The following is a 60,948-nucleotide window of genomic DNA, read 5'->3' on the forward strand; positions in this document are numbered from 1 at the left end:
GTTCCTACCATAAGGAGCTCACAACTACAGTTGGGCCCAGAATATCTTTAAGAAGCATAATTCATCAGTGAGACAGGTGAAAGTTCAGTCTCAAAACGATACAGATATTAAGAATATTTAATTCTAAATCATAAGGTCTTTGGGGAACGGACTGCTTTTGTCTTTGTGAACTGTGCCTAAGCCCATTCTCGGTGGTAAAGAATCACAAATCCTACCATTTTGATGGCTTTTTGCGATTTATATTTCCATGTACACAACTATTTTGTGTCATAACCAGATCCATGTTTGAACAGCTCCTGCTTGAGAAAATGTTAATATGACAGTTTCTGCATGCCTTGTAAACCAAGCAAGATATTTCTGAATTAGAGAACTCTGAAAATGTACTGTTTCTACATTTTAGAAAAGTGTCCTCAATTTTATCTCTTGTCAATTTAAACATAGCTTGTGTTTTAAAAAAGGCTGCATTATACAAACATAGGTTATCTTTTGGCAACTGTCAGAAACCAAACTCTGCTTTTGGGGAATACTGTCTGCCCAACAGTCCCCCTCATCCATCGCATTGCTTCAGCAATATCAATTCTCACAGCAGATGGCTGTCAGTGAGAAATAAAGCTAACCTGGTAAACCAGGTTGTTGTTTTTTAAGTTACCTTTTCAACTTTGAAACGTCTACATCATTTGCTTCCCTGGAGTTTGCACGCAAAACAACTGGAAGTCTAATTCCTCACAACAAGCCCCACGAGGAGGGAATTGAAAAATAGCATCTTGATCAATGAAATGTTAGAGCAACTTGACATTTTTTGTGAGTTCTAAAGTTTCATCCTTTCCAGACAGGGAGGTCACATGACATTGACATTTCTTCTAATTGTAGATGGGCCTGAAGTTGAACCCACCTTCAGATGTCACCAGCCTCCACTGTTTTTGCTTGTTTCTACAGCGATAAGGCCAACTTGAAAAAATGTAACCCAACCCCTTGATTGGGGGGGAGGGGAGGCTCTCTGAATAGGGCCTGGTTTGAGGACCCAACTGCTGAGGTTCTGTCAAACCAAAATAAAACCACTCTCTTTTGGCCCATCTATAGTTTACATAAACCTGAGCATCATATAGTCTACTGCTGTAAGAGGGTGAAGGAAGCGAATAGAATCTTTTGAAAAAAGTTATTTTACTAACTAAAGGTTAAGGTTTGTAAAGGTTACTTTACTTTAGTAACTGTCCAAATTGTCTCCAAAGGCTTTTCATAAGCAGCTCTCTTTATAGATTTACATTCTCCATTATCTTGTAATGGATAGGATAACCCATAACATTCAGATCTATGGCCAGATTCCCAAATCAAAATTTGGGGATGTTTAGATTCTATTTATGAAGTATGATATTATACTCTAATTAATTAGTTTATTTAAGCACCATCAGTGTGCTCAGTGGTTTACAAAATATAGATTAAGACAATACTGATCCTCCTGACTTCAGTGGGATTACTTACATGAATTATGTTGCAAGTGTAAGTGTAAGGTGTGTTTGTAGGAATTGGGCTCCTTCCTGCATTCCTTCTGGCATTCCACACTACATCACAATTTAAATGCAACGCTGTTTTGTACACTGGTACATCGGGATGCAACCTTTTGAATTACATCAGTGGTTCTCAAGCAGCGGTATGTGTACCCTTGGGGGTATGCAGAGGTCTTCCAGGGGGGTACAACAACTCATCTAGCTATTTGTCTAGTTTAACAGGCTACATAAAAAGCACTAGCAAAGTCAGTACAAACTACAATTTCATACAGACAATGACTTGTTTATACTACTATATATATTATACACTGAAACGTAAGGGAAATATTTATATTTCAATTGATTTATTTTATAATAATATGGTCAAAATGAGAAAGGAAGCAATGTTTCAGTAATAGTGTGCTGTGACACTTTTGTATTTTTATGTCTGACTTTGTAAGCAAGTTGTTTTTAAGTGAGGTGAAACTTGGCGGTACGCAAGACAAATCAGACTCTTGAAAGGGGTACAGTAGTCTGGAAAAGCTGAGAGCCACCGAGTTACATAATGGTAGCATGGGCAGATATAGCATTGGCAATGAGTTGCATTGGAATGAAAGACAGTGGCAAGACTGTAGCTGACAAAATCTTCCCTAAGACACAGATTTCCCAACAAATTGTTTCCAGTGACGAACTCATAACCTTGAATTTGGAGAAGTTTGGAGAGTGAGAAGAGTCACCAGTTGTAAAATAGTTATAGTTCATGCATTCTGATTTTTCTTTGAACCAGACAGGGGGCCTGATCCTGGAACCTTATCAACCCACACAGTCCTTATTCATGTCAGTAGTCACTAGTAAGAGCTATTCAAAAAAGTACTATTATGGAAAGTGAAAGCTACTGAGTAGATCTTTCAGCAGCAAAAATCTTCTCATCAGAAAGTGATTTCTCTCATGGCTGATGTCCAGCCTATTAGGTTGAAGACTCTTCATTGTCAAATGTGTATTGGAAGCAGATTTATAGGCTCAACATGTAAAATAAAATTATTGAGCAAACACAGTTGAAGCTCAGCTTTAAAAAAAAGGATGTGGATTGCAGGCTTTTCACGGGATAGTGATTATCTGCTCCAATTGCAGGATTTGCCATTCTCTCTTTGTCATGCAAACAAGAAAAGTCAGGAATTTTATAATAGCTCTTTCTGTGCAATGTGTATTGGAACCTACATGGTGCAGTTAAAATGTCAGACAGGGGATTTAAGGTGGCTGCGAGGAATGAAATATGAGGGACTGACAGTTTCAATACAAGTCAACAGTTGGTGGGAGGGAGGTCAATAAATGCAAGATTTTAGTTTCATTCCAAAGCAGCTCTCAGACATGGCTGCTTTGTTGGCTGGGCATATCTGCACAATGTTTACAAGCCTTTTGGTAAATAAATCTAATGGGCTAAAAGAGAAAGTGTGAAAGACTTAGACTTAATTGTACAGATTTAACCTAAGCAACATGGACATTTCAAACAGATTTGTTGTGCCCAGCAGGAAAGTGTATTTGCTGAGTGTGGGTGAAGATTTGTGTCCTTATTTTTTTGAGATTTATATTTCCATGTACACAACTATTTTGTGTCATAACCAGACCCATGTTTGAACAGCTCCTGCTTGAGAAAATGTTACTATGACAGTTTCTGCATGTTAGGAAAAACGCCAAGTGTGGTTTGTGCATCATTAGTGTTGTACAGAGGTGGGCCCAGGCTGCAGTTGTGCAGCATGATATCTGGATATGGTGTTTGGGTCTATGGATCTCGAGCTGTGATATTCAGGCCCATATACAAACTTCCCCACATTTCAGAAGTGCTCAGTTTGGGGCTTCAGGTTTGATCCCCATCTCTAATATTTTCTTATTCTTCTCTGTTTAATTTAAAGCAAATTGAGTGTTACACATTTTTCAAGTAAACCCACAGAATATAATGTTCAGGGTAAGTGCTGGGCCTACATCTTTGAAAACTGACAACCTCTTTTTATCCACAGAACAGGTACAGTACATGTAGCAGCTGTGTAAACTGCCCCCTTCCCCTCATCTCATCAATGGATCTCATCCCTGACCTGTGGGGGGAAGATAGGGCAATTCACTATTTTATCCCTAATTTTTAGTCAAGATAGCCCCTCACATTCTGACTCAGAGTTGCATTTGCATTCAGTCTTTGGCCTGTCTCTTGTGACTGCCAGTTAGTATTAGTTCTGGGAATGCTGTCTATGATGCTTTTCCACTAAGAAAAAGTACCATGCAAGTCAATGGGAATTTGGACATTTAATTCAATGGGCCCAGGATCGGCTCCTAAGAACTGAAGGAAAACGATCAAGCTTATTTCACAAAGACCACCTAACAGAAACTTTTGGTCATTATGGATCTGGGCCAAATTAAAAATGGTGACCAAGAAAAGAAAATCTCCATATCCTTTGCTATGGTTTTGCAAACCCTCTCCTTGGGACAGGAACCTGGGTCCCACTGTCAAATCCAGTTCTTCAACATGGCAGTGTAAAGCTCTAGGTTACTGGTTCCTAAGTTTTTTCCATTGAGGTTCTTCCTTTGAGAAATTCCCTCACTGCTAAGGATGAGTAAGCAGGAGGACACAGGGTCACTATCACACTTGTTTGCCACTTTAGCCCCGAGTACCCTCCTGTAACAGCACCCTCCAGTCTAGACTATGTTCCAAAAACTACCACACACCTTTCATTAAAACGACACTTAGCCCATTTCAAGATATTGCAAAGAAATCTTTACTTGGTGGTGGCCTTCCCTCCATAGCTTATTTGTAAGCAACTGCTCTTTCATTCAGATATGAATAACTTGCTGGTGAAAAGTGACAAACTAGCAGCCCTCAAGACTTCTATATGTCCATGGGACAGGTAAAGCTTGTTAGTAGCAGTGTGAGCCTCCCCAGTGTGCTTCAACCCTGCCCTGGAAGGATTCATTCTAGACTTGAGAGAAGCATTCATCAGTCTCCATGGTCCACCCAGACCTTTACCTGTCTGCTGTGACGGCCAGAAAGGGAGCCAATTTTGGTGTCAGGTTTTGTGACATAGACACTTGTCTGCTAGCAACTGGATCAAAATCACCCAAATCATTTATTCTAGGCCACCAAAGAGCCATTAGAGAATAATAGCCTTTACTTACTATCAGCCTGGGCTGGATTGGACCCAGCAATCTACATCAGAGAAAGTCTTGTAGCCCAGGCCAGTCTCATAACCCATCAAGTCCTCCTTATAGACGAAACACCACATTCAGTCAGTGAAGCCCCTGAAATCAATGGAAGTTGTGCTCACTTATGCCAGAGACCAGGGTTGCATCTGTCCCACAAAGTAAAAAAAAAATGTATATTTAACTAATGTAACAAGAGCCACATTTCAGTGTAACAAAGGCTCTACAACTCATCTGACCTTGAACTCCAGGATATCATAAGCACTACCATGATGAAGGCAGTCACCCTTTAACTGTGCAGTCCAGATTACTCTGACATTCAGACTCTCTGAATTCACTGCTTCTATACTCAAAAGAGTTCTGCTTTTCCTTATGGACTTTCTCCAGACAAATAACTCAGACAAGAGGTTAACTGTTATGGTTGGAATGGACAGAAATGTTTGGCCTCTTAATGTGCCACACAGATCAGGTGATGGCAGCCAGGTCAGATGGCTTTCTCACATTATTTGTGTTATCAGCATTTTGCAAAGTGCCACAGTCCTGGCACAGAAGTCTCTCTATGTTATTTTTTCAGCAATAACAAACACAACTGTTTAAATACACAGTTTTTTCTCTTACTGCAGTGTCCTTGTCTCCAGCCATTCCCCGCCAGTCAGTAGCTGGAGAAGTTGTGTTTGGTACTGTGCTAGGCCAAAATACTGGTGAATGCTGACAAATCAAATACATGTAATTTATCAGTCATATGACCTTAAACAGTCTGAAGCATACCACAATATTACACATTGTTTTATGTCACTAACTGCTCTGTGACTTGGGAACTTTCTGAGGATTCAGTTTTGCAGTTCTTATGACAATGGGAGTTTTGCTGAGCAGAAAGGCTGCATAAGAACTGCAATACTGGCTCTAATTGTTACCTGTGTAGAGGGACTGGTTTGCAGGAGCCACTTAGTTGTCTACTAAGCACACGCTTAATTGCCATATCTTAACAATGGGGATCCACTTTGTTTTTTTCGAAAGAACGTAAGGCTGGTCTACACTTTAAAAGTTTCAGGGCACGTCTTCACTAGCCAATGTTAAGCAGCGGGCTGTGGCAGCACTTTAATGTGGCTGTGTAGTCGCGGCATTAAAACCACCTTCACAAGAGGAGTAGCTCCCAGCGCTGGTGCGCTGTCTACACTGCCACTTTACAGCGCTGAAACTTGCAGCACGCAGAGGGGTGTTTTTTTACACCCCTAAGCGAGACAGTTACAGCGCTGTAAATTGGCAGTGTAGACAAGGCCTTATAGTATAACTGTCAATTAGGAATGTAATTTTTTTTGCTGGCATAGTTATGCCAGTAAAAGCTCTAGCATAGATGCAGTTGAACTAATGCAAAGGTGCTTTCTACTGGTATAACTTATTTTAGTTCCCAAATTGGGGCCTGGTCTACACTAGAAAATTTTACCAGCAAAGCTATGTTGGTTAGGAGTGTGAAAAAAACACACCCCTAACAGACACAGGTAAGCCAGCAAAAGCCCTCATATAGATAGTTATACCAGTAAAAACGTCCTTTTGCCAGAATAGTTTATTCCATTTGGGGAACTAGTTTAAGCTATACCATCTAAAAAACTCTTTTGCCAATATAAGCTGCATCTCCTAGAGGAGTTTGCTGGTATAGTTCTTCCAGTATATCTATACTGACAAACCCTTTTAAGTGTAGAAAAGGCCTGGAATAAGCTATACCAGTATAAGCACTTCTACATGGTATAACACACGACTGTCTGCTAGGAGTCATTTAGTTCCATTAATACAGAGCCTGCAATGGCAAAACTTTTACAAAGCACATGCTAATGAACAGTGAATAATTTACATTACCAAATTTACTAGGAGGTGTCTTCTCAGTAAGCAAAAAATACATATTAAAGGCCAAACTGAAGGAAATTTTAAGTGAGCGTCTTCTGCTAAACATCCGTGAGGATTCATGTGCAAATAACTTGCATTCTTTGGTAGAGTGTAAATAAGGAAAAAAGCAGTTCTTTGTGGTGATAACTGCAAAAGTCAGATCAAGAATATTGCAGAGGATGATGTAAGACTATAATATATATATATATATATATATAAAAGAAGAACTGAGACATACCTGTGGCTATACATTACTAATGGTAACATCTGTTAGACTGTGGATTAGTTGCCCAAGGGAAATAATGGAAGAAGTCCCACTACTTGAGATATTTAAGACTTTCTGGGCAAAGCACTAGAAAGTACACTGGAGAAAACAAACCTACATTGGCAGGAAGGTGAGCTAAATTATGCTTATACATCTTTTCTCTGACATATGTGGCTATAGTAACTTACGTGACTATGTGTCAATAGGTTTTACATTGTGGGACTCAGACTGATTCAATACCAAAATAATTACTTATGCATGGCTTCTTTTCCTGTTCTTAACAGCACATTAGCTCCATAATCAAAAGAATGATGAAGTGGAGTTCTGAATGGATCCATCAACAGTGCCAAACCTACACGTCTGATCCCTGGACAGACAGAGTAATACAGAGGAGGAATGCTTGAAAGGCTTTCAGAATGGATAGGGTTAAAGAGAGGTGAAATAGTCCTCTAATAAGATGATCTGAGTCATACTATATTAACTTGTGCATTGGTCAGTGGTTTATTTTTCTTATTTTAGAGACAACTTTTCTTTGCCATGAACTTGAAAGGATGCTGTCTGGTTAAAAAGTCAGTATTTTTTAAAAATACCTTAAGTCTGTTAATAACATTTCAAATTATTAAAACTAAACCAATGTGTAAAAATCTAATGTACTTTTTACTACGTATGCTGATTGTTTCCATAATACTTTTTACACATCTTGGACAATGACAACTGTTTGGCCTGTTTCCCTTTTGTCCATATCTAGTTTCTTTTCCCTTTGTTCTGTAAGGCACCTACTTTTGGGCCTTGTACAAAAATAAGTAATAAAATGAAATCCTAATATGAAGTTTTATTCTCTGGTTCTCATGTCCTAGAACAATACTGCAATGTTTAGGCTGCAGAAGTTTCAGAAGAGTGTTTATATCCAACAAATAACAACAATTTATTTTCATTGAAATAAAAATAAAATAAATTAATAAAAAACTCAGTACAATATTTCTAGTAACTTTATAAATCTTTTTGATGAATCCTGCATTTTGGTGTCCCTATAGCCTTTTTCTGTTCTACTACTTAAAAGGAAAATCACAAAGAAAGAATTAAAATTCTTTATGCGTTTGATTCTAAACCAGAACACAAAAGAATATTTTATTTCAGGACATAAGTTAAATTGTGCAGTTTCCTGCCATGTCCCTACATCGGTGAAAACAAAGGGACTAAACCCCTGGATTTAACATCGGCCTTACAAGGCCAAAAAATAAAGCTGTGCAACCCACACGAGACTTAATCCATTTAACATCCATACTATAGAGCCCAGGGACATGCATCTTACTCAATTGATTTTTAAAGGAAGAGCTAACCAGGCTTTGTCAGGTCCTTTGATGTGTGAAACACAAACACGCAAGCACGTCTGCTAATATTTTCTTACCTGACCATCTGCTTATACAAATGTATTAAATCAGCAGTGGCCAAAGTGCAGCCTGAAAGCAGAGAGTTCTACAGTGAAGCTGACTGCTGTCCTGACGCTTAGTCTTGATGTTCAGCCCATGGAAACTATAGGTCCCTGCAGGAAATATCATCCATCCAATGCTGGAACCTGTGGGCTTCCCATGCAGCACCTCTATAATAAAGATACTGTGGCAATAATCTACTCCACTTTATGCAAACTTGTTGTGGCCCTCAGGTTTCTGGTCAACTGCCAATCCAGTCTTGAGTAAAGGTGCTCCTGTAGCAAGTCATATGTATGGGGGAGATTTTCAAAGGCACAAAGGGGAGTTAGGTGCGCAAGTCCCACTGACTGTCAATGAGAGTTGGGTACCTAACTCCCGTTTTGCTTTTTAAATCTCCCCCTAAAATTGCAAAACAAGTAGTAATAGCTCACTGCTCCCAAAGACCGGAACAGCTTTGTTAGAGCTGGAAATTCATTATCCATTTTTTGCTGTGACCTATAGTTACACCTGTGAAACAGGCTACCAGGAGATAGTGACTTTAATAAGATCCAGATTCAGCAAAGCCAATACGTATAAAATTTCAGTTGACTTCAGCAGGAATTCCACATGCATCGGGTTTGCGAGATTAGGCCCCGAAAGTCTTCTTCAATCTTTTCACAGCTTGATTCACTCTCAGCCCTTCAAGACACTTCCAGCTCAGTTGTGATCTCATTATGGGCCTGGGTCAGGAAGGTACTTTAGCACATGTTGGTATATTGCACATAGGGACAATTACTTGTATCAGGGCTCATAGTCATCATACTAGATTATTAAATTCTCTACTTCCTGGGCTTCCCTTGAAATTGATCCAGAAACAGCAGTAGTTGCAGAATGCAGTTGCCTGCTTACTCCTTAATATAAGTGCCTGGGTGTGGCAACTGCCCTCTATGAAATGCACTGGCTGCCACAAGCTTATTATTGATATATAAAACCCTAATCTAGGAGAAAGATTTTGTGAACCCATCTATCACCCTAAGGTACCCCCAAAGCAATTCAGATCGACTGGTTTATCCCTTCTTGCCATTCCCAAGTATAAGGGACAACTAGTTAACCAGTTAGAGACAAGGCCTTCTCACTGTTAGGGCCTAGCTCACTCATGAAACTCTCTCCCCCAGGATGGCTATCAGAATCACACTGTGGGTGTTTTCACAATTTGCTTGAAGTCTTCCTGATTAGGTAAATTTAATTATAACCAGTTAGCATCCTCTAGTACCATCTGCTCTTCTGAAGCAGAGTTGTGTAGCGTTGGGAATGGGGAGTCTAGAAGACGTGGCCACTGTTCCCAGCTCTGTCAGGAAAAGACTTTGAGCAAATCATACAGGCCAAAATTAAGTCCTTATTTAGATACCTACACGAGCAACCTGATTTTCAAAGTTGCTGAACAAACTCAGCTTTTGTTGACAAAGCTCTCTTAAGCAATGAACTCTAAAAAGGTACAGCACACAAAGCATCCTGGTAAGCTAAGCAATATGCACCTTGCAAGCTGCTATTGCTTATTTATGAAAAAGATATTATTCTCCTCCATGAATTCACAGATGACCAGTGAGATGCTTGAGCTCAGCTTGCAATTATTGCATTCCATTTTCTTTCCCTTTATACAGAGCAGACCATACTACTGCTCCCAAGCCAGACATGGCTTGCAATCTGGTGAATTATGCTGCCTATGCCTGGAGGAGATGCATCAAACACGTATGCACCCTTCCTTTATGTTCAGATGTGGGAGGAGGGAACAGAAAAGAGAGATATCCAGAGAAATAAGGATCACAGTAAAGGGAAAGAATAGGCATGAGAAAGGAAGAATGAAACAGAAGGAGAGAATACTATAAAATTGAGAGCAGGAATGAGGGAACAGAAGGGAAGTAACAAAAAAGACGAAAAAGGAGAGAACATTGGAAAGAGAGAAGGAGAGATATATACAAAAAGAAAAGGGGGGAGAGAGAAAGTGGAGGTACTGACAGAAAGCAGAACGCTACAGAGAAAAAAAATCTATTGAAAAATAATTCAATTTATGCTAGGTAATGACATGTATTTTTTAAAGCTGTATGTGGGTATGAGAATCATTGGACAATCTTTGTTGTCTTTCCTTCTTTCTTCATTCTGTGTTTCTCTTCCTCCTTTCCAAGGAAGTGAAGGTGTTAGTGAGTGCCCACCAGGGGCCTGAGCATCCTGTCAGTTGACTTCAATGGGAGTGGTCTATGCAACTGGTAGCTTGATGCCTGGGCCCCAAACATTTTGCTCATGCTTTAATAAAACCAGATCTCCTGTTCTGGGGGTGGGGAACATTCTGCTCCTGATGAAGGCACAATGCTCTCACTCAGAGCTGTCTGCTTTTACAACTACACTATGTTTTCATATGTAAGGCATTCTTCATCCTGTCACCAGGAAGCCTGCTGCCAATCTGCCTGTGACACTCCTGGCATGTGTTCCTGGCACTCAGCTCCCTGGGTATGCTCAGTAGGATCATCCTGCTGTCATTAGTGGAGACCTCATACCACCTTCCTGACGTAATGCATATGCGCAAAGCAGCAAAGAGTTCCTGTTGCTGTGGGAACCATAACACTGAATTTCCTGGCTTTTGTACAATCAAAATCAGAATTTTACAGTTCAAGCCCATTTCTAATGGCCACATGGTAGGACTTTAAGTTAAATAATGAAATCTCACAGATACTATCTTTTACAAATCCATAAGCAATGCACAGAACTTAACGAAATGTAGCAGTTTCATTTTGAGTATTTCCTTTTCTCCTTTGGTTTGTATTAAGTTGAAATTCAAATCAAAGTTCTGTGAAATCCACACAGTCTGTACCCAACAAGTTTCCTCCCGCTCCATAACCAAGGAAGAGTAGCAAAATCACTCTTAATTTTTGTTTAGGTAAGTTTTTGTTTTGTTTTGTTTTTTGTTACATATAACTGTTTGGGTCTTTAAACGGAAGAATACATAGCTAAGCTGGCATAGGAAGTGTAGTGTAGACATAGCCATAATGGCTACATCAAATCCTTTAGCGTATTGAGAGGCTTGTAAAACAGATTCCTAGATGAAAGCAAGGATTAAGAGGTAGCAATGGGCCGTCAGGCTAGAAACCTGAATTAGATCCATTAAGATAGACTTGAATAGGCAGATGTGTAAGTAACAGCAGTCCAGGCATATGGGTCTCTTCAGTCAGAGAACAGCAGTAATGAAAACTCCAAAACCACAGGGAGAGGTGCCATGCATGGTAAAACCTCAGACCACCTGCTGCCCAAGGTCCTGAGCATATCTGTGTTCGTGTTGGGAGTTCACCCATTGAGGAAAATCCTGCTGTGAAGGATAAAGCCACAAGTGAGAGCTGAAGTTGAGCCAGAAGGCAGTTGTATAGAGAGTGGCCTTGATCAAGGATAGAAGCCACATAAGAAGAGAGTCACACATGTAACTGTAAATACTCGCACACTTGTTGAACTGGGTGCTAAAGAGCTGTCAAAGTGGATGGAGAACATCCAAAATAAAGTTAATGTGGAAGGATTTCAAATTTTGTTGACCTGCTCCCCAGGTCCTACACTGGGATTCCATATGTCCCCAGCAGTGAAATTTAATGTTTGTTAACTAGTGGAAGGATGTGGCTTTTGTCACCAGAAGAACAGACAGTGTCAAACAAAAAACTGTTTACAAGAATGCTGCTTCTTGTGCTTCTTGTGGTGCTGCTGTTGAAATCAGAGATAAACAAAATCACACTACTTAGCTAAAAAGCCTGTCTAGACAGGGAAAGAAAGAAGCAAATGCAAAGGCTGTTAGTTACCAACCATTGTGAAAGAGAAAAAAAGCTATGTTACACATAAGCAAAAGGGATTAACAGCAAGATCCAGTTCAATGTCAAGATAACTGAACATCACCTGTATTACACCACAAAATCAGATGTTCTAGCCAAAGTGAGGTTATGGGGGTCAAATTTTCTTAATCCCAAAAAAGACAAGAAAGAAGAGCACAAATAGTTTATGAAACCAGTAAAACAACCAACCAAATTGGTCTTGGTTTTTAGACTATGTAAAATACATACACTAAGGCCTTACCTACTTGGGTATAATTTCCTAGAATAGCTACAGAGGAATATCTATTCTGCTATAGCTAGTCCAATATAATTTAGCTATTTCAGAATAACTCCTTCATATGGATACTCTATTCTGGAATAATATTATTTCAGAATAATTACTCCTTTTCCAAAGCAGAGTGATTATTCCAGAATAAATTCACTTTTATTTTGAAATAGAGTGTCCATACAGGGGAATTATTCCAGAACTGTAGCTCTGCCAGTCAATGTCTCCGTGTAGCCAAGACCTTAGATACCATAGCTATGGTTAAGGTGTGGGAACCTAATTAAAATACAATACATACATTCAGGTAAATTCACCATTGGCATTAGTGGTTTAGAATAGAATTGTACCTGTTCACTTGAGCAGTGAATTTGACCCACTTGTCTTGGGGCTGAGTTTTAAATTTGTATAAATGTTTATGGCCAATTTCTAAATCCCCTAGAACAACCATTTACAATGGAGACCCTGGCTGACTTAATGCTGAAGCTCTATCTCAAAATTTCCCTGCCATGTGTCTTGTTACTGCAGATGATTTCGTGCTTTTTGTGGAGGAAGGGAGAAGGAGATCCGGGGGAAGGGGGAACCATAGAACATTAGGTGAACTCATAGAACATATGCACTATGCTTCTGGCCTATTGTTTGGCAAGAATTTGTTTTCAAAAGAGGGAGGAGGTTCTTCTGGATGACAGATGACTGAGAGTCGAGAGTTCTGGGTTCCATCCCCAATTCTGTCACAGACAGCCTAAGTAATTTTTTGCAAGTCAGTTAAACTCTCTATGCCTTGTTTTCCCCATTTGCAAAATTGGAATGATACTTCTCTACCTTAGAGCTGTGTGGTGAGACTAAATTCATTAACATGTGCAAAGTGCTTTGAGAGCCTTGGATATAACAATGCTATAAGATGTAACTTATTAATATAAGTTTATTTAATGTAATTAATTACTATCAATATCTAACTTATTCTTGATTGATCTATTTTAGAGTTTTGCACTGTTAACCATCACGATAGTATCTGAGCAGTTTCCACTTAATTAGATTGGAAATTGTAAAGTCTTAAGTGGCCTTCATGGACTCTCTGGCCTCTTCTTCCTTTTCAGTAGTAGAAAGCTCTTCTGGGTTTTTTTTTTTTATTATTATTATTTTTTGAGGGGTGGGAGGAGAAAGGTTGGCTTTTATTGTGAATTATGGAAGCACAAAACAGTGAAATAACTAGTAAATGTTGAGTTATACTGTTATCATGCTATAATTTATAAATGGCCAAGTGGTTAGAAAAACTTCCATTCCTTTTCATTCCTTATCTGAGATCTTGAAACCAAGATTCAGCACAGTGTAAAGTTTTTACAGCTAAGCTATAAATGGCTAAAATAAAGAGACCTAAGCTCTTATTGGTGTAATGCTATTGACTTCACTGATGCTATACAAGGGGTAAAATTGGTTCAAGGTGTTTTAAAGCAAATGCTGGTTGACTCCCAACTCCCACTCAAAGCATTTTGCTACCCAAGACAAATTGGAAAAATACAACTCCTCACCCAACCCATGGTTACTCAAAGAATAAAGCCACTTAGCATTCTGCTGCTATAAGATGACAGTCTCCTGGCGGACATGATAGCAGTGCTAATGTGCACCATTATGAAAAGGGAAGATGTAGTAAAGGATAAATAACAGCAACATGTCCCAAAGGTACTATTATATGGGACTTGCCTCTCAATTAATCATGATCACCCCAATGTTACTGATGGAAAAACAAGAACATATAAGTTGTGGGGAGTGATGTCCCATTAAAGAGATAATGGACAGTTTGGATCCACGCTGCCCCGAAATTAAGGGGTGTCTGGATCCAAGCTTTGGCTTGGGACCATCTCTAATTAAGGGATTTATGCAGATTACATATGCAGATTATGCAGTCAGTAAAGAATCAAGATAGAACCCAAGTCTCCTGACTCCATTTTCTGCTTTAATTGCTAGACCTCTTTCAACACACATTAAATGTAGTGCCTAAAATCCATGTGTGTGTCCCTTTAAATATATCTTAAATCTACAGATATCAGTGTACAGTGTAATGATTACATAACTGCACCTTTATTTACTTAACTTTATTTTAGCTCACGTACAGTGATTAAACTTATGTGGAAGGCATGTGGCAAACACATATGTGTATCCAGCAATTACCATAAGAGTTAGATGTGGGGGAACAGCCTTCCTTCCTCTGTTAAAAGTGGAGTGTAGCCCTCCCTCTTCTCCCTGACTTGAGAAGAGGTCCTCCACAGCTCCTCCTCCTTGGCTGGAGCAAAGAGAGCTCCCCATCTTGTTTCAATCTATTTTAACCACTAAGTAGCTGGGAGCAGAATTAATCCCTACGTACACTGCAGTGGTGGTTCAGGAGATCCAGCCTCTGTTTCACATTCACTCCCCTGTGCTTCCCAGTTTTGTCTCCATATCTCTCTTCCTTTCCATTTTGGTTTATCCTCCTCCTGGTTAGCCCTTAGTTTGTCTCCTCCCAAGCTAGACTGACAGTGTCCCATTGTGCTCTAACAACTGAGGGCTGCTCCTGCTGCACCTTTGATCAGCATTCTCTATTCTTGAAGTATGTGGGTAAAGTGGGGCCCAGAGCTCTGACCAGGAGAGCTATCCCCACTATCAGGCTCCTAACGACACCCATGTGCTCTAGTCTGGTCAGAGCCAGGGTGCTGGATTCAGAAAACAGTGCTTTCACACCATGGGACAACGTGTTTAATTGTGGACTGCCCCCAGACAATTAGGAACATGTTCCCCTTCCACACAAAAATACACAGAAAAGAATTAAATTCATCAATCCCCTCCCAATGTAGATTACTATGTCTGTACCATTCTGAGCTGTTATTTTAACTAGTATCGACATCTTCCAGATGATAAATCCATGTGGGAAAAGCTGCAACTGTGTTCACTAGGGAGCTTCAAAGCAGGAGCAGGACTTCAGAGAGGCCACTCATGCTTCATCAAACGACCCAGCAGCCACAGCAAAAGACTGAGGGGCATTTGTTAAAGTGCCCTTCTTCAATGAGAAGTACAGCTAAGCAGGGGCACAATGATAAACATCAGAGGCAAATCTTGAGCTGACACCCGTAAGCAAAATGTAACTTCCTGAATTAGAAAGTGGCCAGCCCATGTGTCATGGAATCCTAATAACAAGCACCATGCAGGGTCTGTAAGAACTGCCAGTTATCCGAACTTTGATTTTCTGCCTCAGTCTGGAAAACGCAGCCCTTCTAGCAGCACCGCATCCCTTGACACCAGCAGGACATTCACTGAACACAGCCTCAGAGGGAAGAGTGCCCCCTACTGACTTGCAAGCACTCCTGCTTCCAGCTTGGCTGGTTTTCTGTGGTCCCATGACTGTTTGGAGATGCCAAAATGGGGTAATTGGAGTAAGCCCCAGGTTGTGCTTTACCGTGAGAGCTGCAGCTCTCGGCCACAGCAGGTTTGCCTGTGGCATCCGAATCCTGAGCACTCTCAGTGACAGAGAGAGGTGGCTTTGAAGTAAGCTCTCAGGAAGCAAATGCCTTATGAATCTGGTTCCTAAGGGCTGTGTCTGCAGATGTGATAATCCTGGTGGGGAAATCTTAAGAAATTTGGAGGGAGACTGCAACTGTCTCATAGACTAATACATTCCAAGGCCAGAAAGGATCATTGTGATCATTTAGTCTGACCTCCTGTGTAACATAGGCCATAAAACTTCTCCAAAATAATTCCTGTTTGAACTTCACCATACCTTTTAGAAAAACATCCACTATTGATTTAAAAATTGCCAGTGATGGATGAACCACAACACTTGGTAAATTGTTCAAATGGTTAATTACTCTGTTAAAAATTTACACTTTATTTCCAGTGTGAATTTACCTTGCTTCAACTTCCGGATATTGGATTGTATTACTATATATATTTGTCTGTTAGATGGAAGAGCCCATTATCAAATGTTTGTTCCTCATGTAGGTACTTACAAAATATGATCAAGTCATCCCTTAACCTTCTGTTTGTTAAGCTAAATAGATTGTGCTCCTTGCGTCTTTCATCTAAGGCATGTTTTCTAATCCCATAATCATTTTTGTGGCTCTTCTCTGAACCTGCTCAATTGTATCAACATCCTTCTTGAACTGGGGACACCAGCACTGGACACAATATTCCAGTTGCAGTCGCACCAGTGCCAAATACAGAGGGAGAGTCCCCTGTTTATGTACCCAAGGATAGTATTAGTCCTTTTGGCCAGCGTGTGGCATTGGGAGCCCATGTTCAGCTGATTATCCACTATGACCCCCAAATCTTTTTCAGATTCACTGCTTCCAGCTTAGAATCCCTCATCTACTAAGTGAGGCCTACATTCTTTGTTCCTACGTCGTGTATGATTTCACATTTGGTGCTATTAAAATGCATGTTATTTGCTTGTGTCCATTTTACGAAGCAAACCAGATTATTCTTTATCACTGACCTTCCAGTTTACTTACACACAACCCCAATCTTTGTGTCATCTGCAAACTTTATCAGTGATGATTTTATATTTTTTTCAGCGTACAGCCAAGAACCAATCCCTGCTGGACCCTACTAGAAACAGACACCGTTGATGATGATTTCCCGTTTACAATTACATTTTGAGACCTGTCCCTTAGCCAGTTTTTAATGTTTGCCAATTATTCTGTATCATTCAAGTTTCTTCATCAAAACATCATACTGTACCAACCAAGTCAAATGCCTTACAGAGGTCTAAGAGTATTATATAAACATTATTACTTTTATGATTTTTATCAACCAAAATTCTAATCTTGTAAAAAAATGATACCTAGTTTGGGAAGATGTATTTTCTACAAACCCATGTTGACTGGCTTTAATTCTTTATTAATCTAGTCCCATATTAGCCACTCCATTATTTTGTCTAGGACTAATGTCAGGCTGACAGGCCTATAAATTACCCAGGTCATCCCATTTACCTTTTTAAAATACTGGCATAACATTAGTTTTCTTTTAGTGTTCTCAAACTTCCCCAGTGTTCCAAGAGTTATTGAAAATGAACAGTATTGGTCCAGCCAGCATTTCAGTCAGCTCTTCTAAAACTCATGGTGCAAGTTACCAGGATCTCTTGATTTAAGTATGTCCAACTTTAATAGCCGCTGCTGTCGAAAATCATCTTGAGTTACTGTTGGAGTGGAAAGTGCTTAATCACCATGGTAAAACTGGACATCCTGTTTTTCTCCCTAATATGAAACAGAAATATTTATTGAATACTTTTGCCTCTTCTGCAATATTCTCGGCAATGCTACCATTTCAGCTTTGTGAAAACCACAAGTAACAAGAAATGCATGAGGGGGAGACAGAGAGGGTCCCTCATCACAAGGGAAGACACAGAAGGAGTGGCGGGGGCCACAGGGGGACACAGACAGGGCAGTGAGCGGGCAGCACAGCAGCAAGGCAGGCGCCGGGGGGCCCAGGGCAGACTGTGGGGCACGGGGGGAGCGAGCACCAAGTGGCCCGTGGGGACGGGAAGGGCAGAGGGGCTCCGAGCGGACAGCGAGGTCTAGGGAGGGCACTAAGAAGCGGTCCGCGGGGAGCGCTCAGATGAGCACAGCGCGGAGAGGGGGGGCGGGGCAGGAGGGGCTCCAAGCGGGGCAGGCAGGCACCCGGCACGGCCACAGGGGCGGGCAATGGCCGGGCTCGGCGCCGCTGCTGTGGGCGGGGGCGCATGCGCGGCTCCCGGTACTTGTTGCTTTGACTTTGTTACTTTTGGGCCCCGGACGCCGCCCCTGCCCGGGGCAGGAGAACCTCGCCAGAGCGGCCGGAGACAGCGGGCGGGCAGCCAGGCAGGCGCCGCTGTAGGTAATGGGGAGGCGGCTGGGAAGCTCCCGGGGCTGCCACGTCCCGTGCTGGGAGCTGCCAGCAGGAGCCCAGCTCCAGTTGGGGACGGTCCAGTCCCGGGCGGGCCGGCCGGCCGGCTTCCCGCCTTACGAGGCGCCCCAGCTTACGGGCGGGAGACCCACTGAGCGCCTACCTACAACCACTTGCGGGCCTGGCTGCGGTGCGGTGCGGTGTCCTGCAGGCTGGCGCGTGGTGGCGGTGGCTGATCGAAGCCAGAAGAAGAGTTTTCCTGCAGGAAGTTCCTGCTTGAGACCCAGGGCCAGCCGCTCCCCAGGCCCCGTTCCTGGTTGTTACCAGCCACCCATTACGTGTGCTGAGAGCCCAGCCCACCTCCATGCCTTGCTTGGACCCTCTCTCCGGCCCACGGGGAGCTGGTGGAGGACGGTGGCCCTCTTTCCACTGTATTGTGCGGATCAGGAGCAAAGGGGCCTGTGGACAGAATATGGGGTTAGGGGCTAGGAATCCCTGAGCACTAATCTGGCTCTGCCATTGACCTGCTTTGTGATCTTGAGCAAGACCTTTCTCCTCTCTGCAGCCTCTGTTTTCCCATCTGTAAAATGGGGACAGTAATATGTCCCTACCTTCCAGGAGTGTTGTGTAGATTAACTGGTCAACATACAGCACTTTGGAGAAGCTCTTTAGTATTATCAGTGTATACTCTGTGTGTGTGTGTTCACACCATTTTAACAAGCTTTTTTTGTGAAATTCTGTGGATCTCAAGTAGTGTACGTACAATGAGCCATTTTTGTAGAAGTCAGTCTCTGGGTATAGTCCTATTCCCTATATAGGAAATAAAGCCCCTGGAAACTACAAATACTTCTAGCTGGGCAGATACCAGATTTGCTGTTCTTTCTCTGCTGCTTCTGGGCATGCATTGGGGAGTTTTGTGTTTTTCCATTGCTGCTGAACTCCACCAACAACCAGCTCCAGGTCATCTGGCAAGGCAGGTAAAGGTAGCTGTATTAGTCTCAGGATGTTAGAGACACCAGGTGAGTGAGGTAATATCTTTTATTGGGCCAACTTCTCTTGGTGAGAGAGACAAACTTTCAAACCACACAAAGCTCTTCTTCAGGTCAACTCTGTGTGGCTTGAAAGCTTATCTATCTCACCAACAGAAGTTGGTCCAATAAAAGATATTACCTCACCCACTTTGTCTCTCTAGGGCAGGTAAAAGCATAAGGAAATATTAGCAATGTGTTTGGTTTTTAGACACACAGAAAAACGTATGCAAATATACATACTTTTAGTTGCTTATGCAGCCACTCATCATGGCAGAAAACTTGGGCTCTCCTGGTAAAAACACTACATCATTGGACTTGACTGATTGGCTACAGATCTGGCTCCCTACTGCCCTCTGCAGGAGATAGTCTCAGTGGGCTTGTCTTGGTTACAAAATTGATAGGAGTTGCAGTGGCCCCAACTCGAGGCCCAGCCACACAAAAACCCTTACCTTGAATATAATGGTGCTTTTGACTAAAGTTGACTGGCCTAGCAGAGGGCATAGGCTAATGTTCAAGTTAGTGCAATTGGTCAGCTGCTAACATGACCACTCTGTAGTGTGGACCCAGGCTAGCTCCCCGCTAGTTCCCCAGTGCCCAGAAAGGACAGACAAGTTTACCACAATTCACTGGGGCTGAGGTGCTTAGGCCTACTTGCAGCTTGGGGCAGAGCCAGCCCTGTCAGTCACCAGCTGCAGGGGAATGCCCCGCCCCCTGTAGTTCCCTCCAGTTTTCTATCTCTACAGAGCTTGGCAGGAGGCCTCTCCAGCCTGCCCTGCCCCAGGTTTTCAGAGGAAGACTCCAGCCTTCTATTTCTAATTGCTGGCGAGCCATTCATATCCGGAACTGTCCATCAAATCCCCAGCCACAACCGGGGCTGTGTTTGCCTTTTGGGGAGATTGTCCCCTCGACTTTGCTTTCCCTGCTGAGGCATTGGAGTGGCTGGTGCCCCGACAGGCTCCAGGCAGAGAGCTAGGCCGAGAAAGCCAGAGGTAAAAGGAGAGGTCTGTGTCTCCTGCTCTCCACCCCTTTGGAGCTCGCCCAGCTCCATGGGCAGAGAGCAGTTTTCCCCTCACAGTGCAGGTTGTGGGGGTTGTCTCAGCCCCCACTTCATGGGGTAGGAAAGGAGAGACTGATTTTGCTGGGCAAGGTGCAGGCACCATCTCAGTAGCCCATTCCCGATGGGATTGCCTTGCCCGGGTAGCAAAGGAGGCAGGCAAGACTAGAGAAGCTAGCAAAAGGTGCAGAAACTGCAGCTCTCCAGAGAAGTACTTCAGAGCTGCTGCCAGCCCCCTCTCTCTAGAACCCAGTGGACTCAGGGTCTGACAGATCAGCAGACCCAGCAGAGATTCCCAGTGAAAATAAAAGAGATGGTGCCTAAACCTCCACCAGCAATCACATTCCCCATACAAGGTCACAAACCTCATTCTGATCTTTGCAGCAGTACCCCCAGTGGAATCCCTGTGGGAGGTGCCATTATATTTGTCATCTCCATTGGTCTTCCTTCTAGCTACTGTTTCCAAACAGGCAAGTTTTCCAGTGTGGTTGCGATCTGTGATGAGACCTACTATCTTATTTTAATTTAGACAGGTACTCTTCACAGTTGCCGTAGCACTCATTCCCAAAATAAATTTAAAAAATGCTCTAACTTCCTTCTGTCAAGCATCAAATCTCAATTTCATAGATTCATAGATTCATAGATATTTAGGTCAGAAGGGACCATTATGATCAATTTGTAGGAGCATGGACAATCTCATGGCAGAAAACTCATGTTTCCTGTGATGAGAGCAGCTAGATGGCTACCTTACAATTTTTTAATGTAACTTAAAATGTAAAATAATGTAAAAAGTAAAAATCTGAATAAATGCGTTAAGCTATAAGCTTAAAGAAATGTATATAGATATAGTGTATCTTCCTGGTTAGTAAAAAAAAAAAATGGTATGTAATGTGGTGTAAAGGCTATATTTAGTTGCAAATCAACTAGATTTAATGGTTGCCAACCAATTAAAATCAGCCTTACTTTAGAAAAATAACTAAAAAGTACAAATGCAAAACAGTGTTAAAACTGATTATTTAAATCAAGGTTTCTGGCTTGCTGATTTATTTTATGATTAAAATTAGTGATGTAAATCACTTTGATCTCTTAAATCAATCCAGCCCGTCTCCTGTGCCATGACAGTGTTACACTGTGACTTGAATTCTTAAAGCTACTCAAGACTACATTTATGTATTTGACGATCCGGAACAGAGGTAATCTCGTCTCTCCCTGTTGAAGACACCACTGCACTGTGATGGACTGAGGGCCTACAAACTCCAATAGAGAATTACTAGAACTAGAGCCTAAAAGTCACTTGTTCTGAAATGCTGTACATTTTACTGTCTGCATGACAGTATCTTGCAGACCATCTGTCGCTCATGGGTCAGGCGATAGTACTAATGTTTAAAGTTATAATAAGGTGGTACTGGGAGGCTCTGAGTATTGATATTGTGCTATAGAGACTTTAACCTTTTGGCCACCAGTATAAATTCATACCAGTTTGTAATGACCTAAAAATCATTACAAGATGAATGTTGTTAAAGGGACTGTATGCAATGAATTTGGAGGTCCCCATCAAGGACCTAGTGGACACAGATGCACATTTAAAAAGAAAAATCAGAATAACGGGTAACATCCCAAAGAATGTTCCCTTCAGGCCAGGGTGGAGTATATAGCTAAGAGAGAAGAGGAAGCTTGCATTGCCTCTGCTCATGCTGTATTTGCTCTATAGAGAAGACTGAAGTCTTCTCCAGGGTTGTTAAGGACCTTTCACCAGCACTAAACAAAGAAAAGGAAGTAGGGAGGGAAAGGAATAATTTCTGTTTGTTTCTTTCAGCATCCAGAGCAGTGTTTTCTTTGTCAAATCTGGGAAATACTTTTGTGAGAAGTATATGCTTGCAATTGGATGTACTGGATGTTACCGTCCTCAGCACGGGTTCAGAGACTTGCAATCTTTGCTCCCAAGAAATTGAGCTCTCTAGGGTGTATTCTCCCTATGAATTTGTCAATTACAGACGCCTTCCATATGATGATCTTTTATTCCAAGTAATTGAGAGCTACTGGGAATCAGGTTTAGAAGATTTGAAAATAAACTTTAAAAACAGCAAACCCAGAAGTAAGTGAGCAATTTCTTCCGCTTGTAAAGACACCTTTGTATGACTGAAATAATTTTGCCATTTTCCATATGTTGCTAAGTTAACTGAGCAGTTTAATTCATAATTGAACGAAAGTAGAGAACTAGGAAACATGCACAGTTCTTTCTTATTAGATATTGAATATCTAATACTTTTATCCTGTCAGCCAGCAATCTCTAACTTCTTTAAAAAGATTGATGCCTGTTGTAGGTTTGTTTTGTATATTGTTGTGGAATTTATAGTCAGTTTTATTAAGTTCCAAGGCATTTACATTTGATAAGTCTAAAATTCACAATCTCATATGTCCATGAGTCCTCAATAGAAGACAAAGTCCTTCAAACCATCACTGATCATTGGAATAGCTAACTTCCTATGTCATTCCAGGAATCAGAGCTCAAATACTTAGTAGTTTTAATATTCTAGATGGGAGAATAGCAAAATTTACACATTGGACTCATGCAACCTTCCTTAGATTGCACTTGTATTTTAAGCATTTGAGCTTTGATGCCTGGTCTCTAAGAGGCCTATGTTTTGTTAGATGTTTAGAGTACATGGATAGAAATCCTGCACCAAAGAATATTTTGGTAACAGATGCTGCTCAGTGGAGTTATTGCGAAATCTTTTCTCAGTGGTGTTGGGGATGATGGTAAAATATTCATTCTGTATGAGGACACTTCCTTTTGAATCTTTCTGCACTGGGATGTTCCTGATTTGGATGCTTGTTCTGTTTATACATTTCACTAATATGGGTCTCCTGACCCATTAGGCAGGCTGTTAATGTGACTGCTAACTTCTTTTTTCAGGGGAGACACGAGATGTTTCCTTTCCTGTTTCTGGATGTTGGACATTCCCATCTAGTCTACTTCCGGAGTAGAAATAGATCTGTCTCGCCGGATAAAACTTACTGCTACAGCACTGCACAGGGCAGTACTGTGCTCCAAGGAATAACTTTTGGTGGAATCCCTACTGTCCTGCTGCTTGATGTTACTTGCTTTTTGGTAAGCTTTCTTTTTAACTCCTGCAGCTGTAATACTTCTGGCCTGTCCAGAAGCTCAGTGTTGTCTAGAATACTAAATTCCCATCAGATAGCGAGAGTAAAGAGGAATTTGTTTCCCAGAATCTTTAGAACAGAAATATTTTATGAGGCCAGCTTGCAGTCCTGTCTCTCTAGCAACCTCCTAAGTTTCATTTGTCCTGCTTTTTGCTCTTCTGAACCACCTTTCATCAGGGAACTCCAAAGCACTTCACAAATATTAATGAATTAAGCTTCACAATAGTCATGTGATGGGATTCTGATCAGTAGGCACAAAGGGGCTAAGGGACTTGCCACGGTTATGCACTGAGTCAATGGTAGTACCAGGAATAACACTGTAGGCTACTGGTTCTGTGCCTTAGCCACAAGAGCATCCTTCCTCCCTATTGGTCATTCTTATGTTATATGAGGGTCAGCTGGCGTTTGAAGATTTCTCAAGAAAAAAAAGCTAATGCTGAATACGGTTACTGAATTAAGGAAAAACTTCCTATTAGATGATGAAATAATCTCCTAAAGGAACCAGAAGGTGGAAATTCTATCACTTTAGACACTTCAAATTAGAGTGTACAAAGCAGCGGAGAAAATAAAGTACAGAACAATCTGGACTAGAAGAAGGAGGAACAAGATGACAAGGCGTGGGGCTAGAATTTCAAAGAGAGGCCTAAAATACAATTGGGAAGAAATTTCCTTGAACATCTACATATGATTTACTGCACAGAACTATTCCGTTTGCACTCAAGTGTAGGTGTGCAGATGTTCACAGCTTTGTACATGCAAATAGACCTCTACCTACTAAAAAGTTGGCCCAATAGCTCCTTTAATCTCATATGACTATGACATTAGACTGACTGAATGGCCTCTGCCATAGCCAGAACTCAGGAAGCACCTCTTCCTATTTTACAGGACTAAGTTGTTAATTTGTTTTCTGTACATGTCTTTAGTTTTGTTCAATGATCTTGAGCCTGAACAACTCAGATTCATTCAGAGGAATTAATAATAACTATATTCTGTGCATTATGGATTAGGAATTTAGAAAAAAATTAATGGGTGTTCTCGTTGTGAGGTTTGTCACTGCTGTGCCCCTGATGAATGAAGGCCACTGTCTCCAATGCTGGGACCAGAGATGATGTAAAAATCATGTCTGGGGTTTTTCTTTTAAAAAAAAAAAAATCAAAAAAAAAAATCAGTTTTTTTTAATTTAAATCATAATTTATTTATTGATAGCTAGTTTTTTACTTTCTTCCTATTTTATAGCTTTTAAATTCATAGATTCATAGATATTTAGGTCAGAAGGGACCATTATGATCATCTAGTCTGACCTCCTGCACAACGCAGGCCACAGAATTTCACCCACCACTCCTGCAAAAAACTTCTCACCTATGTTTGAGCTATTGAAGTCCTCAAATCGTGGTTTAAAGACTTCAAGGAGCAGAGAATCATCCAGCAAGTGATCCGTGCCCCATGCTACAGAGGAAGGTGAAAAACCTCCAGGGCCTCTTCCAATCTGCCCTGGAGGAAAATTCATTCCCGACCCCAAATATGGCGATCAGCTAAACCCTGAGCATATGGGCAAGATTCACTAGCCAGATTGCTAAAGTGGATATTTTGTCCCTGTTTAACTAGTTTCCTAATTGTTAGTAGAATTTCAGATTTTACCTAATTTTCTTTTTCTGTTAAGAAATATACTTAAAATGCTCATCTATGCTGAAAAAGTGACACCCAGGGCTCATTGGCATCCTTTCAATGAGAACAGCACATAATTGAAACACAGTTGATTGCAAGACCTTGTAGGCCAGTGGTCATCAACTGGTTGATCACAATTGACTGGTCGATCCTAGAGGATCTCCCAGCTGATCATGATCTCTGGGGGTGTAGCATGGCTGCTGCAAAGGCAGGCTTCCTGCCTGCCCTGGCCCCAAGCCACTCCCAGAAGCGGCCAGTGCGGCCCTGGGGCCGGGGGGGGGGAGGGGCAGGGGTCTCCCTCTGCGTGCTGCTCCTGCCTGCAAGCACTGCCCCCGCAGCTCCCATTGGCTGGAAATGGGGAGCTGTGGCTGTGTGAAGCCACGTCCATCTGTCCCCCTTCCCCCCCCGGGCTGCAGGGCCATGTTGCTCCCTTCTGGGAGCGGCGTGGGGCTGGGGCAGGCAGGGAGCCTGCTTTAGCCTTGCTGCATTGCCGACCGGGAACCACCCAAGGTAAGTGCTGCCCGGCGGGAGGCCGTACCCCAGGCCCCTCCCAGAGCCAGCACCCCAACCCCTTGCCCCAGCCCTGAGCCCCCTCTTTGAGCAGCACCCCACAAACCCTCCTGCACCCACATTCTGCCCCAGCTCTGACCCCCCTCTGAGCCAGCACCATGTACCCCCTTCTATACCCCAACACTCTGCCGCAGCCAGGTACCCTCTCCTGCACCCAAACTCCCTTCTAGAGCTTGCCCTCCAACCCCCTGCCTGAGCCCGCACCCCCTCCCCAACCCCCTACCCCAGCCTGGTGAAAGTGAGTGAGGGTGGGGGAGAGCGAGCAACAGGGGGCGGGATGATGGAGTGAGTGGGGTGGGGCCTCAGGGAAGGGGTGGTGTAGATCCTGGGTTACCCTTAAATTAAAATAGTGATCTTGGGCATAAAAAGGTTGGAGACCACTGCTGTAGGCTATTTGCTAACCAGCACCATCTTCCAATCTACTGAGCTTCCTCTAATCAAGAAAGCTTAAATGCTTTGACCAGGCTGCACTTCTCCATTAGGGTTTGCAGTGTGAAGTCGTTGGGACTTGTGCTCCTAAGTCACTTGGTTGCTTTTGAAAATGCCACCCATAGGTGCCAAAATATTTTTGAAAATTTTGATGTATTTTTCACAATAACATTTTGAATGGATTAGAAGTCTAAATAACTTTTTAGTGTTAACGCTGAAGGAATTTTGAAGTGCTTGATGTTATGCCACAAAAAGTTTTTAATAAAAATAAAATGTTAGCTCCTTATGCCACAAACACTTATGTACATGCTTAACCTTAAGCACACGAATAATTCCACTGGAAATCAGTGAGACTAATTCGTATGAGTAAAATTATGTTCCCGCTTAAATATTTGCAGAGTCTGGGCCTTAACTTTCAATATTTTTTTTGTTTATAGAAGTTTGGTAGAACTCAAATATGATACCCTACCAGCAGTAGCAGTTTTAAAACAAACCAACCAGTGTTACAATTCAGTTTATTCTGTATTTTAATCTAAAATTGCAATGGCAAAAATTTCCAAATTTAGTCTTAAAAAACCTCACCCTGATTTAAATAAGTGGATTAAAAATAATAAAGTGATTTATATCACTCCACACCGGCTGTAACTCCTTTCATTTGTCACATGTAATGGCATGTCTAATATTTATAAATGTTTCCCAGATGATGACTATTGGAAGTAGAGGAGGATGGGCTGAGGTAGAAACTTGTGGGTGCAAGTTCCACACTCTAGCATCCCTGTCCACTGACCAAAAGCTGCTACCTTCTTTATCCTCACCATGTTCCTGTTGGGATAATCTGGTCAAGGATAATGAGGGGCAGTGGCTACAGTTCTTAATGCTTGACTTGCATACTCCAACCCCCCCACCCCCAAGCTAAGATCATTGCTGCTTGAAAAGACACAACACTGGCCTGTCCCCAACCAAGAAGGAGAGCTCCAGATCTGCTTTGGAAAGTGGCAAAGTAGATTAGAACATCAATGAAGAGCTCCCTAGGATTGACCTAAAACACTGTTGTCCTTTCATCTCCTCCAAAGTAGGAGCATAACTTTTGTTGACTGCATGCTGAGTTTCATTTAAGAGCCTCTGATAAGAAATAAGCAGAATTATAAGGGATTTTAACTCTATTATTTCTGGAGGTTTGTTTGGGAACAAGTTTTCCAGTGAAAGTTAACAGCCAGTGTGTTGAACACAGAGGATCAAATGCATCTCTGATGAATCTCCAGCGAAGGCTAAGGATGTACACCAGGGATGAATTTGGCTAAAATATCTTAAATAAATAGTTTTAAGCCACTAAGAAAAGAAATTTAAAACCGGCAAACAGACTTGGTTATTGAGGTTCCTAGTGGTAAAGTGAGAGTCAAGGAATCATCCAATTACTGAGTTTAGGAAACTGTACTGAAGAGTAGTCCAAAATTTGCTCATCTGAAGGCCATGCTGGCAATTGTTTAGGAACCCAGAGGACACCCCTAACTTGTTTAAAATAAAATAAAACACAATGGAACAACTAGTGGCCATCTTCATTTTCAATATGGAGACAGTCCAATGTGCAATGCTGTGCCTGGGTGCCAGTTTGAATGTGAAGTACTTAATCCTGGACTTGTCCTTATTAAAAGGGAAGGTGACTGAGCCACACTGTAGAATTCTGTGCTGGCCATTTTTTGGGTACAGTTGTACTTCATACTGACACTTGACTTTTAAAATGTTGAGTGTTTGCTTTTGGGCTGCTTTCCATAGAGGACAGGGAGGTATCTTCTCCCTCCATGAACAGCATTGCACTGTGAGCCAGGCACATTATGGAGCATTTTTGCTTTTATCCAGCTATCACTTATTTGCCTCTGGATGCCAGACTTGAAGGTCCAATGGCCTGAATTCATCTGACAACTCCTGTGTTCCTCTGTTTGTGACAAAGAGATGTTTGCAGACTTCTTTTAATAAGGACTCCATCTCCTATCTGATTGCCTCTCAATTTTTCGTTCAAAAGTTCTCTGTAAATCTATGAAATATGGCTTGTTTTCTAACTTGCATGGTCCTAATTGTTTGTCTTGCTACAAAGGAGTTAATTTAAGGGCAGGATTTAAAAAGGGCCTTGGTGATGGCTTTTATGAGCCATAATAATGATTGTAATTATCTACACTGAGGGGGATGTAAGCAGATTTCAGGCTTTACCTGCAGATGGACTTCCTCCCACCACAACTATCTGCATCACTATAAAACTTGCCAGTATGAAGTGTTCATCATACATTTGGGCACTGTTAAATAATAGTAGTGGTCCATTATGAAAGTTTTAGCTTCTTCTGAAACATTTAGTTGTAACATACTGATTAATGTGCATGTATGATACTGCCTGCCGCTGGATTGTATCAGAACTGTTCCTAGTCTGACATAAACATTAATACAAGTCTAGTTAAGAGATTTTTCTTTAGCTAAAACTTCAGGCCTGTGTTAAGAGAGCAAGAGGACTGGAGTTCTAGGCCTGCTGACTCTGTAGTCCCAAACAAATTGGTTTGTGGCACTGTGGCCACTGGATCTCTTACCCAGTATGTCGCAGACATGGGATACCAGCTTTGATGGACCACTGGCTTAATCTGATACAGTAAAGTCTGTTTCTAAGAAAGGTATTTTCAGTTTCGAAATTGAAATCAAGGATTTTTATTTCTATTTTCTAGATTTTAATATTAGCGTTTTCCATTATAAGGAAGAGATTCTGGGACTATGGTCGCCTTGCCTTGATATCGGAAACTGAAAGGTAAAATGATGCACAGCCAAGTCCTCTTTGTTGAAACCTGTTGGATAGAGAATTAAGTAAGATAAATGGGATTTTAGGTAACTGAACTTTGCGTAAATAAGGTGTTACTGTAATCATGTATTTTTCTTTACTTACTTTCCTGTTTAAAATTCTCTCCTTACTTCACTGTGTGAAACACACCTCTCCTTCCAACAGTCTCTCACTGTAGGACACTGTCAGTAAATAAAGCTGTGTGTTTACAGTTGTCATTAAGAATCTTTCTCACTTCTCATGGGTGAAGGAAGTGGCAGGAAGAAGAAAAAGCAATAGGCTGCTCAAGTCTGTTAACATGTCATCTGCACACTTACACTGTATTTCTGTAGCAGAAGCACTAATAAGAATGTGAGCTATTACTTTTAGCTGGGTTCAAACCCAAGATCTTCCCATGCTGACATAAAGGATGCAGCTCTTGTCAGAACTTGTCCTGGCTCAAAGGACCTGATTCTGCATTCTTTGAAGTCAGTGAGAGCTTTGGCATTGATTTTAATGGAAGCTGGATTGATCTTATGATTTTAAATTTCTTGATGTCATTTTAGGACACTTAGAAACTAGTGATCTAACTATTCTTGGAAAGTGGGGTTAAACTTGAGCACTGTTGCGTTTGTCCTTGAAAGCAGTGGTAGCATAATATAACATACCCCCAAATGAATCTGTATCAAGGGCATGTGCATTTTGTGTGTTTTAGTTATGAAATAATTTTGTTTTTCAAGAACAAACTGAAAACAGTAGCTTCCTATTTTATTGAAGACACCAGACTCTCTAATGGCTCTTTGCAATGCTACAGGACAGAAGTGAGCTGGGTGGTAGAGCCCTGGGAGAGAGGTGAACCAGAGGAATTATTGTAATGCTATAGGGGGAATCTGAGCTAAGAGGCTGAAACTGTTGTGGGGTAAAGGAGAGGAAATGGGGAGAGAAGATCAGCTTTTGTAATGTTGCAGTACAGGTCTGAGCTGAGGAGAAGAATGCAGGAGGAACTCCGGTAAAGCTGAAGCCTGAGTTTGTGCAGGGATGAAGCCTGCAGAATTGGTCCTACCAGGTTCCAGATTACCTGTTTTTTTAAATTGTATTAACGTTAGTGTCCCATGAAGTATTCCATCCTTTTTTTTTTTTTTTTTTTGTTCAGTTACATGCTCTTTTATTTACAAAGCTCATGCTTCCTCCTTTTTGAACACTGAATAAAAGGACAAGCTTTTGTAATTAAGTATAATTCTATATACTACAATATTGGAAAAAAGATAACTTTCTGTTCAAGTTGCCTCACATAATGACTTGAGAATTGTAAAAGCTGGTTTAAGAGCTAGTGAGTAACTGCAGCATTTCCATAGTCACTTAAATGTTTCTTTGTGTTTTAGTGAATCAAGATACCGCCCATTGTCTCTTTCCTCGTCGGTACATGATCCTGAATATGACAGTGTCAGTATTTGAATTAGACACATGAAGCATTTTGGTGTATGTATGTATGTATGTAAAAATGTGCAGGTACAATGGAATCTGCCATAATTCAGTCTTGCACCTAGCATAGATAACTAGACTCTGCTAAGGGGCAATCTCTACAACTCCAATTTAGGACGCAGTAACACATTATGAAAGGTGTGCTTATACTGGAACCTTTATGCTTTATGGCATCTTGTTTCCAGCCCTCTATAAACACTGTTATAAACCAACATCCTGTTGTCACTTAAAAATACTTTTTTTATTTTTGAGAGAGGAATAATAGTCTTAATATTTTGAAGAAATAAAATACTAATTTACACTTACACCGTATTTTTTATGTTCAAAGCACTTGGCAAATGTTGCCTACTAATCCTCTCAACGTACCTGGTGGTGTTATCCACGTTTTACAGAATGGGAAATTGGGGCACATATGGGAAAATCATGTAATAAGGCCATATGTAGTTGGTGGCCAAGCTGGACAGAGAAAGAAAACAAATCTTAGGCCAAATTTTAGTTTGGCCTCATTTATGGCCGTTGATTTTGAGGGACTCTTTAAACAGCTATGATTCAAAGTGCCTCAGTCCTCCTATGTTTGGGTGCTGTCCAAGCAATGTTACTGTTTTAATGTTGTTTTAAAGATGCATCTGCTTAATTAAAAAAAAAAAATCCCTGAAACTAAATCACTGTCTGAGCATCTTGCTATTAACTGAAGATTGCTCTTTAATATGTTTTATTTTAAATCTTTCTTCCGCTCTGGAGGAACTTTCTTTTAAATTGTTAAATAAAGACATATTTCTCTAGCTTGGGAGTATTCTATTATGGAAAAGGCCTAGGGAACTTATTAGAAAAGAAGTTCTTTTCTGTAGCTTTTTGAACCCTAATATGAAATTTAATAGAGAATTCTATCTCTTCTATAAAATTCTAAAGGATGGTTCAAAATCTTATATGAATAAGATGTAATTTTCTTTTACCTTCTTCATAGATGGTTAAGATTGAGGTCTTCAAAAGACTGGCTTCATCCCTATTAAATTATATAGGACTCTTCCATGTGGATTTTATTTAAAATTGTAAGGGACCTTTGAAAGGTCTTTACATTTTTTGTTGTTGTTGTTCTGAAACTACTAGTTAAATCCAGTTCTACTTATGGGACTTGATCCTGAATTGAATTTAATGGGAACAGGATTGGGACTAACACCTATATATTTGTCTTAAAATCATATCTAAGATTTTGCACTTGTTTACTTATTTGAATATTCATCCCTTGGACTTTCTAATGTTTTGCTAATTGTAAACTGATTTTTGGGATGAGTTTACAGCATATGTTCTCTGTGTTTATAGACTATAAATGGCATATGATGCCCTGAAATTTTATCAAGACCAATTTAGCAGCTTTTTTTTTTTAATCTAGTAAGAGATTAGTTTATATTAAACACTCCTATTAATTGTAAAGATTACAGACACTATTGTTTCTTGGAAGCAATCAACGTTTAGAAGCTAACATACTTTCTCTTTTTTTCTAGGGGTTTTGTTCCTGGATGACATCTGCCTTTCGAATGCAGTAAGTACATGAAGAAGAAACAGTAAGCCATGGTTTACTTTTTCTGATGTGTACATAATTTTAAAATAGGGAGACAGTTTCAAAGATGGAAAGTGATAGACTGTATCAAGGCATAATGTGTAGGGATAGAACTGACAGTATATGAGCCCAAACTGGCTCCCATTGAAGTCTGGGAGCATGAGGTAGGTCTAGGATTGTAAGCTCCCATTCTTCAAAGAGAACCATGTAAGCAGACCCCCAGTAAAGCCAGTGGGGCTCTAAGCAGGCACAGAGGTCTGCCCACAAGGTTCTCCTTACCGAATTGGTGCTTCAGTAAAGAGGGAATGGGTCTATCCCCGGAACAGTTTCTCAGTACTTGAATATTAAAGATTTGATATTGGTTCTTCATACCTATCTGCCTAGGAAATCATAATTTTTTTGGGGGGGGGTCCTATTTGAGTAAACAGATCTTCTTAAGGAAATTGTTGAGGGTGGGTAATAGGGAATTCTCTGGGGCTCCTTTTCCATGTTGTCCTCCATTTTTCTCATTTATTCTCCCCCTCCCAAGAACCCATGTTGGACTGATTTTTGTCCTCCTGACAGTAAATGTGGTTCCTTGCAAAGCTCTTCCGTGCCTTTCCTTAATTGGTTGGGAGTGGGTCTAAGACTAACCTGTAGTCACCTTCCTCCTCAGTCTTCCCTGGGGCAGAGTATACTTCTGCTGTAGGAGCCCCGTCCCAGATATTAAGGTCTAAGTTGAATTCAGTCTTGCTAAACTGGCATGGAAAAGCAACGTAGGTGCAAAATATGTTTATCCATCTTTTTCCAGGCTGATAATGAGAATTTTACTTGCAAAAATATTGCCAGCCCAAAGGAACAGAATTTTGCTGACCTAGTTTCATTCTTTGTGTATTCCATACCCCAGATGGGTCAGTAGAAGGCAATCAAAATAAAATCCCTTCTTCCCCTTTGGTGGCACAAAGCATTTTTCTAGTTCTCTGTGTCTTTTGCTGTGTATTCAGTTGAAGATATACATGTGAATGTTGCTGTAAATGCCTATTTGGATTTCAGAATAACCTGTCATTAGTGATTATTAATATCAGCATAAAGATCCTTTTAATACTAAAATGTTACATTTCTTTTATTTCTTTGCAGTATTGTTGTAGCTGTGTTGGTCCCATGATATGAGACAGACAAGATAGGTGAGGTAATATCTTGTATTGGACCAACTTTTATTGGTGGAAGGTATGTGCTATAAGATATTACCTCACCTACCTTGTTTCTCACATTTACAATAAACCACCCCATATTGGTCTTTCGGTTCTCAGAGTTTAGTAGAAGGTAGAGGTTATAGGGCATATTTAGAAGTCAGTATTTATAAGCACAATCCAACTGGTAAAGCATCCGGACTGACCTGCTGCCTTTTTGTCCATGGTGTAGCGACGAAGAGATTCGTGAGAAGTGTGGTGATGATGCCATGCACTACCTCGCCTTTCAGCGCCACATCATTTGCCTGCTGGTTGCTGTCAGCATTTTGTCTGTTTGTATCATATTGCCTGTCAATCTTTCAGGTGACTTACTTGGTAAGAAAATCTTTTTATCTCCTGAAGACGGGTGTATTCTGTGTTACTGTCAGAGCTTTCAGGATACCTCCTATTGTGATAAACTGGATAAACGTAGTCCCCCAGTCTGCAGTGTAATACTATGCAGCTAGATGCATCTGGCAAAGGCCACTGTCAGAAATAGGATGACAGACGACATGGTTTAGTTCCCTGTTCTTGTGTAGCAATTCTATGTTTGTATGCCTCAACAAACATATTGTGATATGGGTGTGTTTGTGTGTGCATGCACACTACTGCCCTCCATTGGGTGGAGTTGGAACTGCTCAGCTGTGTCAGGCCCTCTACTGCTGACAGAGATTCTCTTTTAGCTCAAGTGGCAGGGGGGCCTGTCCTTTTTGGAATAGGAGGATCAAGTTCTGGTCATGCTGCTGCATTAAGTTCTGAGTAGCCACAATGTGTAGCATACTAGGTGGACAAAAATTTGTCACTTTTGTATGTTCATGGTGCCTTTTGCTCTGGTGGTTTAGAGAGTAGCTAACCTTGTGATGTGATTAAGTATTTTATCCAACCTGTGGTGGAAGGTCATGGGTAAGGCTACGTTTTAGTCACAGGTATTTTTAGTAAAAGTCATGGACAGGTCACAGGCAGTGAACAAAAATTCACGGGCTGTGAATTTTTGTCTATGACTTTTACTATATACCCCTGACTAAAACTTGGAGGGGGGGAAACCTGGGGGCGCCGTGGGTGCTTGGGGGGGTGGGTACGAAGTTACGGCCTGGGTGGGCGACACCGTGGGTGCAGGTTGATGGGGCTGAGGCAGGCTCCATACCCAGCTCCTACCTCCACATGTCTCCACTCCGCCCCAAATCCCGGTTCTTCAGCTCCCATTGATTGGGAACCGCGGCCAATGGGAGCTGCGGGGGTGGTGCCTGTGGGTGGAGGCAGCACATGGAGCTAGGGGAAGGGGAGTTCCTGTTTGTCCTTCCAGGGAGCTCTCCCCTGCCCTGTACCCCAGTCCCCAGCCCTGAGCCTTCCCCCACACCCAAACTCCTGCTGCTGGAGGGTTGAGGGGCCCGAGCTGCTCAGGCATCTCCTGGGCCAGCCACACCAGGCTGCTGCAGAAGTCCATGGAGGTCACGGAATGTCACAGAATCCATGATTTCTGTGACATGGGGTTGTATTTTTTGTATTCCAGAAATGCTATTACTCTTTTTTTCTTTCTTTTCCCTGACAAACCAGAGTTTCTTTGGATTGTCTACTTCCTTGTTATCACGATTAGCGATGCTGTCAGTACAGCTGTAGAAATAATAAGTTTCTGTAATTTGAACAAATATTTGAGGTAAAACATCAGTAAAGGTGGGAAATTGGACTAGTCCCCAACAGATTTTTTTTTTTTTTTTGCAAACCTGTAGATATCCAACGTCCAAATGTTAAAAAATTAGCTGCTGTTTCCCTTTGCGGCTGAATGCAATATCTCTTCTTCTTCTTTTACTCCATTTTAAAATAAAACCATGGTTAGGCCAGCATTAAGTATCTGTCTTTTTATTTATTTATGTCTATTTATTAACATTAAATGTGATGAACATTAACAATAAACATAAATACATTTCTTTTTGAAGTTTTATATTTTATTTCCTTACACTTTTCATATGAATGCTGCACCAGATAAATATACCATGTGTTGTCCTTTTTTTAGATAAAGATCCTTATAGTTTTGGGAGAACAACTATAGCAAATTTACAAACTGGGTAAGTAAACGTTGGAAAGTATTAGATTATATTTGCTAGAAATATTATGCCTTTCTGAGGCTTTCCTTGGTCCTAAAAATATTAATTACGTACACCATGCATGGTGATATTATTTTTATTGCTATTTTATGGGTGTGTAAACTGAAACAGAAGTTATGCGACTCACTTGAGGCTACATAGCAAGACAGTTAAGGTGCGGGAAAGAGAAACCTGGAGTCCTGGTTTCTAAAATCTGCTTCTACTAGACCATATACTTCCCTTGAATAATAGATGTTGATGTAGCAGTGTTGCTGGCAGAAATTTCCATGCTAGAAGAGACTATACTTGTCAGTATTGTTTTGATCTCACAGTTTTAATAGAATGTATGGTTTAATTAATTAAAATTCTTTCTTACCCCAAACTTATGTGCCTGTCTCTCTTGAGAAGACTATTAAAATCAGTCATGCATTTGCAGAAATGCCATAAAAATAGTTGGATGACTAAACACATACATAATTCTATTATGTATTGATCTCATCTTAAAAAAAAATCCCATTCCTAAAATGTCCAGCTAGGGTAATTGACAACTTGTTATATTTTTTAAGCAACATAATACTTATAAATGGGTATTTAAAAAAGTTTATAGAAATCTGTCTTATCTGTCTTCAAATAGAGGCTTTGAAACCATATTTTAATTACTGATCCTATTACAGATAAGCAGATTGTTGACAATACACATTTTGTTATGTAAGTTTTGAAAGAGAGGCTGACGAACACAGACGGTAAGGGAGTTCAGCAGAGTAAAGGTTGCATTTGCTGTTACGTTAGATATGTATATTATTATGTGTATTATTTTTTTAGTTCATTCCATTTCACTCATCTTTCCTCAAATGGTCAGTTATTAACCTAATACAGACCATAAGTCATTCTGTTTCTCTCAATTCTTCTGGTCAACCAAAATCATGTTTTAGATTTGGGTAAGAATTGGGGTCATGGAGAATTCAGCTAGTTACTTAATGCAGTGAATTGTAATATCTACAGAAAAGTTGTCTATAAATCAGATGTATGTTAAAGTGTACCTATACACAGCTGGACAAGAAGGCATATGCTCAAAGGCTACCCAAAAAATGTGGAGCTCCTAGAATAGTTGCATTCTTTGGAGAGCTGCTATTTCTAAATAATGGGCTGGTAAGTCACATGGTTAGATCAGATACCTGCATAGGCAAAACCAGCTATCAGCCAATCAGAGACCAGTTTTCGTACCCTAATGCCTGATGAACTGTTGTATTCTTAATAGCATTTTAATAGTTACCCATGCAAATGTGGCTCTAAATTCCATTCACTTCTAATATTCTTAAATGTTATGTTCCACAGCAACAATCTTCTTTGGTTACACACTGTTTTTGCTGTTGTTTACCTGATTTTGACTCTTGTCTTCATGAGACATCACACCATGTACATCAAGTATAAAGAGGAAAACACAGTAAGTTCATTTACTCAGAGAAATATGCAGCACGTTTGAAGGGGAAAATGCTGAAAAATCAAATACAAAAATACTTTCCCACTCTGCCAAAATGTCAATAGATGTGAATGAATCCATAAAAGGTAAACGCTCTAATATAATAGGTTCTAATCACAGCCAGAAAGACCAGGTAGAGTAAATCACAAGAGGAATAAAAACACACCTGAGATTTTGTTTTGGCCTGTTGCCAGTATAGGGCCAAGTTCAGTGCTGTTGTAAGTGGATGCAGCACCCACTGAAGTCAGAAGTTGGTCTTCTATTTTCCATTCTGTTTGTTTATTTAGTAAAGATATTTTGATGTGCTGTGTCATAGTTTCCGCCCCCAGCCCATGTTCCTTTGGGCTCTCTTCCTTCTGGTTGTTGTGAGAAACTGAGATTTTTTTTCTTCTACAGGTCAGGCGCACACTGTTTATAACTGGCCTTCCCAAAAATGCAGAGAAGGAGGCTATAGAAAACCACTTCATGTAAGGCAAGAACTAGTGTGTGTAGGGAAAGGGATTTGAAGCAATGTCATGGCAGTTTTAACTATCCAAACTAGACCTCTCCTTGTTTTTAAGCTATTTAAAACCTGAATTTCCATCTCTGGAAAATTTTTATTAATCTGTTTTTTTCAGATTCAGAGGATAGAACGCAAATTATCAGCTTTTCAAACGGAAAAGAAAAGTTAGTTGTTTTTAATTTTAATGCCAAGGAAGTGGCTGCATATTCACACTAATTTTTTTCATGCTCTCACCTGGCCTTTGCTTGAAAGCAGAGCAGTTTGTGTCCTGTTAATCATAATCACTGTAAATTAAATTACAGCAACTGTTTTCAGTTCTCCCATATCATGTTTGTGTCAGGAGTTTGTGTTGGGAGCTAAATGATTGATTCTGACGTTAATTAGAAATCAGTGATAACCTTATGAGACATTCTCCATAGAGTCCACTCTCTTCTAACATGTCTCTCTTCCTTTTCAGTGCTGCATATCCGACCTGTAAAGTGCTAGAGGTCCAGCTGTGTTATGATGTAGCTAGGCTTACCAGTTTGCACAATGAAAGGTTACCTGTGTTTATATTTTAGCTATGTTTATTATAGTTCTATAGAAACAATGCTAAGCTTTATTGAAAATATAGCAGAAAGCTTGTAGATGCCAGAGATGAACCTGACAAGGTGAATTCAGACCTAAATTTAAAGACTGCTCAGGGGCATTTAGAACTGGGGGTTTTGCTTCTGGTTTTGCATCTCCAGTAGGTGCTTGCTACACGCCTCACATGAATGAGTTGCGCTGACTTGGTGATTTGACACGGCAGTATAGTGATTGTCAAGATACAAAACCTTAGTTTTGAATTATTAACTTTGGGATTCTGGTTCCCAGCACAGTGAGGCTAGGCACCTGCAGAAGGAGTTACACTCAGTAACAAAAGCCAGATTGTCCTCCAGACACCTTGGTTTTGTGGAAAGGTTCGCTGAGGTAGCCCTGATCTGGAAGGGTGTAACTTTCTTTAAACTTGTGTATACTGAAAACTCAATGGATCCAGCACTTTCAATGGATAAGCAGTGCTGAATCCATTGAAACTTGTAGCTGGGTGAGAAAACTAGAACAGAAGTCATACTGTTTTGTTTTGTTTTTTAAATAAAGCAAAAGGGGGAAAAACAAAAAAAACAACATCCTTGAAGTATCTTTCCAAAATCTGGCACATAGTTCAAGGCGAGACTTTGACTCTTGCCCTGCACCACAAAATTCTATTCCTTGGTACTTAGTATTTTAAGAAGGAATTTGTTAAATACAGTGAACCCAGGGTAATCTATAGTGAATGCAGTGCAGGCAGTTCTAGGTTAGATCTGGTCTGGCATTCTAAATTAACTGTAATTCTGAAATAATTCTGGAAATAAGCACTAGTATTACTGAAGACGCTCTTATTTTAGTGAAAATAAAGAACTGAAGAGAACCCTGTTATTTGTACAAACGACTTAAAAGCAGCAGCCAGAATGTTTTATGTGGAGATTTTATTTATTTTTGGGGGGTGGGAGAAGGAAGAAGGGAGTGTAGGTTTATTCCTTGTCTCGTCTATTCATACGACGTTTCTTTATCAATCCTTGGGCTAACTTTGTTTCTCCCAGGATTATACTCTCCTTAGGTTTGTTATTGTGAATCTACTGTTCCATTGCAAAATCTTATATATGTATTTTTTTTAATCCAGAAAAAAGGCAGAAAAAAGTCTGATGTATTTTACGCACCTGCATGAGAAGAATGGCAAGCAGGTCCGAATCAACCCAAAGCCATTTGGTCAGTTCTGCTGTTGTGAAATCAGAGGATGTGAAAGGGTAAGGGATAGTTTCTATCACTGAGTTATTAGCCAGAACAATGTAAAACTGCAACAAAAACATGGCAAAGCTTACAGGAAACTTCCTGATTTGTGCAAAGAATTTATCATCCTCTTTGTTGCAAGTTTCAATTTCTGCAACATCCGTCCTGGCAAGTGGCAACTAGAATTGCCAAGAACATTTGAAGTGTGGTCTTGCTGGTACCTCACTATAGTGCAAGAAAAACTTCCTGTTTTTATTCCACACCACAATGTGATTTGTAATCCATGGAATGGGAGGAGGGACTGCAGTTTGTGGAGCTTGTGTTTGATGAATGTATGAGCCATTTGGTATAGATATGCAACAGGAATCAATTTTCCAACAGGTAGATGCTATAGATTACTATACCCAAGTGACAAATAAGCTGCTGGAGGAGTACTTGAAAGAGGAACAAACTGTTCATGATAGCCCACTGGGAATGGCTTTCGTAACATTCCAGGAGAAATCCATGGCAACATAGTAAGTTTTGTGTAGTATATCTTTTTGTTTTGTGAACACCATAGTTATGATTGAGCAAGCCCTTACTTGTGTAACTTGTACACCTAAGTCAGTTTCTCTTTCTTCATCCACTTTCTCAATTTGGTTTATTTTGCTAACTTGTATGCTTTCCCAGAGATGCACATAGTCCCCAGACTTTGAATTAGAAATCAGCCTAGCAAGGAACTGGATGGGTCTGGGACTTCATGGGATAAAGAGCCTTTCATCTAGTCTGAATTCCAATCTAAGTGAATCTTGGACCCAAATAGGTGGTTTATGAGAAATAAGTTACTGATCTCCGTTCATTTTCTAGTAAGCAGATGACCCAATCACCAAACCACCATCACAGTAGTGCAAACTAGCACCCTTGTTAGTAGCTTCAACAAAGGAGAAGTCAGCAATTGAATTGGCCATAGACACCAAACTATCCTGTCTTTTCTAGGTACACCCTGCACACTAGGGGTGTGGAACATTGACAGGGTAGCATGGAGATTTTTGTGCTGGCTGTCTTACATCTGTTCTGTAGATAAATAGGACTTCTGTGAACTTTGCACCAATGCAGGGTGCTAAAGTATATATTTGTATAAATTTACATACATAGGAACTTTGCTTTCTTTTTAGTTATTAATATCCAGATTACTGGGATGATGAATAAACTCAATTCAGAGAGCCCTAAAGATACAGAAACGTACAAGGGCCGGGGTTAGGCAAAAGGCTGAATATGATACTGTTAAGTAACGATGTTACTACTAACTGTGATGAAAGGAGAGAGGGTTACTTGACACAACTTCATGTTCTTTCAAAATCCCTTCTGTTTGCAGCACACTGCTCAACCCTCATAGTTCAGCTCTGCAACTTACATTTTCTAACTCAATATATGCTTGACGTTTACTATAGTTATAGATATTTATTGACCTGATCCTGGAAGTTGCTAAGCACCCTCAACTCCCATTGAGTTCAGTGGGAGTGATCATGCTCAGCATTGCTGAACTGGGTCATTGGTAGGGAAAATTAATTTAGTCCCATTGTTCTTAGTGGGCTATTAGCTGTCTACCTGTCTCTTATTAACAGGCTCTCGAAGAGGATTAAGGAAGGAGATCAAGGTCTTTATTTTATAAAAATGTGGTTCCTATAGGACCACAAAGCATTCTCTGTGGGCCCCTCAGCTTTGACATTCATGCCCCCTTTTTGTCAAAATATCCGTAATCTCTTGACTTTCAGGTCATGCTGTAAAGCCGGTCTTGAATGTGGGTTTGAAGAGGTGTAGGATGTGGGGTTTCTTGTGGGAGTTTGAGGTGTCAGGGAGCTTGTACTTGAATTTCTGATTAGCGCTACCAAGAGGAACTGAAAAAGATGTTGCAGTCTGTTTGGTGGTTTCATTTAGTTTTGGGTCGATGCAATGGACTTTTTCTTCTGGAACCTGGGTTATATTATATGTGAATAAGAGTTCCACATCAAATGACCAGGCAGTTGAGTACCAATGGCAGTCACTGCTCCAGAGAAAACAGTAGTGGAATAGCAAAGGTGTTGCAAGCCAGGATTAAGGTGCTTTGATTCATGTGGAAGCTTCATCATCATGATGCTTGGGCATCACATACTGAGGATACTAAATTTTACTTCAGATGGTGCTTGCATTATTAAAACGAGAACAAGAGCAGTCACTAATTAAATATCTTTTGCTGCAGGGTGTGGAAGTTTTATGGCAATACTATTATTGCCGTAAGGAAAAAATCCCTCTTTCCCTGGTTGATATTTGTATATGTTTCAGAGTAGCAGCTATGTTAGTCTGTATCCGCAAAAAGAACAGGAGTACTTGTGGCACCTTAGAGACTAACAAATTTATTAGAGCATAAGCTTTCGTGGGCTACAGCCCACTTCATCGGATGCATAGAATGGAACATATAGTAAGAAAATATCCACACACACACACATACAGATAAGTTGGAAGTTGCCAAACTAGATGTTCCATTCTATGCATCCGATGAAGTGAGCTGTAGCCCACGAAAGCTTATGCTCTAATAAATTTGTTAGTCTCTAAGGTGCCACAAGTACTCCTTTTCTTTTTGTTTAAATTATGACTATTATATGTATGTGTGACGTGATGGTGAAGTCCAAAATACTGTCTCAAGAGGGTGTGATAAAAGCCTTTTGCTTTAGTGGCAATCTCCCTGCTTAAACATGTGACATTTCTAGCTGTAAAACTACACTGTTTTTTCTTTATTGCAGTATTCTGAAAGACTTCAATGCCTGCAAATGCCAGAGTTTTAAATGTAAAGGGGAACCTCAACCATCAGCCTACAGCAAAGAACTCTGCACTTTAAACTGGAATGTTACATATGCCACCTATCCAGAGAATATTTGTTGGTAAAATTCTTGATCACTTTACATCAATTTATAATCCAGAATATAAATATGGAATTGGAGGGGTTGGGTTATTTTTCTCCCCAGAAGAAAATTATTTTTTGCCCAGATATTGAGAATTTGAACCATTGTCACACTGAACACTTGTGGTTTCGTTGATTGAACACAACACTGGGAGTCGGGATATCTGGGTCCTGTTGCCAGCTCTAACACTGAAATGCTTATTTGACCTTGGCAAGTCACTTATGACCTGATATTTTTCAGAGGTTGTGCGTACTTATATCTTCTATTGACTTCAGGGACAATTGGAAATCAATGGGAGCTGTGGTCACTCAGCACCTCTGAAAATCGTCCCCTTAACACCTGTGCCTCAGCTTTTTCATATGGAAAATGGGGATAATACATACCTGTTTTTGTGAGATGTGTGGATGAAAAAGCCCTGTATTAGTGCTAAGTATTATAAAAGTATCTGACTTCTAGTATTAGCTGCCAGATTTTAGCAATAGCTGAACCCACTGTATACTGAAACATTCTTTTAGAATCTTATTGCTATCAGTAAATTTCCCAGGCATTATGTGCCACTTGTGGGGAGGAGGGAGTCGAAAATAAGCAAACAATGTTGAATTGCTTTTTCTTCCCTTCCTGTCATATTCAAAAGCTAGAGCGGTACACCAAAGATCAGTGAAATCTTGCCAGTTACCGTGCAAGTGGCTTGCATGTGATGTAGACTTACTCATAATGCAGGTTACAGATTTTTTCACGGAGGTCATGGAATCCGTGACTTCCAGTGACCTCTGTGAATTCAGCCCCAGCTCATGGGCAGCAGGGGAGTACCCCCCAGCTCCTGGCCGCAGCTCAGGAGTGGCAGCGCGGGTCCCCCTGAAGCTCTCGGCCGCTGCAGGCAGCAGGAGAACCCCTGCCCAGCCTCTGCAGGCAATGTGGGGACCCCACAATTGAGCTCCCCATTTTGTCAAGGATATGTTTAGTAAAAGCCACGGACAGGTCAAGGGCTTCCCTGAATTTTTCTTTATTGTCTGTGGCTTTAACTAAAAATATCCGTGACAAAATCTAACTTTAATTATGAGACACTGATTTTTTGTGACTTCCTCACTGTCCACCACAAAATCACAGGGAGTTTTCGATAACATATTTATTCATAATACTGTAGAAGTGTTGAACCATGATTTATTGCAAAATATCCTTATTAAATACATATATATTAAAGTCTGCTCCCTTTTAACTTGTGATTCTTTTCAATGTTAGAATCCTCTTTAATATTGGAGCATTTAAAAATGCAGTGTTGTTCCATCTGACTTTTGGTACTCCAGAGGTTTATTTTCTCCATAACTGCAATTCTACCATCAGGATAAAATACAGATTCTAGCTTCTTATAATTTAACGGTGTGGTTTGTACCTTTCATTTTTGAAACCATGGTACCTTGGCCTGTGAATTACACAATTCTGGTAAGCTACAGTGAGCAAGGTCAGGTTTAGTCAGTACTTGGATTGGAGACCCCCAAGGAATGCCTCAGTACTGCAGATAGTTACACTGCTAGTTAAGTAGGTGACATTCTTCCCTCTGAGTCAGCAGTGGTGATGTTGGTGGGGAAGTTCTCACATAGCTAGGGCCCTACCAAATTCACGGCCATGAAAAATGCATGATGAACCACGAAATCTGGTCTCTCCCCTGTGAAATCTGTATAATACAGGGTAAAAGCACACAAAAGACCAGATTTCACGGGGGGAGACCAGCATTTCTCAAATTGGGGGTCCTGACCCAAAAGGGAGTTGCATGGGGGTTGCAAGGTTATTTTAGGGAGGTCACAGTATTGCCACTCTTAATTCTGTGCTGACTTCAGAGCCGGGTAGCTGGAGAGCAGCAGTTGTTGGCCTGGTGCCCAGCTCTGAAGGCAGCACCCCACAAGCAGCAGCACAGAAGTAAGGATGGCAATACCCTTACTCCTGCGCTGCTGCCATCAGAGCTGGGTGGCCGGAGAGTGGCAGCTGTTGACTGAGGGCCCAGCTCTACAGGGAGCAGCGCAGAACGAAGGGTGGCAGTACCATACCAGGCCATCCTTATTTCTGTGCTGCTGCTGCTGGCAGTGGCTCTGCCTTCAGAGCTGGGCTCCCGGCCAGCAGCCACCGCTCTCCAGCTGCCCAGCATCACTGCCACCAGCAGCAGCAGCTCAGAAGTAAGGGTAGCAGTACCATGACCCCTCCCCCCTCCCCCCCCCACAACTCCTACAGTTACAACACTGTGAAATTTCAGATTTAAACAACTGAAATCATGAAACTTACAATTTTAAAAATCCTTTAACTGTGATATTGACCAAAATGGACCATGAATTTGGTAGGGCCCTACACCTAGCATTTCAGAAAGAATACTCCTAACACCATTGTGAGGTAGGGGGGTATTTTCCTAGAAGGACAGGATGAGGCACAGAGGTTAAGTACTTACTCATGTCTGTACAGTGAGTCATTGTTGGAGCTGAGACTAGAACTCAGGTGTTCCAGTCTCCCAGACCTCTGTTCTAGAATCATAGAATATCAGGGTTGGAAGGGACCTCAGGAGGTCCTCTAGTCCAACCCCTGCTCAAAGCAGGACCAATCCCCTATTATATCAACTCAGCCAGGGCTTTGTCAATCCTGACCTTAAAACTTTCTAAGGAAGGAGATTCCACCACCTGTAACCACTAGACAATGCTACTGTGACTGACTTCAGACATGGTGTTGCATGTGCCATGTTAGGTAATACAGAAAACTAAGCTCTCAACTTTTATAGTCATTACAGATCCACAATTTCTAGATCAGATTCCAGAATTATTCTGCCTACTCAAATTCCTCCTGGCGTTTGTCACTTCCTGTGTTAAACTCCCTGTGTATTGTAGCTGTGTTCTGGCAAACAGCAATACCATTTCATCCCAGAGGTGGCTGCATTTTAGTGGTGGGCTAAGTGATTCTCAAGTGCTGAAAGGCTTTCTAATTCTGTTTTATTTTGGTGAAAGTGCACTTTACTTCATCATTCAAGGAAAAGGGCTACCATTTTTCCTTCCCACCTCCATTCCTCCACCACATTACCAATTATGTTTCTTTATCACTTTAGGCTTTTCTTAGCTGATGCCATGTTTACTTTTCTGTTGTTTAAAATACAAACATAGGTCAAACTACAAAAGCTATATCTTATGGCAAGGAAAGAAATGACATTTGGAGAGACCATAGGGCAAGAATGGATTTTACTTTTAGTTGGTGTTCATGCTATAAAATAAAAAAACTTAGGATATTTAAGACATTACCAGTTATGTACTTAGTTGCTTATATGGCCCCCATCACCATAGCAGCTGAGCATCTTAAAGACACTTAGACATCGCTATTGGTACTTGACCAGTGATCCCACTGGCCCTGCTGTTTAGAATTCCTAAAAACTCCGCAATACTTCAAACATGAATACCTCTATTGTCTTCAGCTAGATGTTCTGTTGCAAATTGTTGTAAGGAACTGATCCTTCAGAGATATCAATTTGGTTTTATAAAACCTGGAGAAAATTCCATCTATTAAAACACCCCAAAGAAAGCCCAAACTGGAAAAGGTTTTTAATTTGGCTTCATTTTATTGATTACACAGGGATAAAAAGTGACTCTCCAGCAGTCCAGCCCATGCAATTATGCTAATTTTTCGTTTACTAATTAATAACTGGTGGCAATTTGGGCTTGGTTAGTGAATTTCTGTGTTTTTGTATTATGATGTCTAGTTCTATGAAAAGCCCAATTTTTTAAAAAAATCACCTGTCACTTGACAGTTTGAATATCTGTGCACCAGCAAAAGACTTACTGATTGTTTTCTTTTCTGTCCTTTTGCTTGACAGGAACAATTTTTCAGTGCATGGGCTAAGGTGGTGGTTTAGATGGTTTTGCATTAATTTGCTCCTTTTTATTGTGCTGTTTTTTCTGACTACTCCTTCCATAATCATCTCCACCATGGACAAGTTCAATGTCACCAAACCTATTCATTACCTTAATGTGAGTATCACTTGTTTTTTGAGTTTAGTATTACACCAATATCAAAGGTTTTAGAGTCGCAGCCGTGTTAGTCTGTATTCGCAAAAAGAAAAGGAGTACTTGTGGCACCTTAGAGACTAACCAATTTATCTGAGCATAAGCTACAGCCGCTCATGAAAGTTTACGCTCAAATAAATTTGTTAGTCTCTAAGGTGCCACAAGTCCTCCTTTTCTTTTTACCAATATCAAAATGTGTTAGTGAACAAGGAAGTGAGCTGGCAAGGATGATGTGTCTTTACACTAAGACCGTATGGACAACATTATCAGCTGGTGTAAGCTGAAGCCAGTGGAGTTGCACCAATTTACACCAATTGAGAAGCATCCATGTCTATGTGTTAGTCAATCTCATCCAGTTCAAATCCCCAGCAAGGGCTGAAACTGATGCAGATTTTAAAAAACTATGTCCTCATAATTTGTTTTTGTTGTTGTTGATGTTTCTTGATAAGGATTAGCCTGAAATCTGTTCACTTGAAACTTTCTGTGATCATAAATTTTAATTGTTTAAGATACATTTTTATTTTACATGAACTATATAACTTAAAATATAGTAACTTGGACCAAAAAACAGAACCTCCAATCCAAACTCCTTTTAAAGTTTAGAATTATATGTGTGGGGGGATGACAACTCCAATCTGAAACTCTAAAATAAAACTTCAGTCTTATGTTTTGGTTCAAGTTGGATCCAAAACCAGGAAGGTATCTACATCTGGTTCCAGTTCAGTTCCAGCTGAAATTTCACATGAACTGTGAGATTTCAGTATCTTGGAATCTAACCTCAAACACTAGCTCTGGTTTTGCCTTGTACCCAAACTCTGAATGCTAACTGAACCCTAATCTGTATCAGAACATAGTTTCCTAAGTCCAGCTCTAATATAAATGGGTTGCTTACCTATAAAAACTAATTTCTGCAGCATCTGTTCTTCAGCCACAATAGTATTAGAATATTTGCACCTGTCTTTACTTTTTTTTAATTTTTTTTTTTTTTATAAAGAATCCTATTGTTAGTCAGTTCTTCCCAACGCTCCTCCTGTGGTCCTTTTCATCTCTGCTACCGACAATTGTGTACTACTCAACGTTATTGGAATCCCACTGGACAAAGTAAGCAATCGATTTTCCTTTCTTTTTAACCTTGTCCCATAAAGTGAGTTGCTGGGAAAACTGGAGAAAATGGGTAAACTTCATAAAAATTATAGCTGGAAAAGACCTATTAAGCCCCGTCTAGTCCACTCCTTGCCCAGTACAGGGAAGTCTATCCTCTGTCGAGAGCTTTAGCCAATGGCAGATTATTCCACAGTCTAATAGGTCTTCTTGATAAACAGTCAAGGAATTTTCCCTGTTTTGTAGTAGATCCAATGAATAGCACCCAGCCTTGTCTTGTTTGTTTGTTTTTTGGTTTGGTTTTTTTTGTCCCCTGTGGGGGGCCTCCCCCTTTTCTTTTTTTTGGCAAGGCCTCTATTTAACAGAGAAACTCAGTGCTTGACTGGCAGAATCTCTGTCATTCAGAAGCAAACTCTCTATACAGCTTGTTTGGACCTCTGAGTACAGACACTGGTGACCTGTCACAGACTAGTCTGAATTACAAATGTACTACCTTCCCCTAGATCTGTATGTGAAAAATCATCCTTACTGAGTGTCACGTACATTTGTCTTAAATGAGCGTTCTTGGGGACATTGACGTAGAACACTAAGATTATGCATACTGGGCTGCAGTGGTACTAAGGGAAATGCAGGGTTCTTGCTTTTGGTAGATGGAGCTCTAATGGACCTGGGCCCACCAGATTTCTTGATGTACTTGCATCTGAGGCTTGTCATGGATAGGAGCAAAGTTAACAGTCTCCTGTTCTGCCTTTGCCCATAACATTTGTAACTGATGTTTGTTAGATAAAAACCATGTTGTCTCAGAAGAGATGACACTAACTGTTTTGATCAAGCAGCCCATCTAAATCTGTGGTGTTTTGGCACAGTGCCCTAGTGAAACTGGCACAATGCTGTCTGAAACACGAGATTGAATATGAGCAACCAAGAGCCTGTGAGCATCACACGTGTTTGGAGACTAGCCTTGAATATCCAGATGACAGGTGTCTCAAGTCTACATACCTGTGGTGGAGGTCTGTGGTATCACTAATCCAGCTATGATCTGGATTAATGATCAGAAACAACTTCCATGTCTCCATCAAGAGAGACATGGGCCTGCTTGGGTCAGGTTTATAGATACATTGGTGGCCCTTGGACACTCTCCTCTCAGTGAAGGGCACTCAGACTTCTCACAGCAGGTGACATTTTACAACCAAGGTCCTTAAGGAATAGTGTTATAGTCCATGTAAAGATATATTTATTGGAGGTGAGAAGGGGAAAATACTTGGAGACTTCACTTAGCTGAACTAAGAGTTGGAGGGAAATTCAAAAATAACTAAACTAGTTTGTGTTCAGAAAACATTATAGATTCCTCCGCTTATGACAGAAGAACTAGTGGAGTTGGAAGAGGATGAAAGCTTGTGTTTAGCAATAACAGTCTTTTATTCAATAATCTTTTCCTCTTTGGTAGGTCTGGAGAAAACAGAATAATGATGCATAAAGTGTACATTTTTTTGATCTTCATGGTGTTGATTTTGCCTTCCCTTGGTCTGACCAGGTATTGACCTTGTTCTTGTATCTTAAAGTTTGAATATTTTATAATTGGAGTTGGTCTGCTCTGTTTTTTTAAACAGCCCCCCCTAGAGATGTATAATTGTTTTTTGTTGTTGTTTTTTTAATCTGTGTTTTGTAGCCATAATACCCTAAATTGCCTTTCATATGAGGATCTCAAAGCACTGACAAGCACATAAGGAATTAGGCCTCACAAATCCCCTGTGAGGTTGGAAAGTATTTCCAGCTGCTTTCCGTAGATAAGAAATATAAGGCATTGAGAGATTAAATGGTTAAGGCACTGAGGGTCACATAGAAAGTCAGTGGCAGAGCTAAGAACCCAGACCTCCTGACTCCCACTCTTGTGCTTTAGCCACAAAATTATCCTTTTCGTTCCCCACCTTCTTTGCTCCTGTAACACCCATCTGGCTGTCTCCCTGGGCACTGTGGATGTCTGCCTCCGACACAGTGTCTACTGAAGATAAAACTTAGAAACATGAACATTAAATGAAACACTTCCATTTTATTGGATTCCAAGTCTCCGTTCTCACCTTTGACCGAATAATGTTCAGTCATTACAATAGGTTAGAGTAAACTGCAGTTTATATAGTTAAAACTCTCTCCATTTCAGAAGAGCTTGGTTGGTTGGTTTTGTTACCACTGTGCTGAACTATGGAGAGTGAATGATATTAACTATCTTTCTTCCAGTCTTGATTTTTTCTTCCGTTGGCTGTTTGACAGAGAGTCGGCTGATTCTACAGTCAGGTTGGAGTAAGTATTAGCTACCCTCTGATATTTCAGTGTAGTCTTTTTGACAACTAACCTTTTTTAGTGCATAATGAATGGGTGTCATTATGGATGCTCTATAGTATAATGTCGGGATTCAGAATGAATGGTGGGATGCGAGCTCCTTCTAGATAATTAGGAAGAGGAGTCATGGATCAGAGCCCCTTTGTACTGGGCACTGTGGAAAAACACATAACAAAGAGAGAGTCCCCACCCCGAGAAGCTTACAATCGAAGTATAAGACAGAAGATGGATGCAACAAACAGATGGGGACAGGGAGAGAGCACAGTGAGACAATACGTTGAAGGTTGTGCCATATCATTGGAACAGGCATCTTCCCTAGAACCGCACTAAGATCTTGTTGTTACAGAAATTGATTTAGAAGAGAAGAAATCTTCATGTTGTTGTTTGGCATAGTGGTATCGAAGATCAACATTTGCAGATGTTGGGCAGCGGCTGTTTTTTTGGTTCCGTTTTTGTATAGCGCCTAGCACAATGGGATCCTGGTCAATGACTAGGGCTCGTAGGCACGTTTACAAAACAAATATTTAAGGCTTCTCTGCTAAAGAAACCACTAATCTAACCTCTTGCCGCCAACAATAACTTGAGGTATCAAATGACTCCCTCATCCAATATAAGCCACCTACGAGATTCTACTGTATTGTCTTTTCAACTTAGTGTAATTTCAGATGCTGTTTATATTCTTGTGGATTCATGTTTGATGGCATCCTACAAAATATGCCCTTACTACAGCATGTAGAGAATTCAGCAGTAGGCACTTGTAATTAAACCACTGCATCACAGATTTTGCAACCATCTTTTGTAAAGCTTTGCAGTGTTTGTTCTGAAGAGCTATTTCCAAATGTAACCTGTCCCCATTGCAAACCCTCTGCCTTCTAGTCACTGACTCTGTTTCCTTGTAGATGTGTCTTCTTGCCTGACCAGGGAGCCTTCTTTGTGAACTATGTGATTGCCTCAGCTTTCATTGGCAATGGGATGGAGCTACTGCGCTTGCCTGGCCTCATCCTCTACACCATACGCATGATAATGGCCAAGTCCCCTGCTGAAAGGAAAAACATTAAACAGGTATAAGAGCTCCTCTCAATAGCATAGGGGCAATAAAATCCTAAGAAGCCTATAAGAAACAACAAGTCCTTACCCAGGAACAGTATGTGCCCTCTTCCTTCACAGCTGCTAATTATCATCTATGGTCATTCCTTGTGGCCTTTCTTTTGCTCAAACTAACAGGTACATGTCCCCTCTCTGAGCAGCACAGTGTGGATATTTAGGAGACTGTACAGCTTGAGCCCATCCCGGATTAAAACAAGCCATTCAGGGCCCATTCGTCCTTACTTGGGGCCTGAAAATCAGGTCCTCAGTCTCCACACCACCTCAAAATGAGAACTTTAATTAGGGAGTTGGCAAACAGGCTTAGTTTAAACTCACCCTTAACCACCACTTTCTTCCCTATTTCCTCAAAACTTCATATGAAATTGATCTCTTTGGAGGTTTGAAAAAGGTTAGCTCGTTAGCTTTCACTTCTGTTAATCTCTGCTGTGCTCTGAGGGTGTGAGAGAGGCTCTCTGTACTAGGGTTCCAGCCTGAGAGGTTCAGCTAACCACTCAAACACTGGGGATATTTACCAAGCCAAACTGCAACCTCTGAACCTCTCGAGCTCTGCCTGCTCTGAAAGCCAACACACAGCACCACAGAGGTTAAACGGTCATCGCTATAGAGATTAAAGTTCTGGCAGCACAGGCTCAATGATTTTTTGCCCCATGGTTGGACATAGCTTTTCCCTGTAGCTGAATTTAAGGAGGAGACTGAAGACAGGCTCCTTGAGGAATTCTCTTGACAGAAATATCAGTTTGCTGCAAGCGTGTCCTGTGTAAGCTTTCAACTTCTTTCTCTTGTATCCGGGGTCCAACATGACTACAACACTGCATACAACAATGCTGAAAGCATGTAATTAATTTTACATACCACTTGTGAATCTGTTACTAGTTTGTCTGGGTGTCTCAGAAAAAAACAAACTCGTCCCTCTGTTGTGAGGAGAGAATAAGGAAGAGGCAAACTTAATTGTTCCCTTTATGACTCTAGTTTAATCCTTGGAAGCTAACATTTATGTTTGTTTTTTCCTTAGCATCAAGCATTTGAGTATGAGTTTGGAGCAATGTATGCCTGGATGTTGTGTGTATTCACCGTCATCATGGCCTATAGCATTACATGCCCCATTATTGTCCCATTTGGTAAGTTTGCCAATGAGTTGTGTGCCCAGGGAAGGGAGAGGTTTGGGCTGAGCAAGCGACCAGGAGACAGAAATTCCTGAGTTCTTATTTCAGCTCTGATAGTGACTTTCTGTGTCTTTGGACCAAAACACACATCTGCTCTGCCATGTGAAAAATAGGGCAATACGCAACCTCACAATGTGGTGTTAGGGTGAATTAATGTCTGTACAGTGTTTGGAAGCTGAAAAGCACTATGATATATGATGGTAATTATATTTCTACAGCTTGAGTTAATACATTACCTCTGACTTCTGTACAGCTTTAACAATTAAGGATGGAATTTTCAATTGAAAAGGTTGAGCACCATGCTTTGCAACCGTATTAGCTTAGCTTTCATTCCTGCTTGCCACTGTGCTCCCAGGCTCTCGGAGAGGACGTCTATGTGTGACTTTCAGCCAAAGCGGTTCAGGAAAGTAGTCAAACTTTCAATGGGATTTGTGCTGCTAAATCCCTTAGGCACTTACGAAAATCTCACCCCATAGTTCCATCAAAACAGATAAAATACAACATAAAAATAAACACAGTTCCAACCAGATCACAAAGTTGCACCTTCTGGCCCTTGCATCTATGAATGTTTTTATGTCCTAGATGAATAATAAAAGAGAAAAAAAGGCTAGATGGAATTCTGAAGCGCACACCAGCAGAATGCTGATAGGAACAGAACAAATATACAGCTGCACAAACATGTCATTACTCTAGGTCACAAATTAACATAAAAGTAAAGCTATTTTCTCAGGGGAAAATTTGTGAAATAAACTTCAGATCTATTAAATGGCAGTGGGAAACGTAAGATCTGGCCTAAACCCACAAAAATCGATTTAAGACAGTTTTGTCTCTCAATTCTCTGTGCTCCATATTGCAGAGATTCGAGGGGACTACTGCATACAGTGTTGCAATTCTTAGTTGCCCCTGGAACTTGGAACGTCTTGACTTGTATAGGGACACAGTTGACTTGAAATAGTCATTTAAAAAAATTAAAAGTAGTTTTGGGTATCACATATGTGTGGGTCTTCCTGCCAATTTGTGATTTTTTTTTTTTATCACAGTTTTCAGTAACCTGTCTCTGGCTCTATCCTCTTCTTCAGGTTTAATATATATACTGCTGAAGCATATGGTTGATCGCCACAATCTTTACTATGCATTTCTCCCTGCTAAACTGGAGAAGAAGATCCACTTTGCAGCTGTGAATCAGGCCCTTGCAGCTCCGATCCTCTGTCTGTTTTGGCTCTATTTTTTTTCATTTTTGCGACTAGGTAAGGGTTATCTATCAGTGACAAGCTTGAAATATGGCTCTATGATCTTGTAGTTAAAGCAGAGGGACCAGGATTCTGCTCCCAGCTCTGTCACTAACTTGTCTAAAGTCATGTGGGAAGTTTCTTAACCTCTCTGAGCCTCTAGCTGTGCATTTTTAAGACAGGGATAATAATCCTTACCTGCTTCATGGGGATATTGCAAGGCTTACCATCTTCACAGTAGTTTGAGATCCTCTAACAGGAGGTAATAGGGGAGGGCAAAGTAGACAAACACCTGTCAAGAATGGTCTAGATAATACTTAGTCCTGAGTGCAGGGGACAGGACTAATGACCTCTCAAGGTCCCTTCCAGTCCTACGATTCTATTACATTTAACTTTTAAGCTGTTAGTTGACACATTCTCTCACTGATCCCCACTCACATTGGCCTCAAATTATAAATGTTCATTGTGCCACAAACTTGTTTTATTAACAGAGTTGCTGGGGGAAGTTGGTGGCTTGAGTTTTGGGCACCTAGAACATTATTGGAGGTTGTTTGGGGGTTTTGTTACTCATGATGCACTTGAAGGTTTTGGTGCTGTGGAGAAGATTCAGCATCTTTTTTTCTTCCCCCAACTTCTCCCTTTGGGTTGGGGATAGAAAATATTGTGAGATTCCATTCCCTTGACATAACCACTTATGACACTGTAGTTACTGTTAAAGTAGTGTATCTGTTAAAGGGCCAGTATCCTGCTCCTAGCAAAGGCCTATTCCTGATGTTTCAGAGGAAGGCAAATGCCCACAATATGCACTGGCTAATAGTTAAAAATATACGATTGTCTTGTTTTGCAACTAGGAAGCTAAATGCTGATTGATCAAATTATCTGTTGGTGTGATGATCTGCCCTGCCGTGCAGGGTACCTGAGTTTGATCCTGTTTGTTGACTTAGGATTGCACCCACTGTGAGCTAAGCACTTTCTTAGAAGGATGGTCCCTGCTCCAGGTTGCTCACATTCTTAGTCTTGGAGTTTTGGTCTCTAGTGCAGCAGTAGCTGACAGTGCAGTGACAGCAGCTCATGTGGCTCAGGAGAGTGGTTTGTATCACTCCACAACGGTTGCTGTGAATGCTCAGATGGTATTGACTGGCACTGAAAGCAGCTGTCTAGTACCCTAAGGATGATGCCTGAAATATGGGGCTTCTGAGGATGGGAGAGAGAAAAGCAGGGAAGGTCTTACAGGTTAAGACATGGATTTAGAGAGCTCCTCTATATAAGGGTCAGGAAAAGATCCTTCTATTGTGCTGTATGTAATGAGTAGGTCATGAAATCAGTGTGTCCCACATGGTGCTTTGTTAGCTATTTTTTTTTCCTCTGTAGAGTTTTTCTTCTATTTTGTTCCATTCTCCAGAGAGTGAGCGTTCTTCTCAGATAAGCTATTTTGTGATCAGTGTGATTTGTTTTTGTTGCTTTTTACCTACTTGAACCACTTATGACATTCCATTTTGTATTCTGTTTGTTTTTTAAGGTTTTAAAGCTCCCACGACCCTCTTTACATTCCTAGTTGTCAGCATCACAATTGTCGTTTGTTTCGCTTATAGTTGTTTTGTCTGCTTCAAGTACCTGAGCCCACTGAATTACAAGGTAAACTCCTATTGAATGTATTGGGGAAATAACCACTAGCATTTGCACTGTGCTTGGCACTTCACAAACTAGTCCCAGGGAAGCAAATGGCAAAATTCCTGTGTACTTCAGTAGGAGCAGGATCCGGCCACAAGGGGTTCAGTCCTATAAGATGATGAAAACATGCTGCTAAGTAAAGAGGCAGGTTGTTTTGCACACAAGGGGAGGGAGGGAGGGGAGCGTTGGAAGCATGAAGAGCTGTATGGGAGGCAGGTACGAAGTGGGAAGCTTTGGAGGAGCACAGGCAGCAGCTGAGGTTTCAGTGTAATATATAATGGGACATTGTGCTAAATCTGTTCACTAATAACCTGATGTTTATGATCAGTTCCATGTAACTGATTGATTTACCAGGTTAATATTTTCTCCTTACTGTCTTTATATAGATAGAATTGCCAAGTGGAAGAGGAAGTGACGCTGCTGCAGAAGCAGCTCCAAGATCTGCTGTAAGCCCTTAGCAAAAAGTATTTTTTACCCTTTCAAGGAAAACGAACTCCTGACCCTGCCCAGAAGAGGGCTTGTGTAGGAGATTACTAGTCTGAATGGTGTCAGGGTAGGTATTAGCTGACTTGAGGGTCAGATGATCAGAACACTGCGGCTTACCTATTTGAACGGGTTGCTCTAAAAATACCTTCTGACTGAAGCCTGATAAGAGTAAGAGAGAGCGATTTTAAATACCCTTTACTTCCAATAGCTACTGTGTTGCGTTCTGATTAGCTGGGTCTCACACCGAACACTAGAAGCTTCGTTGCATTTGAATGCTGACTGTGCAGTCACACTGCTTGGAGACTGAGAGGTGTGATGTGCACAGCAGGGTTTCAGTGCCGCGTCACCAAAACATGGCCACGAGACTTTATTGGCACTGGGTTTTGAAACGCTGTTTGGGTGAATACAGATTCCTCTGTGGGCGAGAGCCCATGTGATACGCCGGCACACTTGAGTTTTGCACTAGGGAATTCATTTTGAGGGACAAAGGGCAATTTTAAGATGAAGGGGACAGAGTCGGGGGAACATAAGTAAAAAGGAGGAATTTTGGGGGGAAAGATTTTAAATAATAAATTATCCCAATATTTTAAAAGTATACTAGAGACTAAATAATAAAACTCCAAATGTTTGCAATTTCAGGTGTATCTCCCACGGGTCTTGCTTAGTCATCCTACGGAAAGGACAGCACTGGCTCAGAAGGAGCAGCAGTCATATGGCACCATGGGTACTGACGCACTGGCAGAAGACAGCATAGCCTACTTTGGGGCACCTGCAGTAATTGAAGAGGCATAGAAGTATTTCTGCAGATCTCCAGGACTAACACAAGGTGGTGCACTTGGTCCAGCGTTAACAGAACTGATCCCTCAAGCATTCTGATTTATTTACCCTGTCTGCAGAAGAGGAACAGAAATAATTCAGCGCATGATCTGCAGCTCTACTTGGGAGATTAAAAGGCAGCCACCTTGGGACCGATTGTTTTACAGGCCATCTACACACATTGTGAAACAAGTCTGCTGAATGATATGAAGGAGGCAATCCTCAGGGACTACTACTTTGGGTTTACTGTTGAATCACTTGCCTTATGGAGAGATTTCACTCTTCACAGAGATAAAAGATCACTGAAGCAAAGCAGCCCCACAACCGTAGGTGTCAATTTATTTGAAATGACTCCCCTTGAATTTTAATCAGCGCCAAGGATTTATTAATCACTGGGATTGATAAATCCAGAAACTGTCAGTTTTGATGAAAATTTGAAAGCAAATACTACCCCTACTGGTGAGAGCCAGGAAAAAGGCTTGTGGTGTCTCCTCTCCCCCACCCCAAAATACCCAGTCCACACGACGTTACTTTGATGAAAGAGATGAGGGCTTTATTGTGCACTTTGATTGTGAATGTTCCAAATCCAGAGGACTTTTGTGAATAAGGGATTGATCTGCTATAACTTTTATATATTTTTGCAGGGGATGCATTAGTTACTTTCTGTTCCTTGCACAAGAAATATTCACCTGCCAACAATAAAGGATGTAAACATTTTATCTTTTTCTTTTTTTAATCTCTCTGGTTACCGTGACAAATTTCTGCCAATTTCTGGTAAGTGCCAATCGTATGAACTGTAAGATGTTACACCGTTTTTAAGTATGTAGTAGGAGCCAATTTATCCTAAAGCTACATTGTGTCAAAGCATAACTAAGCAATAATCACATAACAATAAAACACTGAGTTCAGCGAAATTCTAGAGCTGTCTTTGTTGACTATCATTCTTTGCATATTAAACACTCATGTGCCACCTCAGAGACCTACCAATATTAAGATACTAATAAGTGAGTGGGCCTCTGGGACCCAATCCTGCAACATGCCAAGTGGCTGCCGAGAAAGTGAGTATCCTTGACATTCCTGCAGTGAATCTTGTTGATTTGTATAGAAAATCCTTTTGTTCTTGTTCTGAGTTTTCTACTTGTCTCTCCTTAAACTGTGAACTCCTCAGGGCAGGACTACTGCTTCTTGACTGTCTGAAAAATGACTGACTAACATGTCTTGAGTGGTACCACAAATAAAGGTGTTCAGTGTCTTGTAGGATTAGCCCTATGTTCCCAAAGATCTGTTTTCCTGCTCTCTTGCTGGACTAGTGCTGAGAATGTCAGAGGAGATGATGGAAGGAACAAACTGGCAGAGTTTTGGAGAGGAGTCCTATCCTGCGAGTCAGAGGATACATAAAAACACCTGGTTCTACAGAAGTAAGTGAGGGGATCCCTCCTATTAAAAAGGGCTGCATTTGTGCCAGACTCTTCTGCCTTAAGTCACTTATATGTTGTCCCTTTCCTTTTTAAAACTCTGATAGAATTGCCAGAAGTGAAATATGCATTGGATGCAAACCACTACTTGAAGGTTTGGACTGAAACCAAGTAAAAAAGGATATTCTGAGCTACAGCTTCTACTCCACATTCTGACTTGTACAGGTATTACATGTGGTTATGAGTAGAGCCTTACCAAATTCACAGTCCATTTTGGTCAAGTTCACGGTCATAGGATTTAAAAAACTGTAAATTTCATGATTTCAGCTATTTAAATCTGAAATTTCACGGTGTTGTAATTGTAGGGGTCCTGACCCAAAAAGAAGGTGGGGGGGGGGTGTCGCAAGGTTATTGTTAGGGGGATTACGGTACTCCTACCCTTATGTCTGCACTGCTGCTGGTGGCAGAGCTGCCTTCAGAGCTAAAACGCTGGAGAGCAGCAGCTCAGAAATAAGGGTTGCATGGTATGGTATTGCATCTTTCCTTCTGCGCCGCCTTCAGAGCTGGGCGCCCAGCTAACAGCCGCCACTCTCCAGCTGCCCCACACTGAAGGCAGTGCAGAAGGAAGGGTGGCAATACCATGACCCCCTTAAAAAAAAATCTTGACACTCTCACCCCACAAATCCCTTTTGGGTCAGGACCCCCAGTTTGAGAAACGCTGGTCTCCCCTGTGAAATCTGTATAGTATAAGGTAAAAGCACACAGAAGACCAGATTTTGTACCCCATGACGTGTTTTTCCTGGCCATGAATTTGGTAGGGCCCTAGTTTTGAGAATCCTGCTATTCATGGCCATATTAGAGGCAATACCAGAAGGAAGCCTGGTAATTCTGCCGTCCCACTTTTCAATTGTCCAGTTCAAGTTAAACTTTAATATCCTCTTCACTTGCATCTATGTAAGCAGTTCTCACCCCTTTTGTTAGGCACCTTCACTGGTAATCATGATGCTGAAGGGTTTGACTCCCACACTTGTCCTGTTAGCTGTGGCTGGACACCAGTCAGGAATGGTTGTCTTCCACAGTAGAACTCAGTTCTATCACATTTTGTTGCCACTGATCTACTGACTGAGGTCCTGGGTCTGATATCTAGGACAAGAGTGAGCTTAGTATTTAATTTCCTTTGGTGTCTGTCCTCTCTGCGCTCGTGAAAGGCAGAAGGCTGACAGTCCTTGACAATGAAGCTTCTCATCCTCAGGACAGATTCATCATGGACAGTGGCAATAATAGTGCCAGCTTCCATACGCAGCCCTGCTCTAGATTCTAGATCAAAAATGAGCTGAAGCGGGGAGGAATTTCCAGCTCACTGAGTAGTCATTATATGGCCTCTGCTGAGTGCTAGCAAGGGGTCTGATGCAGAAGCTTATTTTACCTAGGCCAACAAACCACCATGTAGCAACCACTCTTGGTCACCATCAACCTATGATAATGTTGAACTCACAAACTGTACCTGTGAGAGGCTCTGTATCCATTACCAGTTCCCTGAGGCATCCAGTCCCTTTCCATTTTTGTATCCACAGTATTATAACTGAACTGTAGCATGACCTAGTGCACTCACTTTCTCAGTTTGGCTGGGGGATGGAAGCATCCACTAGTAAATTACAAGACCTCTGCCTAGCAGCACAGAATAAAGGCTGCTCTGACCTAAGTTTGCTATGCTGTCCTTTGGGTCTATTTCAGAGCTGGAAGAAATTCAGAAACTGCACTGATTGTTAGTTCATTCTTTTGTGCCGGTGAAAGTTTCCAAGAGAATAAAATTAGATCAGTAATAGGAACTCCCCACATTCCTTGCTGAGCCTTAGAGAAAAAGCATTTCACAGTAAGGGATGGAAACTTCAGCAAATGTGGATATTGGACTGTACCATATGTGAAATTCATATTCAAAGGCATTGTGCGTTCTTTACTGAACCTCTTATAAATCCTTTGGCAAGCAACATAAGCAAATGACCCAGCTGGAGTTGCTGATCCTAACTATCAGAAGCCGTATTTCCTAAGATTCGAGGCCTGCAAACCTGCCTGGTATACCTCAGAAAGAACAACTGCCTCACCTTCCACCTTCTTGCTAAGTCATTACTTGCTTTCGGAGCAGCAGCTGTGTCCTGGAACTTGGTGTTTCTATGGAACTTGAATTTTAGGGAGGCCTGACATTCAAGTGTGACTAAAAGCGAGAGATACTATATACTGTACACATAGCAAAAAACCACATTATCCAGAGTGGAAGTATGGAGCCTGTTTCGGTGTCTCTGTACCTGGGTGCATTTCTGTTCATCTTCATGCAGTTTGCAAGGACTGAATTCAGTTTAGAAAAGAAAAAAGTGAAGTACAAACACTGACAGCCTAATGTATTACGAAAAGATGGAGTCAGCCTTGGAGAAGTGGAGAGGGAAGTTTTCTCAGCCACTAGTTGAAGTGTGGTGGGTAGGATAGTAGGATCTTTGTGAAAGATTTTTCTCCTGCCTACCTGTCATCATTAACCTGATCACACCAAAGGCTATGACGTACGGTCTATGCAGTGCCTACTCTTGGATGGAACAATACTTGGAAACAAACAGGTTTTTATCTCTACTGGATGGATTCCCTCTGCTAGGGAGAATATTTTTCTTTTAACGATCTATAACCCTCTCTATTAACAAACACAATGTCCATTTTCCTATTGTGCCCTGATGGCCACACAAATATTTCTGCTAGATCCCAAAGTGACTTAACAGGCAGCTGTGCTCGTACTCTGCACCTAACAGCTGCAAGTGTCTGCTTCAGATAGTTTAAAGCTAACAAAACTTGGGTATTTTGTACCCTGAGGGCAGCTGTTCCCCAGGTCATAACAATGAACAAACCAATAAAGGCAGATGCACTGAAAATTGACCCATGGGGTCAAGTCTCTGGCTTGCTGATATATCTCCTGGCTCTTGCTAACATCTGACATTAAACTGGTCAGGTCTGTGTGCAGAGCTCTCAGATCTCAGTTGCAGCAAGTATGACACCCCAGTTTTGTTCTCTCAAGTACAGAATTTCTGGATGACCTCAAATTGGTCTTTGTTAGTACAGTCTATAAGTAGTTGCCCTTTGGGAAGGGCATGAATCAAGGCCAGCTGTGTTTTTTGTCTACACAAGGCCTTAACTTCTAATCCTTCTGACAGAACATAGAGAATGGGGCTCTGTGAATTAGCTGGCCCAGTATGTGAAACTACCCTTCCACATCCAGTGTGTCTCCATTACTAATCTCTTCCAGTTTGGAGCTTGCAATCCCCCGTTCAATGAATCTGGATTCCTGGCTGACACCATAAGCTGTCCCCTCTCCTGGGGGTGGGTAGGATTAGTTTTCTTCTGTGGTTGCTTATTCCCTTCTTTCCTGAAGAAGCTCTGGTACAGCATAAAATTGATCTTTACAGACCTGAATGCACTGAAATTCCCTCCTGGAGACCAGGTTTTATGACTAGAGGATAGTATGTTGCTCTTTTGTAGTATTAAATATGGATTTCACTGACTTAAGGAAGCTAAAAATATATTTGCAATGTCCATTTTGGATCGAGTGCTATAAGTCCTGTTTGGAAATGGCAAAAGCAGCAATGCAATTTTGCCTCAACTCTGGCAATTAGGTTTAGAATTTCCTTCTTTT

General features: G+C 41.1%; 1 protein-coding gene across 3 annotated transcripts; it reads left to right on the forward strand.

The window, feature by feature from the left end:
* Positions 1–18,058: 18,058 nt before the first annotated feature.
* Positions 18,059–56,782, forward strand: TMEM63A (transmembrane protein 63A). 3 transcript variants are annotated; one of them, XM_077813678.1, is made up of 24 exons: positions 18,059–18,187; positions 22,102–22,380; positions 23,203–23,397; positions 28,820–28,899; positions 30,291–30,351; positions 31,893–31,930; positions 33,350–33,492; positions 35,168–35,219; positions 36,573–36,681; positions 37,114–37,184; positions 37,677–37,757; positions 38,901–39,024; positions 39,389–39,522; positions 41,767–41,904; positions 45,764–45,917; positions 46,948–47,054; positions 48,502–48,588; positions 49,290–49,352; positions 50,291–50,453; positions 51,511–51,616; positions 52,741–52,908; positions 54,410–54,525; positions 54,948–55,007; positions 55,687–56,782. In XM_077813678.1, the coding sequence occupies exons 3-24, from the start codon at positions 23,215–23,217 to the stop codon at positions 55,837–55,839; spliced, it is 2,391 nt and encodes a 796-aa protein (XP_077669804.1). In that variant the 5' UTR covers positions 18,059–18,187; positions 22,102–22,380; positions 23,203–23,214; the 3' UTR covers positions 55,840–56,782. The 3 variants fall into 3 exon arrangements, 2 of the variants coding, with proteins under 2 accessions (XP_077669804.1, XP_077669806.1); XM_077813680.1 differs by having other exon boundaries at positions 18,117–18,191; XR_013345707.1 differs by lacking the exon at positions 18,059–18,187 and having other exon boundaries at positions 20,941–22,380; positions 54,948–55,114; positions 55,687–55,824.
* The last annotated feature ends 4,166 nt before the right edge of the window (positions 56,783–60,948 follow it).

The sequence above is a fragment of the Eretmochelys imbricata genome, chromosome 3 (assembly GCF_965152235.1).
Source record: "Eretmochelys imbricata isolate rEreImb1 chromosome 3, rEreImb1.hap1, whole genome shotgun sequence".
In the NCBI taxonomy this organism is placed as follows: domain Eukaryota; kingdom Metazoa; phylum Chordata; order Testudines; family Cheloniidae; genus Eretmochelys; species Eretmochelys imbricata.

What these genes read in the sequence shown, in the direction of transcription:
- TMEM63A (XM_077813678.1), top strand. Translation starts at nt 23,215, where the DNA reads ATGTTTCCTTTCCTGTTTCTGGATGTTGGACATTCCCATCTAGTCTAC. An exon ending in TCTTTCAGGTGACTTACTTG is followed by an intron (nt 33,493 to 35,167) that starts GTAAGAAAATCT and finishes TCCTTTTTTTAG; the next exon opens with ATAAAGATCCTTATAGTTTT. An exon ending in AGTATAAAGAGGAAAACACA is followed by an intron (nt 36,682 to 37,113) that starts GTAAGTTCATTT and finishes TTTCTTCTACAG; the next exon opens with GTCAGGCGCACACTGTTTAT.